General features: G+C 48.0%; 2 protein-coding genes across 9 annotated transcripts in view; one reads left to right on the top strand and one right to left on the bottom strand.

Annotated features, from left to right (window-relative positions):
- The first annotated feature begins 29883 nt into the window (after positions 1-29883).
- Positions 29884-57409, top strand: Synm (synemin). 2 transcript variants are annotated; one of them, XM_055623424.1, is made up of 5 exons: positions 29884-30788; positions 35978-36102; positions 48227-48297; positions 51115-53558; positions 54444-57409. In XM_055623424.1, exons 1-5 carry the CDS (start codon positions 29976-29978, stop codon positions 54762-54764), a joined length of 3774 nt encoding a protein of 1257 aa, XP_055479399.1. In that variant the 5' UTR covers positions 29884-29975; the 3' UTR covers positions 54765-57409. The 2 variants fall into 2 exon arrangements, with proteins under 2 accessions (XP_055479399.1, XP_055479398.1); XM_055623423.1 differs by having other exon boundaries at positions 51115-57409.
- A 4546-nt stretch (positions 57410-61955) lies between these two features.
- The window catches only part of Ttc23 (tetratricopeptide repeat domain 23), a 93530-nt gene continuing 88555 nt past the window's right edge, over positions 61956-66930 (bottom strand). For 6 of the 7 annotated variants that reach the window (XM_055623667.1, XM_055623663.1, XM_055623665.1 and 3 more), the window contains 3 exons: positions 66182-66223; positions 63304-63377; positions 61956-62516 (listed from right to left, as the gene is read on the bottom strand). In XM_055623667.1, coding sequence (XP_055479642.1) covers positions 62405-62516; positions 63304-63377; positions 66182-66223 — 228 coding nt within the window. In that variant the 3' untranslated portion in view covers positions 61956-62404. The remainder of the gene's footprint in view (positions 62517-63303; positions 63378-66181; positions 66224-66930) is intronic. The other variant, XM_055623660.1, reaches the window with a different exon arrangement.

Raw genomic sequence — 66930 nt, 5'->3', positions numbered from 1 at the left:
CACACACACACACACACACACACACACACACACACACACACACACACCTGCTCAGCTCCTATTGTAAGGTTAATGAGCCTGGTCTTATTTTCCCCAGACTTACCAAGGAGACCACCTGTACTATTTTGAGCTCAGATGGGGACCAGGGTCTGGTGGGTTCAGAGAGAATGATGGTCCTGAGGATCTTGTCAGTTCAATACCAGAAAAGCTTTATGTTTGCAGGAAGCAGAGGCAACGGAAGTCTTTGGGTCAGTGTCCCTTGGAGTCCTGGCAAATCACCCCAAAGCAAGCATCCAGATATCTGTTGGTGCAGATATTTAAACATCAGCCCATAGTGTATTTTTTTCTATCCTAAGTTGGTTTTTGGGTATGAATTCTACAAGCATTCCATGCACCAGCAGTAAAGGTGGGGCTGGCGGGGACTGCACCTTCTCCAGGCGGCGCTGTGAGGACCAACAGGGTGGTGGAACTTGTGGTCGTTTCCCAGGCCACGGCTCTCGTGCTCAGCAGATGTCCGCCCGCACATCTGTCTGTGCTTGTGGACTGGCTTGGTGATCCTCTGGGTGTCAGGATTTTTTTTTTTTTCTGACAGCTTTATGGAATGGATCAAGGAGGATAACCTCAAATTTTTATAAACGGGATCTTCACCAACCCAGTAAGAATTCAGGACTCTCAACAGCAGCCTCCGCTCTCTCCTCAGCTCTCTCCATCTGAAGGCTTCGGACAAACGTTAGCTGGCTAACACCATGGTGGACAGGCTTGCAGTAGGTTGCGCCCTTGGGAACTGAGTGCTTACGGCCCCCACAGTGGACATGAGTACTGTATATGACATAACCTTGCTTGGCCTTGTATCTCAGTGTGGGTATCAGGTCAGACTGCTTCTTCCTCCACAGCTCCTGGACGTACCTGTACGCACCCAGCGTGGGTCACCCGATGGCTGCCGCCAGCTGTATAACGTATTTGGATCGTATTTACCCTCCATTACTTTCTCCTACACCTCAGCCCTTCTTTCTAACAAGTTCCTCCTACTGTCAGGGGTTCTGGTTTTTGTTTTGACCCACTTTGTTGAATTAGAGTTGCTTCTGTTAGTGTGGGTGGATGTGGTGATTTGGTGCAAAAGCAACCTGCCAGGGGCTATACCACTGAGGACTATGATTCTACACACCCACACAGACACAGACACACACACACACACACACACACACACACACACACACACACAAACAAGCCACTAGCTGCAAATGGTTCCTCCGGGAGGGGTAGGGCCTCATGAGCCCCTCTGTATCATAAAGGAACGTTCGTGGGCTCAGTCTTCTGTAGGTTCTGTAGGTAACCATTGCTGCTGAAAGCTCACAGGGCCATGCCTTGTCCAGAAATGATCTGTTGCCCTAAAGAGGGTCTTAGAAGAAGACACAGGTAAAAATCAGCATCTCCAATGTCTTAAGAGCACACACCTGAAATCTAACATCGAAACAGCTACCCTGGCTCCAGCTGCCCCGTCAGCTGGGACACACGTCCTGTGACCATCCCACCTCCAGCCGGTGAGATGGCATTGATCACCTCACGTGCTCCCTTGGTCTCATGGAAGAAGAGGTTATTTTCTTCGAACCAGGCCTCTACCAAATGCAGGGGGAAATGAAAGGCAAGCACGGCTGAGCTGCTCCCCGGCTCCCCCAGTAGGTGCATCTGAGCGTTCATCCCTTGACCCCGATAACCTTCTCTCCTGAGGCAGATGGCAGTGAGGTTTCCTCTGGGTAATGTTTCTCCTAAGGAGAGATCCAGGCCACCTGCAGCATCCAACTGTTGTTTGTTTATAAAGAAGTATTAATAATAAGGCTAATATTTATTGAGCACTTACTCCGTGTCTGGCAACTCTCCAAGCTCCTTCCGTGAATTAACCTATGTAATTTTCACCGTGAATACAGCCGTTGCTATTTTATAGATCAAAAAGCGGGAGCATGAAGCACTCAAGGGCCCAGCGTCTTCCTAGCATCTCTCCGTAGGAAGTGGCAGAGGCCAGGACTCAAAGGGAATCCATGGGGCCCAGCAAGGCATGGAGCTAACCAGCCAGCAGCCTTGCTCCTTGGTGGATTTCTCTGTCAGGGTGGGCCGGCCTACAGCAGGATTCCTCAGATCTCAATGGATGGGAACAGCAAGGTTGTATCTGGCTTATGCCATGTGATGACCAAGAGCTAGCTGGTAGGTCGGGATGCTCCTGAGAGAGCAGCCCCTTCATGAATGCTGCCATGGAAGAGAGGGCAGGTCTCACGATCAGTTCCTCACGCTCTCCTGGAAAGGGCGCCTTAGCACGTCTGCCCAAAGTAAACTGTATCGTTTACTTAGTGGTACTTTCAAGTTACTCAGCTTCAGGGGCTGTCAGGAGCATCAGTCGCCTGCAGAGCTGCTGGCCCGTTTACAAAAGAGGGTCTGGGGCTGGCTAAGAGGGACAGTGGCGCTCCGTAAGGGGCCGGGGCCGGAGAGCATGTTTCTGTGGCTTAGGAAGGGGGCTTTTCTCTTTACCTTTGTTTCCACCACCCAGCAGAGATCCTGGTGTGGAAAGAGGCATTTTCCTTGCATGGGCTGTTCCCACTACCTGTGTCTCTCTCCCTGCTCTACCTCCACACCTGGCTGACTCTTTTTCATTCTTCACATCTCCACCAGAAGTTCAGCTGGGGGTAGGGCTAGCTCTCAAGTCTCTGACCTCAGAAACCCTCTCGGTGTTCTTCGTAGCACCTGGGGCTATATTCCAGCATCTCTTACAGATTCTCCTTGAGGGAAGCTCAGTGGCAGAGCGGGTACTGGGAGGGAGAGGGAACCTTGAATGCCACCTCAGAACACAGAGAATATTCTTGCAAGTTGTTCTATGCCGTGATGTGCTGAGTGGGTCTTCCCTCAAAGACTGGAAACCATGTAGTCAAGCCCCAAGCCTTCTCGCACACCTGGGACACACACCCGCTATCTCTCTCTCTCTCTCTCTCTCTCTCTCTCTCTCTCTCTCTCACACACACACACACACACACACACACACACTGAGTACTTGGCAGAGTAGCAGGTAGCTCACCGGCTCCCCTAAGGTGAAGCAGCTGAATGACAGAGGCACAAAGAATAGTGAGTAGCATGAGGGACTGTTTTCCCGGTTGAGAACTCAGAGAAATGATGTAGGGGATTTCCTGGTCTCCAGGCGCTCTCTCTCTGGGATGGAATCAAGACTGGGCCATCCACAGGAAGGGTGAGTGGGTCTTAATCACCACACGGCCCCTTGTCCTGGTGGTTTATGTCATTTCAGAAGACAGTGGCAGGGTGCTCCGGAAGGGTGCAAGGGGCAGGAGGAAGTCAAATCACCGCTGCAGACCGTTTACGCGTGCGCACTGTAAGCTGCATCCCAGAGAACCACCCGGGGAAGGAGCAAGAGAGAGAGGATACCCAAACTCTCACTTAATTCCCCCCTCCCCCCGCTGCTGTGATAAACAGTTAAAAGCCTCCTGGAGGACAGAGGGCTTAGTTTTTGTTCACAGGAGTAATTGTGGCATCGGGAGCTTGAAGCAGCTGGTCTGGTTGCATCTGGGGTCAGGAGAGCATGATGGATGGCACCTTCTAAGGCTAGGCTTCCGCACAGGCCGCTGCGCCCATTTACAGGGTCGGGACACTTGTGTGGGAAGCACTGTCCCCCCCGAGCCGCCTCCCCAGCCCCACTGTCTCCTTTTTTTTTAATTTTTTTATTAATTACACTTTATTCATTTTGTATCCCCCCAACCACTGTCTCCTTTTGATCCTGGGTGGATCCCCAGGGAGTGGAGCCGTGGACCCATCGTGAGCAGGCCTTTCTTCAGCGGATGCAGTCCCGCAGGCATCCTCATCCGCCCATCTTCTGGTGGACGGTGAGCACTAGACCTGACAAACCTCAACTCTAGAGGGCCGCTGCCCGTGGGCCGCTGCCTGAGCCCCACTGCAGGCTGGAGCCCCGAGAGCAGAAGCACGCCAGGCACAGTTTCCGCCCTGTCTCTCCCCGGCCCGTCGCAGCATCCGGCTCTGAGGTCCTCAAAATCCGTTTCCGGAGCTCGGCCAGCGGCTGAAAGCGCTGCTGTCCACTCCAGCCAGTCTTGCTTAGAACTGGCTTGTGTGCCTCGCCCGCTCTCTGCTGTGCTATCGCCTGTGGTTTGTCGCTGCCTTTAACAGACCTGCGAAGCACCTCTTGGATCTGTTTGTTTTACAGTTCCAGGCAGGGGGCTTGGTTCAACAATCAGGTGAAAGACACTTTCTGCTCAGAAGTACTTGATAAAGCCACCGTGCCTCTATCTGGAAGAGGTGCGGAAGGCTGAGCTAGGTATTGTGTTAAATGAGTGTGGCCTGGGAGCCTCGTCAGCCTGATTAGATTGGAACACACCTAAGAGATTAGCGGCTCACACCCCTGGGAGTGTCTGTGAGGGGCTTTAGGAAATGGTGGCTTGTGCGAGGTGGGCCTGGCTGGAGGAGTGGGGTGCCGGGAGCCTAGCCTCTGAGAGTGTCTTTCTGTGTTGCTCTCTGCTACCTGGACGCTGAAGGCGAACAGCTTTCTTCTACCGTTCCCTTCTTCCATGACGGCCCCTGAGCAACAGAGCTGTCCAACTGTGAGTTAAAACTTCTGGATTAGCTGGGCGTGGTGGTGCACAGCTTTAATCCCAGTGCTCAGGGAGGCAGAGACAGGGGGATCTCTGTGAGTTCCAGCCTATGGAGAGAGTCTAGGGTAGCCAAGGTTACACAGAGAAACCCCATCTCAAAAAATCAAAAGCCAAGCCAAACAAACCCAACAAAACAAAACAAAACTTTTGGGTCCAGGAGCCAGAGAAAATTCTTCCTTTTTTAAGTTGTTTATTTAAATTATTTCATTGCAACAATAAAATAATCTTATTGCAACAATGAAATACAAAGCAACCCAGTAAGTTTGGAAGGCTTTCGCAAACATCACCCTCTAGGCGTGTTAAAGGCTCCAAGAAGGTCCTACAGGAAAAGATTTTTTGTTTAATAACCTTACCTAGGACTTTCCAAACTTACTTGACACGGGAACTTTTTGTACCAAATTGCCTTTCTCAATGTCCTGAGGAACTAGAATTCTGTGGCTAATGTTAGATTGCAATCCAGCCTGTGGATGACTAGAACACAAAGACTGAGCAAGAGGGAGCTAGCGCAGGACCTCACCAGAAGTCTCTTGACTTCCCTCGCTGGCTTTCCTGACTGGACCAAAGCATCAGCTCTCCTGAGTCTCCAATTTGCTTACAGCGTTATGGAGGCTGAGGAGCCACCACAAATCCGTTTTCCAGTTCCTCGCAATCAATTAATTATTCACATCCTACTGGTTCTGTTTTCTTTGGAGAATCCTGCCTAATTGGGTTTTGGAACATATTTTTGGGAGGAGGGTCCTCTGGGCCTTGAAGTTCAGACTATCGTGTGGATGAATGGTCCTGAAGGTGGTCTCAGGGCCTTCACACTGATCTCCAACTTGGAGATATAGCTGTCATCAGTCTTCAGAAATACAGAAATACAGAAATTACACACCCACCAAAATGAATATATTATAAATCTTGATGGGATAAAATCCAAATGGCAGAAACACTGATACAGTAATTGCACTTCATTTTAAAGCTAATTTTATTGCAAAAAAAAAAAAAAAGTCTTAAAGTCGTTTCTGGACTTTGCCCATAATCATCGCACGTTGAGTTCTCACAGGGACTCAGCAGATGGCTCTTTAATGAACCAACAGTGCACGACCAAGAAGTGTGGAGGATGGTGTTTATTTTCAGATCAAAGGGAGAAAAATTAAGCCCAGAGGTACTTGTTTTCCGGAAAAATCACACTCTGGTGTGTAGGGTGACAGGGATCTTCTTGATTCTACGGTTTTCTCCTACCCGCCCCATTGACTCCCACCGCTAATCTGAATCTATAAATAGGGTTTAAATATTGTCCTTCTGAGGCTGGGGCGGGGCTGTTGCTCGGTGGTAGAACGTTCACTTAGCTTGCAAGAAGCACTGAGTTTGATTCCCGGATGGGCAAAAGTCAGTAATAAATACATCGGGCCTCTCGGCCATTTGCAACAAGGCAAACCAGCTACTTTTAACTAAAAGGTTTCCAAAAGCCTCATTCCAAACGAAGGCGTGACCTTTCCATAAAGAATGCTTTGCTGTAATTTACACCCAAGAAAGACCTAGGCCAGGAAGAAGTAAGGGACCGCCTCCCTTTGACTGCAGAAAAAGCCAGGGTTAAAAGACCTGAGGGTTTTGTTCCTTTCCTTTCCACTTTCTGTTCCCCGCAGAAAAAAATTTAAAAAGATGCCTGCCAAACGACAGGATTCCGGTGAGGCCAAGCCTGCAGAACTCTCGATCCTCCAGCTCTGCTTCAGCAGGGAGCTTCCTGCTAGCCTCCACGCAACCCGGGCAACAGTTCTGGAAACACCTGGTATTGAAACGCTGTAGTGTGGACAATCTGCCATCTAGTGGCCAGAGCGAGCATTGCAAAAACAACTTTCCAGGTCATTCGAGTAAACTGGCCTTCAGACCGAAGTTATTTCTGTCAATAGTTCCTAGGCTTTGCTTCACATTAGAACGTCACAGGGAGCTTGTAAATGCCTGATGCCAAGGCTACACCCGCATACCAATTAAATCGCGATTCCTGGGAAACCCGCGCCCGATGGGTCGTGCTTGTGGGCTGTGATCCTCGCAACCAAAGCAGCTGATTAAAACAAAGAAAACTTCCGGCAGTATCTTGTGTTTCTAGGAGACACTACAGACAGGATCTCATGTGTCCAAGGCTGGCCTTGAGTTTCTGATCCCCTTGCCTCTGCCCTCCCCCATCACATTGCTAGGATTATAGGTGTGCACCACTCTCCATGGTTTTATATATTTCCTTCCTTCCTTCCTTCCTTCCTTCCTTCCTTCCTTCCTTCCTTCCTTCCTTCCTTCCCTCCCCCCTCCCTCCCTCCCTTCCTCCCTCCCTTCCTCCCTCCCTCCTTTCTCCCTCCCTCCCTCCCTCCTTCCTTTCTCCCTCCCTCCCTCCCTCCCTTCCTCCCTCCCTCCTTTCTCCCCTCCTTTCTCCCTCCCTTCCTCCCTCCCTCCTTCATCCCTCCTTCTTTCCCTTTCTCTTCCTCCTTCCTTTCCTTCCTTCTTTGCTTCTTTATTTCATTTTTAAAACGGGACTAGTGTGCAGAATCCTAGCTAGGTTGCAAGCACAAACTTGAAGCTTGAGGTCTTAGGGCGGTATCGATGTATCTAAACACACCTGCCACAGGGACTTTTGGCAACCGGTTTCTATAGCTATCTGGCTCATCACATAGGTTCCGTGAGAGTCTCTGTGTCTCGTGCTTTGAATGTCAACTGTGGACCACTGCTCCACCCCTGCTTGAATACTCAGTCCTGGGATAATGGGGAGGTTTGGGGAGAATGTGAAACTTGTGTAGCCAAAGACCAGGCTGCCTCTTGACCCGAGTGGGTATAAGGAAGCCACGCTGCAGGTTTCCACAGTTTTGTGTCCTGGACTGATGGACTGTACCCCTGAAAGTGAGAATCGAAATACATCTTCTCTCTCTTCAGTTGCCTTAGCTGGGTTTTAACAGTAACGAGAAGGCTGACCACACATGATGAACCACTTCAGTCTGACCTGAGTGCACAATAAATTCTTTTCAGATGAATTTTATTAGGAGTCTATAACATTACTTTTAACTTTCTTTTCAAAAAGATTTACTCTTATTTATTCATTGGTTGGTTGGTTGGTTGGTTGATTTATGGATTTTTGAGACAGGGTTTCTCTGTGTAGCCTTGGCCTCAAACCCACAGAGATCCGCCTGCCTCTGCCTCCCCGAGTGCTGGAATTAAAGGCGTGCACCACCACACCTCACTTCCAACCCCCCAAGGTAGGGTCGCCATGTTCTTTCGGGGGCCATACCAATCTCCGTTATCAGGCTATCCACCAGTCCAAGTAACCAGCACACCAGCGAGCAGTCCTCCGCCATCTCCTCCAGGCTGCCTGTGCATTCTCCCTCTGGGCTCTCGTGTTTACACCCCTCAGAGTCCTCAGAATTCAACTAACTCCAGCTGACAAAGACTATGCCGCTGCCTGAGGCAGTTATCAGCTGAGGACAAAGTAAAAAACTCCACATTTGGGATTAAAACAAAACAAAAAATGTTTACATAGCGTAACTGAGTTTTTGAAGAAACCAAAACTTCCGTTGCAGTTGTATCTGCCTAACAGGCAGATGTGAACATCTTCTCACCGGGTGGTGAAAGCTTGCCCTCTACTTCCTGACAGCCTGATAATTAAGTCTCTGACATTGACACTAAAGAAGGCCAACAAGCGGCAACCCTCGTAATTATGTTCCTATCCATGCAAGTCCCACAGGACACCAGACTGAAAAGACTCATGTGGTTAAAGCATTAAATGTATGTATGTGCGTCTATGTGTGTATACACACACATATTTGAAAGCCAAGGTTTCACATTGTAGTCTAGGCTGGCCTAGAACTCAGTATGTAGCCCAGGCTAGCATCAAATTCATAACACTTCTCCAGTCTCAGACTACTGATAGGATTACAGGCGTGAGCCACCACATCCAGCTTTGGTGGAAGCCTTTATAAAATACTGAGCTATGGAAAGGAATGGGGGCAGGGTGGCGACTGCTCGTGGGAGGCAAGGGGAGGAGGTGACTAATGAATAAAGCTCTGCTGTGCTTACAAAAAGTGTGAGAAATGTTCAGAGCTGTTTCTAGCCGGGCACAGTGGAGCACGCCTGTAATTCCAGCACTCGGCGAGGCAGAGGCAGGGGAATCTCTGTGAGTTCAAGGCCAGCCTGGTCTACCAAGGGAGTCCAAGGACAGCCAGGCTACACAGAGAAACCCTGTCTTAAAAAACCAAAGCGGGAAGTTGTTTCTGCCTTAGATAAATTCTTTCTCTAATGTCGGCTTTTCTCACAGACCTATGTTTCTGTGACACGAGGAGAGCTCTAAGAGTCTGTAGCCACAGTTTCTCAGCCGGCCAGCTCTAAATGTGCTGCTGTCACGTTGCAGGGCTGTGTATCATGACTGCTACATTGTTGCAGGGCCGTGTATCTTGACTGCTACATTACTTGTTTATTGCTCGGCAGCTCATTCTGTGAGTCAAAGGCATGCAGCTCTTAAAGTTATTATATCAGCCCTTCAGAGTTTTAGTATCTGGCACAACAGTTCTACATCAGAGTTTTTCACAGATAATATTTTTCTCGTAAAATGAAAAATATTTAGAATTGCTTCCACGTAGATGTTAAATACTTTCACATGACCCCAGGAGAATCCTGTCGATGTTCTGATTGAAATTAAGGTCTTACCTCTTTGGAAATCACTGACACTCCTGGTTATTAATTCTTCCCATCCAACGGCATGCCACACTTTCCCATCAGTTCCAATGTGGCTTTTATAACCTATAACAAAATGTCATGACTTTCTTTATGAAGCTCCTCTAACTTTTGATATTTTAACAGCTAATTTTACAATGTAATAAAATCGAAATCCCCCAAAGAGTTGAACAGAAGCATCCCATGTTTCCTGTGCTGGGTGTATTTATCACCGTTACATTCATTATTTCATTTGCTTGTCTTTATTAAGTAAAATCACAGAAAAGACAAATCCTTTTAGAACTGCACACTGATGAAATTTACTGCAGTGTCAATATTGTGAAAATCTTGTTTCTCTCCTAAATGGGCCTATCAATGCACGGTAGTAAAAATTCCAGTCAATTGTAAAACATGATGGAGATACAAAACAGCAAAAGTGGCCACACGGATTCTGTGAGATGCCAAGATTTGTATTGATGCTCAGGGACTGAGAGAATACCGAGGCGGAGCAAGCCCAGACGAGTGCCTGACAGAGCCCAGCGCTGAGGAGTTCACACACTGTTCGTTTCTAACACAATGACAGGATGGCGTTCTAGTTTCATTTTGTTGCTGTGAGAAAACTCTGGACCTAAGCAACTTGGGGGCACAGGGTTTATTCAGCTGACACTCTCAGGTCACATCTGATCATGGAGGGAAGTCAGGGCAGAAACTGAAGACAGAAAGCTAGAGGCAGAAACTCTGCTTGCTGGCTTGATTCCTGGCTCCCTTCAAAGCTCATGAGAGCTAGCTTTCTTGTTAGTTTTTATTTAATTTTTGGGGTATTTTGTTGTTGTTTTGTTTTGCTTTGTTTTGTTTTGTTTTGTTTTGTTTTAGACAGGGTTTCTCACCTAATGGTGAGGATGGCAGAAGACAAAAGATTCACCAACAACCAGAAAGAAAAGAATGCCAGCTCTCACTATTTCTATTCAATGTTGTTCTGAAGTCTATAGCCAGCAGAACCAGGAGGCAAGATAGTGAAATTACACAAACATAGGGTTGATGGAAAAGATCTGAAGGAATCTATCCCAGAGTAACCCATTAAAGCAAATGATTCAGTGGCATTGCAGGATATAAGATCAATAAACAAAAATTCATTTGTATTTCTACATAGTAACGGTAATGGATCCGAAAATGAAATTATGGCAACAGTTGCCTGAATGTTGGCACCACAAGGAACAACACTTAGGGGCAGTTTAAACAAAAGAGGGCAAGATTTGTATCATGGAAAGTCAATATTATGAAAACTGCACCAAAGAACATCTAAAGAAAGATGGGGCTAAAAGCAAATCCTCTCTGTGGGTCAAAACATTCGTATCATTAAGCTGGAATAGTCTCCTAATTGCTCAACAAATTTTTTTTTTCAAAAGTTTAAAAATCTGATTTGAAAGTTTATGTGGAATTTTATGTTTTAAGACAGAATAGTCAGAAAGATTTTGAGGAAGAATAAGAGTGGAAGGCTTGTTTTCTCATCTCCAAGCTTACGACAAAACCACAGCAGTAGCTTGGTCGTTCGGACATGGGGTGGGCCACGTGTAGCAACGCATGGACTCCAGAGGCAAGAAAAACACATCTAAAGTTCATTAGGTTTTTTTTTTTGGACAAAGTTGGCACTGCAATGGTGGGAAAGAAGGGCCCTTCCAACAACACACAAGGAACAAGATTAGATCCCTACTGTGACAATGATACCAGAGAGAAACCAGCATAACGGACAGAGGGTGTATTTTGGCTCACATCCATCATAGCAGGGAAAGCATGACGTAGGAGCGATGGCTTGCGCCTTCTGTTTAGTCTGGGGCCTCAGGCTGTGTGCTGCCCACATTCTGAATCTTCCCACTGAAGCCATGCCTCCCTGGAAATGTCCTCCCGGGTCTCCTAGGTGATTCCATAGCCGGTCAGGTTGAGAAGTTTAACCATCACATTTACCTTACATCACACAAGAAGCAAACTCAAAATGGACCATACGCTAAAGCTAGGACATAAAACCCTTAAAATCTAAAACACAAAAATCATGGGGATGAGTTCTTTAACATGACCCTAAAAAACACAAATAAGCAAAGAATAACATAGACACATTGGATTTTGTTAAGATTAAAACCTAGCTCCTGAATCGGAAGGCCATAGGCCCTTGAAGGGAACTTCCTGTTGTTTTACTAAATGGAACACTGTCAAATGGCCTCCTAAATATTTATGTTTATATGTGTAGATAAGTGCTGCTCTCCCCCTCTGCAGGGGAAGCTTTCTGCAGGAGACAGAATGCAAAGACTGGTAATTGTCACTGTATTGAGAATAAGCGACTGTTGGATGTTCTATTCTAAACAGGGCATCTATATCAACGCTCATAAGGCATAGGGAACACCGTGGGAGGGTGACCGGAAGGCAGGGAGGCATGTGTGAAATACTGCCTCCTGGACGTCCATGACAAGATCGCTGCATGCGTGAAACTCACGGGGGCCATTGTTACCGATGCAAGGCTAAGGCAACAAGATCCACCAGCACTCTCGCAAGCAGGGCTAATGGACTCCGAGGTTACAGAGAGTAAAAGGGAGGATACGGCAGGGCGTGGTGGTGTACACCTTTCATCCCAGCACTCAGGAGGCACAGGTCTCTGAGTTCAAAGCCAGCCTGGTCTGCAGATCGAGTTCTAAGCACAGCCAGGGCTACACAGAGAAACCCTGTTCCAAAAAACAAGAGAGGGGTGCATATGATTAAAGAATAAGTAAAAGAAAACTGTCTTTACAAATAGGTTAGAACCTTTTATGCTTCAGTAAATATCAACAAAGGAAAATAAGAGACCACAGAGTGGGAGAAAATATGTCTGATCATGGGTGTGATAAGGGAGGGACGTGGGACTAAAATGTACAAACCTTACAACTCAACAAGAAAAAACAAACAGCCCAATTTAAAAAAAAACAAAGAATCTCAACAGATATTTCCTCAAAGAAGAAATGAAATGGCCAATAAGCACTCAAAAAGACATTAAATACCATGAATTAGAAAAAAATGTAAATGAAAACAACAAAAATTCCAACTTGCATCTTCTAGGATGGCTATAATTTTTACAGGCCAGTTACAAGTGTTGGCAAGGATGGGAGAAGCTGGAACCTTCATATCTTGCTAGAGGAAATATCAAATGCAGAAGCCACTTTGGAGGACAGTTTATTTAGCCATTGTTTTTTGTGTTTGTTTGTTTGTTTGTTTGTTTTGTTTTGTTTTGTTTTGAGACAGGGTTTCTTTGTGTATCCCTGATTGCCCTGGAACTCACTCTGTAGAGCAGGCCGGCCTGGAACTCAGAGATCCACCTGCCTCAGCCTTCAAGTGTTGAGATTAAAGGCGTGGGTCACCACAACCTGGCTTGGCTACTTCTTTGAAAGTTAGAGTTAGAGTTGACATAGAATACAGCAGCTCTACTGTCAAATATAAATCCACACGAAATCAAAACACACATCTCCCAAAGCCGTAGTCATGACTATTCATAGCACCGTTATTTATAATAGTGAGAAGGCAGAACACACTGAAATGCCCAGCAACTGATGAACTGGTAAGGAAAACGATAACACAGTATTCATCTTTATAATGGGATGAAGTTTGGACACTTAGCAAATTTTCGAAAATATTTCATTTGTGAAGTCATAGAAATCAGACACAAAAAAGTGACATATCGGATGGTATGATTTATAGCAGTGTCCAGAATGTCACAGTGATTAAAATTTAGATTCATGGTTGACAGGGGTGGAGGAGCAGGAAGAAACCAGTGTTGGCAGTTGAAGGTATGCGTTTCTTTCTGAAGTGAATGAGATGTCCTGGGTTAGTGATTCATACTATTGAGAATATACCGAAATAAAATGTGACCGACTGCTCGATTTTAAACTGGTAATATTAAGACAGAGAAACAGAACTCCGTGCTGGGGAGCTGGTTCAGTCACTAAAGTTCTTGCCACACGAATACAAGGACTTATCCTAGCACCCAGGTGTGGCCATGTCTGTATTTTCATCCCTAAGAGGCAGAGGCAAGGAGATCATTAGAGCTCACTGGTAGAAAAGCTAGCCAAACGAGTGAGCTCCCCGTTCAAGGAGAAACCTTGTCTCAAAAGATAGGGTGGAGAACAATGAAAAAAAAAACCAAAACATTCAACATCAACTTCTGGCCTGTGTACAGCATATACGGTGCATACACATATGAACACATACGCACGCACGCACGCACGCACGCACGCACGCACATACACATACTGCTGCTTGTGATAAAATACTTGGAATCCACATCATCAGAGATGTATAGCTATTGGCACAAGAGAGGAATTGCCTCCAGGACACACACACAAAGGCAGACCAATGAGTAAACGACAGAAGGACCTGCGTAGGGAGCTGCAGAGAGGCCTCAGCGCCCCAGCTTGGGTACCTACCACCCAGGTTGGATGGCTCATGCCATGTGTGACTCTAATTCTGACCTCCTTGTCGCCATAAATGAAAACAATAAAAAAAATGTAGCTCCACGGGTATACGGTGGGGAACAACAGGAAAACCGTGTGGACGTTTCACAAAAAAAAGGATACGCAGGGAGTCAATAGATTTATGAAAGTGATTCCGCCTCATTAGTTGCCAGGAAAATGCACCATCCTGACCCTCGGTCTATGACCACTCCCCAACCCCATCCCTAACTGCTAACCAGCCACCGCAGCAGCTGTGACGTAAGGTACCTGGGACCTCTGTGGTGTTGCTGTTCTGTGTACCTGAGAAAGGAGCTGCGGCGCTGGCTTCTGGCCAGACAGCTTGTTTGTGTTTCGTTCTTAATATGGCTTCTTTCACTCAGCCGTCTGCTTGTGGGATTCAGCTACTCCTCTCTGTGTGGTAACAGGTCATTTATTTGGGTTGCTAGGCTGTATCCCAGGGTCTCGCCGGATCGCCCTTTGCTTATTCTTTATTTCTGTTGTTTGGATCATTCCCAGTTTGTGGCTATGACAACAGTACGCTGAGAGAAGTCTGATACAAGAGAATGTGCGCTTCGTGGCTTCGCCCTGTGGGCTAAGCCCCTCTGTGGTTTCGGAGGGAACACGCTGGAGGCTCCTGGACACTGGCTGTTGTCTGTTTCTTCTTGGTGGAACGTCTGGGTGTGGGCTCTCTGACAATGTGAATACGCTTAAGACTTGAGCTCTTCCACATGTCAAGTACAGCCTACTTAGGAAACTCAAAACCCACTTGGGACCAAATCAGGCAATATATTTTCCCCGCTGTCCACAAGCTACTAAAGCTACTTTACAGAGGCAGGCAAGCTGGGGCTGCTCCAGGGAGAGGCTGGTCCCACGGGCACAGTCTCCAGACTTAGTCACAGGCTGGGCACTCCCACTAGGCTGTTCTGCCTTTTGGTTTCATTCCAGGACATTTTTGGTTCATAGACGACATGCAGTACTTCTTTGTGTCTTTGACCTTTCCTCAGAGATGATGGTGATGGCTTAAAAAAAAATACAACCTAATTATGTATATTGAGATTTCATAGTCCAAATAAAAGTTGAGTCCCCCATTTTTTATGGACTTCCTCTACTGTGAGGAAATTCTCAGCAATGATGGGCATGACTAAAATGGCTTCAAGAACACCATTTTTTTTCTTTTTTTCCTACTTTTTTCCTAACATCCTTTCTATATTTAGAGTGCTGGGTTCAAACCCAGAGACTTCACATACTAGCAAGGAAGTGCTCCACCATGGAGCTATATAACCTTGGCCCTGAAAAAATGACTTGCTTTCTTCATTATTTTTTCTTTTTCTTTTTTCTTCCTTCCTTCCTCCCTCCCTTCCTTTGTTTATATTTTCAAATGTCTTTTATTATTTTAAATTATATGCACGCAGGGGTCATGTGCACTAGAGTTCAGGTACCTGTAGAAGTTGGGTCCCCTGGAGCTGCTGTCACGGTGGTTGGGAACCTCCTGACATGGGTGCTGGGAACTGAACTCGGGTCCGGCTGACCCAGTCACTTGCTATGGCTTCCTGACTCTGTGTCCTGCTTTATGAAGCCCAGAAAGAATGGCTTGAGTTGAGCTGGGGCCATGGTTGGCTTTTGTACCACGAGCTTACACTAGTTTTGCAGATGAAGATGTGGTTGTTGGGTAGTGCTCTCTGAGCCTCTGAGTTCTCCAGGCCCAGAACCCCCATGACACCAGTGGGAAAAGTATAGATGGGACCCAAGAGCCCTTGGAACTTGTGACTATGTCATTCTCCCCAATATCCCTTGACTCTCTGAGCAAGCTGTTTAAAACTCCAAGGCTCGGTCCTTGCAAACATTAATCACCTTTGTTTCCTTGCTTCCTGATGGCTGTGTGGCAAGAATCACTGAAATGCCAGGTGACTGCCACTATCCAAACAAGAGTTTATTGAAGTTGAGGGGCTTTCCCATCGATCGTCACACCTTTCCAGACACTTGGTTTCAGAAAATAGAACCCGCAGGTATTGGACAAATACAAAGAAGAAACTGTTCTTCTGGGGTTTGTTTTGATATGGGGTCTCATTCAGTAGTCCAGGCTGGCCTTGAACTCGTGGAAATCCTCCTGCCTCAGTCTCTCAAGTGCTGGGATTTCAAGAAATTGTTCTCTCCCACACCAAAAGAGACATGAGTTCCTTCATCTTCCAGGATCATAGTCCCTGCTTCCATTGAGACTGGTGTTCCATTTCTGCTCTTCACTCCACAGCACATCACAGTTACAAAGGAAAAACTGGTGTTGAAGAGCACAAGTGTGGTCAGCCCCATGTGGTGCCTTCACAAAGAGAAAGGGCTCTTTGTAAGGAGCCAGTGGTCTGCCTCAGTGGTCTCAGTGGTTGGACTGAGGTTGGAATCAATAGCAGCGGAGTGAAAGAACTCTCCAGCCTCGAATTCCCTGAGAGATGAGCCACACAGGGTGCGGCTCTCTCAGACACGCACATACCTTATCATCTGCCAAACTTGCTTCTTTATTTTGTATACCAAAAGGTCCTCAAATCCCATCCAGCAAAGAACACTTTGATCCTCCCTTCCTTCCTCCCTCCCTTCCTCCTTCCCTCTTTTCTTTTGCTTTCCTCCCCTGGTGCACTGAAGCTAAGCGTGTCCTCTCCCTCTGGACTCCATCCCCAGCCCCACCTCTGGCCTTTCATTGAATCTATTTTGCGAGCCTCCTCCCTGACACACACAGAACAAAGCAGACACTTGCCTTCCGAGTGTGCTCTAGTTGTCCAGCCTCCTCTGCACCTTCCCAGAACCACTCAGTAGTCTCCTGAACGTCTGGACAGGTTGAGCCTCCCTCAGGGAGAACTCTGAAGTCCAAAATATTGCAAACGCCGAAATGTTTTGAGCTCGAATGTTAGGCAACAAGTAAAAAAAAAAAAAAAAAAAAAAAAAAAAAAGAAAGAAAGAAAATTCACCCCTGACCTTGTGTGGTAAGCTTTGATCAAACTGCAGATAAAAATATTGTATGAAAACACCTTCAGGTAATGTGTATGAGGGGTTCAGTTTCAGTTTTAGGGTCTCATTCACCTGATGACTGATTCCTGGGTATGTAAACATCCCCAGATCCCAAACGCTTAGCTCTCCAAGCATTCCAAGATGAGGGAGACTCCACTCTGCCACACTCGCTCTGCTCTCTGAGCTGCCATGCACTCATTTCACTGCGGAGCCTGTCAGAGTTCTCACCCCGCAGCCAGACATGACGGGGTCTCCTTAACTAACCCTCTAGCCTCCGGATCTTTTTCCCCACGCAGTACTTCAAGGGCTTGTGGAGCTCTTTCCTCTCAATTGAAACCTTCCTTTGCGAAACAATGAGAGAGGCCCACAGGACTCAGAAAAATAAACTAAACTTACAGGTGTTCCCCTGACACCGGCCCCAGGGGCGTAAAAATCAGCGAGCAAAGGAGACTCTCATTAGCGGAGCTGCCTGCCTCCACGATGCACAGGAGACTCCAGGCACACGGCATTCACCAGTCTTCCCAGGTGCTGGAGTGGGCTTTTCAGCTGACCTTTTCACCCACACGGCTGAAGCCACCCTGACAACTCACCGGTTCCATTCCGCTTGGATGGAATAGATTCTTGGGTCTGCCGCTATCTGTTGTCTGGGCCCTAACTGGGGTGAAAAGACATTTGTTCACATCACACAGCGCGTGGGAAAGTGAGCTCATTTTCAGTAGAAAACGATGGTGGTTTAAATAGGTGTGATACCCCCCCCACACCCACACCCACACCCATCGATTCGTGTGTTCGAATGCTTGGCCCATAGGGAGTGGCACCATTAGGAGGTGTGGTTTTGTTGGAGTAGGTGTGATCCTGTTGGAGGACTGTGGGGGTGGGCTTTGAGGTCTCCACAAAGCTCAGGCTCCACCCCGCGCGGATGACAGCCTCCCCCTGGCTGGCTGCAGAAGGTAGTCTCCTCCTGGCTGCCTTTGGATCAAGATGTAGAACTCCGGGCTTCTCCAGCACCATGTCTGCCTGCAAGCTGCCATGCTTCCCGCCATGATGATCATGGACTGAACCTCTGAAACTGTAGGCCAACCCCAGTTAAATGTCATCCTTCATAAGAGCTGCCTTGGTTGTGGTATCTCTTCACAGCAATGAAGCCTAACTAAGACAAACTCCTCCCATTCCTTCTTAGCTTGTCAAAAGTCTTCTCTTCATCCAATCTGGTGTGGCAGTCCCAACATGGGGCTCTGTCGTCAATTATTTCTCTAGCACCTCCCTTCTTCTCCAGGGTCTCTCTGGTTCCCAGGTTACCTGTTGGGGGCGGGGGGGATATGCAGGTATCACACTCTTCAGGTTAAATTCCTGGAGATGAGACTCACCTGACACTGAAAACATGCAGATATGAAGAGGAAGGGAATAACATGACCCAGTTTTTACTGTATCTGGATTCCTATCTTCATATGTGGAATAAGGGATTCAGTGAAGCAAAACCACCGAAGCTGTGAGAATGTTCAGGAAAAAAAAAAAAGCAACACTAAGATAAATGTTGTTACTCTAAGATCTATTTACATATGTTTTATGTTATATTTTTACTGTGGTCTGGGGAGATAGATGGCTCAGTTGGCAAAGTGCTCACTATGAAAGCTTGAGTATCAGATGTCCAGCATAGAGCAGGCAATGGGGATGCTTGCCTGTCATGTAAGGAGATGGAGCCAGGAGCATCTTAGGGGCTCTTTGGCTAGCCAGTCTAACTGAATCAGTCATTTCCAGGTTCAGTGAGAGGGGTTTTGTTGTTGTTGTTGTTTTTTTTTGTCTCAAAAAATAAGGTGGAAAGCGATTAAGAAAGACAGCTGACATTGATCTCTGGCCTGCACATACAAATGCACATCTACATACAACGCACATATGTACACATGCACGCCCAAGGGAAGGAAAAGAAAGAATCCTTTGATGATTCTGCCTGAGGGTAGGAATCAACTGTTGGGAATCGGGCTTTCCCCAACTACAATGGATAGCCTTATTTTTGGGGTCTTAGGGTTATGCTGTCTGCATTAGTTATCTCTTGACTCACAAACCAACAAATAGTTATTATCTCACAGTTTTGAAAGGTGGGGAATCCAGGTGTGGCTTGCTGGACTGATTCAGAGCTCAGGATTCTTTCATGAAGTGACAGCCATGCCGCGGCCATCTTAAGGACTCACTGGGGTCAGTGAGTTGGTACCCAAGCTCACAGTTGCTGGCAACTTCTCAAGGTTCTTGACCAAGAGCTCCAGTTTCTCACTGCCTAGACCTTACAGAGGGTTGTTCACATGGTATCAAACTTCCTCCAGGTGATCTACAGGAGATAACAAGAAGAAAGCCACAGTGATGTCTTTGGAAGTAATGAATTGACCATCCCTGTGTTGTAGTTTATTTTCTGGCGCTATGGTAAGCACCATGACCAAAGGCAACTTGAGGATGAAAGGATTTGTTTCATTTTATTTCGTACTTTATAGTCCGTCACTGCAGGAAGCGGGAACTCAAGAGCCTGGAGTCAGGAGCTGAAGCAGAGACCGTGGAGGAACACTGCTTACTGGTTTGTTTCCCCTCGGCTTGCTCAGCTAACTTTCCCACAAAGCCTAAGACCACTTTCTGTATTATCCCAGCCACTTCTACAGCCCACAGTGAGCTGAGCCCTCTATCAATTAGCAATCAAGAAGATGTCCCACAGACATGACTACAGCTCGTTCTAAAGGAGACAATTTCTCAGCTGAGAATCCCCCTTCCCAGGTGTATCTGTATCAGGCTGACAAAAACTGACCATCAACAGGAACTGAATATTGCTGGGGTCATCTTGGAAGTTGGGGACCATGAAGCCTTAAAGATGCCAAAGTCAAGACAGCTGAGGCCAAGAGGAGTTGCATTGGCCAAGATCACATACCATAGTTTACTATCCAAACCAATCCTTGGACTCAGATTGTCCATAGTTTAAGAACTATGGAATTAGAAACTATGTGTTTTACTTATTCATATGCTTATTGAAAGCACTGGAGCAGCCAGCCTGGAGCTTCTGGGATGAGGAATCCAACTGCAGTCCTTACTAACAATGCCACTGCCCTGGTGTAGAGTAGGGTATGCTCAACGGGAAGACAGGATCGAACAAAGCACCTTACATCAGAGAGTGGCAGATGAAGACCCTCGATAGTTCAGAGTTTAAAGGCAGCACCAGAGAAGGCTGTGTGAGCATGGTCAAATGTGACTTAGTCTAAAGCCAGTGTGAATACATTCAGGCTGATGGGGATGAATGAGATGCAGCTAGCAATAGGAGTCCATGATTTGACCCAAGCCTCCAAATCTAACTCTGTGGGGGCTTAGATTATGAAAGTATTCATTGAAGGTTCAAAGGCTGAATCACTACGAGTGATGGATTGCAGCAATCCAGAATGAGAACCTTGGCAGCTTTTCAAGGATTCCAGTTGCCTTGGCTGCCAGCACCACACACACACACACACACACACACACACACACACACACACACACACTTTATAATTTATTCATTGAGAATTCCATAGTATATACAATGTATTTCCATATTATCTATCCCTCCTCTTTCCCCCTCCAACACCTCTTGGAACTCCTCTATCATATCCTCCTCCCACTTCCTGTCTCTCTCCTTTTTTAACCCATTGAATCCAGTTAGCGCTGTATGCATACATGGGTGTAGAGCCAATGATGGATAATGGGCAGCCTGCCTAGGTTACCCTGCCTCCCCACAACGTTCTCAGAACGTCTGGAACAGGTGGCAAAAGTTTGTAAGAGTCAGAGGACAGAGAAGACTGTTGTGAATCAGTGTCTTCTGAGCATGACAGTGCATTCCCAAACGCACAGCACCCATGGTTAACTAACTATGAGCTGTACAAGATGGAGGCAGCCAGCATCCCAGCGTGGATAGGGAGGGGCACACAAGGCCACCACTATTTTGACTGATGCTGCTGATATTTTGCGATGGAGAAATTTAAATCAGAATCCGGACCATGGTTGGCCAGTGTCATCAAAGCAACCTCCAAAATCAGTAGGGAGGAAATATAATGGAGCTGGTGAGCCGAAGTCTGTTCTTTTCAGAGAATGATCCTTGCCCACTAATTTCCATGCCTGGGAATCAATGTGTGCTTCTCTTGTGAGGAGATGATAAAAGGTTAGAAAGGGTAACCCGGGCTGCATGCTACATCATCCCAACCACAGACCAGGAGCTTTAGGAGGGCGGAAGCTGAAGGGAGGCTAATGGAGGTCTATTATAGGACATGTTCACTCAATCTATTCTCTATGATGTTTAGAAAGCCCACAGTGATTGATGAATGCTGAGCCAGTGTATTAATTAAAACAGTAGCTGGCATCGTTCATGGGTGATTTGGGGGTTAGAAGTCCAAACTATGCACTAGTAAGCAGAGGCAAGCACTCTACCCACTGAGCACTCCATAGCCTCTTTTTCTATCTTGTGACAGGTGATGTCACCGGACTCTGCCAACAAGAAGGCTGTTACCAAATATTTGTCCCTTGATGTTGGGCCAGAACTGTGAATCAAAATAAACCTGTTTTCTTTATTACTTACTTAGGCTTATGTTACCAGCAAGAGAAACCGGGCCAAGATTATAGGCAACCATTCAAAAGCAAAATGAGTGATCTACTTTCCCTGGTGGAAGTGGCTGTCCTCCCCCTAGGGAAGGATAGGGATCAGATTATTCGCTTAAGACAGGGGTTGGGTTCTTCCTGTAGTGAGTGGGTTCTGAGTCTAAGAACTGACTAAAGCCCTAGAAATTGAGAAGTTATTTTTCCATAGGGAAAACTGGATTATGACCACACAGCCACATTTTAAATTATATATATTTGGTGATGTGTTTGTGGGTAGCTTGTTTACATTCCCTTCAAGAACATCATGTTCTATGAGTCATCCCTGTACACCTCTCCCAATACACATGCATACATGCATGCACGAACAGGGACATTTGAGCTTGTGGTTTGAAATAGTAGGTATCCTGACCTCGTAGACACCCTTCTGCCCTCTGCTAGCTAATATTTCTCAAAATCCATTCACTGTACGAGCAACAGTAGCATCACCCAGACTCTTGTTAGAAATACCCACCATAGGAGGGCATCTCTGGGACATGGGAAGCCCCCGGGAGTGTATAGGGGTGACCCTAGCTGAGACTCCTAGCAGAGGGGGTCAAGGAGCCTGAAGTGGCCACCTCCTGTAGCCAGGTGGACTTCCAGTGTAGGATGGGGTACACCAAGTCACCGATAAAACCTTTGGCCCAAATTTTGTCTTGCCTACAAGAAGTGTAGGGGTAAAAATGGAGCAGAGATTGAGGGAATGGCAAACCAATGACAGGCCCAACCTGAGATCGACCCCATGGGAGAGAGCCAACCCCTGACACTATTAATGATACTCTCCTATGCCTGCAGACAGGAGCCTAGCATAACTCTCTTCTGAGAGGCTTCACGCAGCAGCTGATAGAAACAAATGCGGAGACAAACAGCCAAACAGTAGGCTGATCTCAGGGGGTCCTGTGGAAGAGTGGGAGGCAGGATAGAGAGAGCTGGAGGGGTCAAGGACACCACAAGAAGCCCCATGAGGGCTCTCAGAGACTGAGCCACCACCCAAAGAGCATGCATGGGTTGAACCTAGACCCCCTACACATATGTAGCAGATGTGCAGCTTGGTCAACATGTGGATCCCCTAACAATGGAGTAGGGGCTGTCTCTGACTCTGTTGCCTGCCTTTGGATTCGTTTCCCCTAGCTGGGCTGCCTTGTCAGTCTTCAGTGGGAAAGGACACCTTTAGTCCTGCTGTGGCTTGAGATGCCAGGCTGGGCTGGTGCCCCTTGGGGAGACGGGAAGAAGGGGGTGGGGGCATAAGGTTGGGGGAAGAGGAAGGAAGGGGCTGGGATTAGGCTGTAAAGTGATTAAGTAAATGAATAAACAAAAAACATATAGACACAATGAAATCTTGTGTTCCTGGGATAAGCAATGCTGATTAGCTGGAGCTAAGAAATTAGCAGTAATTAAAGAAAGACCAGAATCACTAAGGTGAAATCTGGGAAGCGTTTTCTGAGACTCAGCACACAGAAGCTGTGTTCCAGAGATGGCTAAGGTTGTACCTCAAACTGGCAGCTGAACTTGGTAGTGGAAGAGCCCCCCAGGAGGTACTGGTTCTGAAGGTGTGAAGGGGTCATGAAGAGAGTAGCTGAGGCTTGCCACTGTGGGAGGCCAGGAGAGGCTTTTGGTGAAGGTGCAGCCTCGGTGACAGTTGAAGGCCAAGAATTAAAGGGGTCAGGAAGAGCAGCTGAGGCTTGGCACCATGAAGAGAGCCCGTGAGAGGCTATTGGTGAAAGTGCAGCCCAGTTGTGGCAGAAGACCCAGGGTTTTGGAGACGCCCATACCATGGGGTGACCACCAAGAGCAGCAGCAGCAGAGTGGAGCCAGCCAGAGCCTAGAAGATAAGCCGTGTGTGCTGCAGAGGGCAGAGCTGGAAAAGTGACCGAGCACCTTGGAGGTGCCCAGCAGATTGTGAAAGGATCCCAGAAGTTGAACATTGCATTATTTGTACTGTTGGTTTTTGTTTTGATATGATTGCGATTGTGCCCTGGTTCTTCCCTCTTGAAATAAGAAAGTACTTAACTAATTTTTTTTTTTTTTTTTTTTTTACAGGTGCCCACAGTTAAGATAGTTTGAACTTTTAAAGGAGATCTTAGTTTCTAAAAAGAGATTGGATATTTTAAAGGGACTGAACTCTTAATGTGTTTGATTTTGTAAAGACTCTGGGACTTTTAAAGTTATTTATGGTTTTAATGTGAGATCCGTGGAATGCATGAGAAAGGGAAGTTTGTGGCTCAGGGGTAACATGTTTCTGTGTCAAGGTGACAAGGAATAAATTTTGCTGGTTGGTTTTATGTCAACTTGATACAAGTTAAAGTTATTTGAGAGGAGGGAACCTCAATTAAGAAAGTGCAGGCCTATAGGACATTTTCTTAACTAGTGATTAATGGGAGAGGGCCAAGCCCATTATAGGTGGTGCCATCCCTGGGCTGTGGTTCTGAATTCTGTAAGCAGGCTGAGCAAGGCATGAGGAGAAAGCCAGTAAGCAGTACCCTTCCATGGCTTCTGCATCAGCTCCCCCCTCCAGGTTCTTGACCTGTTTGAGGTCCTGTCCTGACTTCCTCTGGGTTGGGCTCAGTGGTAGGACTAGGGCATGTGAGAGCTCCAGGTTGGCCTAGCCAGGTGGATCCTCTGTGCTCATACTCTACATTGCTGAGTGATAGATTCCAAATTGGCATTTACTAAATTAACAAACCAGCAATGAGAGTCAAGGAAAAGGAAAAACGGAAGGATGCACACTAGTTTCCTCCAAACTTTCAAGAGCCCATGCTATGGAGCCCCTCATCTTATGTCCCCTCCCACCTGAATGGTGCCTCAGCCCACTGACAGCACAGTCTTAATCATCATGCTTGGACTACACACCAGGACCTTCGAGGCATCCCGCCTGTCCATTAGCAGTGAACAATCCCAAAGAGACGTTTAGAAGACAGTTTCATTTACAGTGGCATAAAGAGAGAGAGAGAATAGGAAGAAAGTTAACAAAAGAAACACAAGATGCAAGCTCAGACAATGAGAAAGTGTTGCTGAAGCAAGTTGTTTTGTTAACACCTAAATTTGGTGGGGGGAGGTGGTTCGGAGGGTTAAGATACTTGCCACTGACCCTGATGATCTAAGTTCAATTCCTGGGAAGAGAACTGATTCCCACAAGTTTTTCTCTGGCCTCCATAGGTGTTCTATGGCACACAGAGAAGTAAATATGATTAAAATAAACGTGGAGAGATATCACTTCAATTCGCAAACATGCACATACAATCCATACATGCACATTGTACATAATCCTATACTTCTCTGCCTACATATCTGCTCGAAGGCATATTCTGCTGCCTCTAACTGCAATCTCTCTCCATCCCAGCCTTCCTTCTAGGCTTCCCCTGCACCTCCCCAAACTCAAGTCCTCAATTGACTTTACCAACTGAGATCTCTTCCCAGCCTAAAAAAACATAAGCCAGGTGACTTCCATGCTTAAAACCCTCATGGACCTCTCATTTTAGAGAAAACTGGACTCCTTAACCACCCCATCCCTGTATGGTGCAGAGTCCCGTGGTTCTGCCTCTAGGCTTCTTGGCTTGACCAATGGGAAGGGATTGATGGGAAGAGGAACCAGGGAACTCTCTGGTCCATTAGGTGTTTCACATCTTCCCCTCCTTGTGACCCCAGGACTGGGTTTCTCTGTCCTGGCTGTCCTGGACTCACTCTGTAGACCAGACTGGCCTTGAACTCACAGAGTTCCACCTACTTCTGCCTCCTAGGTGCTGGGATTAAAGGCCGCCGGCTGCCCCCACCTGCTGGTGTTCCAGCTCTTGAGGGTGGTGTGGAAACACAGCTGTACACATCTTTCAAACAGCTTACACTGCACGCTTAAATGGTCTGGCCCAAGCAATACTATCTGTAACGTCATCCACTGGAGACATTACTTTTTTGCTTCTAAAGTATTTTGAGTTAAACACACGCTGGAAAGATTTTGAGTCCTCTAACCATGACTAAAGTTGTGATGTTTTCTCCTTGGTATGTTTCATGGTGCTCCCTGTTGAGTTTTAGCAGAGAACCAATTGTGTGTTGAAGCTTGGCTGCCCTTCTCTGTCCTGACATTGAGAAAAAAATGTTATCCAACTGCATCTGTCAGTGGACACAAACAAAAGGATGTTGCATTCTGCATCGTATACCCTTACAAGTTAAGTAATTGAAACAAAAGCCCCACAAGGTTCTGGTTTTGCTCTCCAGCCTTGTATAAACCAGACTTTGTGGCAGGTACCTGTAATCCTAGCACGCAGGAGGGAGCAGGTAAAAAGATCAGAAGTTCTGGGTCATCTTTGGCTACCTAGTTACAGACCAGCCTGGGCTAGAGACGCCCCCCTCAAACAAAAGCAGGAGAGTACAGTTTTGTGCTCTGGTTCTAGTCTGGTAAACACAACAGAAGCTAACAATGGGTGTGCCACCCCATGACCTTATCTTACCCTGATTAATTTCCCAAAGCTCCATGCTGAAGCGCCTTAGTTGGACTCAGTCTACCCTCTTCGTATCTCACTGTATGAATTAAATTCCAGCTTGAGCCTCAGAGGGAACAAACCTCTGTGAGCCATGGCTGATGTCTAGTGCTGGGTGCAAATTGGCATTACTACCTGGGGATCCTCTTGTTAGAGGAGGGGCAGCTGGGGTTTGTGGCACAAGCCGACGCCCTGCTTGAGACACAGTAGGTTCAGAAGAACAGTTTGCACAGAGTAGAGATGGCTGTTGAATGGTTGCTGGGTGGCCCTGAGGGAGGGAACAGATGATGGTGGCACACTGGAGCAAGCACATCCTCTGCAAAGCCTCAAGTCTTAGGAGTGGGTGCGTGGGGAGGTAGGTGGTGTGTCTCTTCTTTCCAAGTTCCCAGAAGCCACCTGGCACCAGGTACACAAGGGGGACACAAAAGCCAGTATCTGAGTTACTGCACCGGGAATGCCACTATCATCCTCTGTGGGAAAGGTGCTCTGAGGGGTAGTGAGGGCCAGCATGCTATTCTTCTTTAAAGGTAAATTACCCTGGTTTTAGTTCTTAGAAGCAGCAAGCATCTTTGTCTGTTGGGAAGATGAGCCAGGGGCTGTTTCCTTGCTACTTGATGTGCCCTCCCCAAGTTCATTTGTAATGTGTATGACATGACTTTTCAAAGGGAGGGGGAGTTGTGCAGCTCAAATCACTGAACATTTATTTCCCATGACAAATGCTGTTGTTGCACCATTTAAAAAGGCAGCCTGGACCTGCACCAACCCCTGCTGTGCTTCCATGAACCAGTGGTAAACAAGCTGTCTGCCCACCGGAAACAGCCAGAAGAACCCAGAGGCAAGTGGGAGCCCCAGGTTCTGCAAGAGAGGCAGGATTCAAATATGTCTTCGAATGCAACAGACCTGAGCATGAGGGAGCTGTGTCCCGAGGCCCTTTCATTCTCAGCTAGTCCTTCTAGCAGCCCCCTGAGAAAGAGACAGAGGAGGTACTGAATCTGGAGGTCCAGTTTCCCTGGTCCCCAGCCCACTTGACTGTGGGTTCTGCTGAGCATCCCTCACTGTTCTGGGTGTTCTCCTCCTCCCCAGCTTTCCTGAGACAGCTCTCCGGCCATCTGTCTCCCGGTGATGCCTAAGCTTTGAGCTTCCAAACTTTTTACGGTGGAGAACGACCCATGTTTACTGTGTCAGGCCCTGGGCCGGGTCCTGGTTATTCTTCCACCCTCAGAGCTCAGAACGGTGACTGGTACAGGGGAGGGCTATGCCAGGAATAGCTGATAGTGTAAATCAGCGTTCTCTCTGTGGTCCCGGGAGGTACCATCGCCTTTACCTGGGAGCAGAAGGCCCCAGCAATCTCTGTTTGACAGGCTTCCCAGGATATCCCTAGGTTACTTCTGTGGTACTTCACATAGAGGCGCTCTCTTCTCATCACATGGGTAAGGAAATGGGCCCAGAGAGGTTGTCATGTCCAGGTCATACAGGTATCTGCTGCCACTGTACCCAACTCAGACCTCGCTGCCAGCCCTGGGGTGTTGCCCTCTCCCTGCTTGTTTTCTGCCCGGTGGTGCCTGCTATGGGCAGGTGTGTTCTCAGACACAGGCATGGAGAAAATGATGACCTCTGCATCTCATTCTCCATTTCCACCAGGACACCAGGCACTCAGTCCTCTGATTTCCTCCCCTGGAGGGACTTAACAGACACCAAGTACCAGGGCGGGAGCTGGTTTGGTCTTCAGGTCACCCGTCTGTTCTGATGTGTGTTAGCCTTCCCTAAGAGTTTTTAGTTTTCCTCAAACAAGGCCGAGCCTAGGACAGGGGCTACCACAGACAGTCAAGAAGCTGGCTCACTGCCTGAAGCTGTCCTGAGGAGAGATGAGTGGGACTACAGTATGTGTCAGGCTTGTTAAGGTTTGGATGCAGGCGCAGAACCTCTAGGACGTCTTTGCCTCAGTATCAAGGAACGCTCGATACAGCAACAAGGCTCTGAACGGTGGGCTCAAAAAGGGTGGCTTTCTCTCATTTGCACAAGATCATCTTAGAGGGGGCTCTGGTCCCACTGGTGTCCCCTTCTCCAGGAGAGCCCAGCCCCCCTCTGCCTTCTCATCCAGGATCTTTCCTGTGTCCCTAAAAACTGTGCTGGACTTAGGATACAAGTCAGTCTCTTCCTCTGTGGCTTTCTGTCTGCGACACAGTACTTGTGTGTGCTGTGAGTGGTGGGGAAAGAGTCTAAGATCTTTTAACACCTGCCAACTGGGCAGGGTGTGGCCTCGTGGCTCCACCTCTTCCTGGCTTGGAAAAAATTTCATATTCCCACTTCTCCAACCCAGAACAGAGGCCCCTCCTCCTCTTAGGGGCTTTACGTTACAGGCTATCTGTGGGACCCTGGGCTTCCCCTCTACCCTCAGGGTTGTGTGTGTGGGATTATTGGGTGAAGTCATCCGGAGCCCTCTTGACTCCATCCTTGAATAGTCCCTGACGGGAGATCATCATTACTTCCAGATTTCAGGGAAAGCCCACTTCTTCCTGTTTCTCTCCAATTCTGAACCCGTCCTGGCATTTCCTTCCATCAAAGTGGTCAAAGGGTTAGACAGATAATTCTTGAGGTGTTTGCCTGCCAAAGAGGATTGTGGTTGAAAACAGTTAACAAAAACATTTAAACAGAGTCTTGAGCGGAGCCTTGCGGGAGGGATGCAAGTTGGAGGCCTGGGGCTAGATGATCAAGTCAAGGCCAGCTTGAGAAATAAAGGTGGGTGGGCCCTGGGGGGAGGAGAAAATGCCATTTGAACATTTGAATATTTGCCTAACAGACTCTCGCACACACGAATGGCCACCAGCTCAGTCCCCAGGGCCAACAAATAACAATCCAAGAAACAGCATTTTAAACACAGGTAAAAATTTGTTTTATATTAGGACGGTTCTAGAGATAAATAAGAGACCCTTGGTAATCTGAATGAAATTGTTCTCCGTAGGCTCATATAATTGCGTGTTTAGTCCCCAGTTGAGGAGCTTGCTCTGTAGCTCCTCCTCCCCCGTCTGGGGCATCTCCCAGAGCTCCGGGCTCCCTCAGCGCTACTCCATCGGTCGCAGGTGCATCTTCACCCCCACCCAGCCCTTTGTAGGCGCTGTTTTTAAATAGTTTCTTATGCCTCTACCTCCCTTTCCCACCCCAATCGCTTCCAACACGCCAACACCAAGTAGGAGAGAAAGAAGGTGCGTGGGGAGAAGGAGCATAAGTCTCTCATGGCTACTTCCGGCTGTCCGGGGTTGTCGGGTTCCTTGGGCAAATCCAATCTTCGTTTCAGGATATCTCCAAACTTCTTGTCAAAATGCAGCAAGAGCAACCAGGAGCAACAGGAGAAGCAGCAGCCTCCTCCTCCTTTCTTGGAGCCCTCCACCCCCTCTTTCTGGGCTCTGGCATTTATTCCCTCTCCAGAGTCCTCAGAATTAAACTGTCTGCAGCTGGCAAAGAGCTCCTCTCAGAGGCCCCAGGAGGCAAATAGTTTACTGATGTGGACCATCTGAATCAGCCTCATATCCCACACCTGGGATTAAAACAAAAACATGTTTACATAACTGAGTTCTGTTATGACACCAAAACTTTCCACGACAGTCCCGTGTCAACGGTCCCTCCTCCCACCCACTCGGTTATTCTCTTCCTTTTTGAACGTGCAGGCCTTGCCTGCTCAGGTTAACTCCCCCGGTCCCCTCTCGTATGCTTGCTTCTTCCCACACTTTGTAGCCTCTTAGGGTGTTCCAGACAGCCAGCTCGAAGTGATCCGACAACTCACACTGGGATTACCCTAGGCCACCAGGAGCCAGTACTGGGCAGTCTCGTCAGGCCGCTCTTTCCGGCAGGGGGCGCTGTCCGGTCGCAGTGGCCGCGCGGGCCGCGTTCTGATTGGCTGGAGGCGGTGGCCCGAGCCCATCGCCGCTTGACCCGGCCACTAAGTGGCGAAGCTCGCCCGCCAGAGCGCCAGTCCGAGGGCCTCCGAGGCAGCGGCAAGGCGGGCGCGGCGGGCTTGGAGGGGACAAGATCAGGGCAGGAGGCAAGCGGTATATCGAAAAGAGCCCCGTACACCCAGCGAGATGCTGTCCTGGCGACTGCAGACCGGCTCGGAAAAGGCCGAGCTTCAGGAGCTCAATGCCCGGCTCTACGACTACGTGTGCCGGGTGCGGGAGCTGGAGCGCGAGAACCTGCTGCTGGAGGAGGAGCTGCGCAGCCGGCTGAGCCGGGAGGACCGCTGGGCCGAGGAGCAGGCGCGCTTCGCCGACGAGGCGCGCGGCTTGCGCCAGCAGCTGGACGAACTAAGCTGGTCCACAGCGCTGGCCGAGGGCGAGCGCGACGCGCTGCGGAGGGAGCTGCGGGAGCTGCAGCGGGAGGGCGCGGAGGCCAGCGCTGCCCGCAGCCGCCTGGATGCCGAGCTGGGAGCCCAGCGGCGGGAGCTGGAGGAGGCGCTGGGCGCGCGCGCCGCCCTCGAGGCGCTGCTCGGCCGGCTGGAGGCCGAGCGCCTCGACCTGGAAGCCTCCCACGAGCGACAAGTGCGGGATCTGCGCGCCCGCGCCGCCAGCCTCACCATGCACTTCCGAGCCCGCGCCACCACCGGCCCCGCCGCGCCCCCGCCGCGCCTGCGGGAGGTGCACGACAGCTACTCGCTGCTGGTGGCGGAGTCGTGGCGGGAGAGCGTGCAGCTGTACGAGGACGAGGTGCGCGAGCTGGAGCAGGCGCTGCGCCGCGGCCAGGAGAACCGGCTCCAGGCGGAGGACGAGGCGCGGCTTTGCGCGCAGGAGGCAGACGCGCTGCGGAACCAGGCGCTGGAGTTGGAGCGGCTGCGCGCGCGCCTGGAGGATGAGCTGCTGAGGATGCGCGAGGAGTACGGGATCCAGGCCGAGGAGCGGCAGGTCCGTGGGGAGGGACCGCGCCCTTTCCCCTGTAGCCTGTCCACTCTCCCCTGTGCACCCAGTGGGCTCCACCCAGAGAAGCGCACACTGCCAGCAGCTTGACTGTTTATGGAGCCACAGGATTCTGGCACGTAGCTAGTCCAAGAATAAGGGCTTAGTGCTGTGATCCTTCAGTCAGAGGGCTGGTGCCACGTGACAGGTCCCAGTGGCTAGCCTAGGGCCCGTCATCTGTTACAGTGTCACATTTAGATCCTGACTTGCCCAGGCACATTCTGATCAATGATCCTGTTAGCTCCGCTTTTGTTTTATTTTTGTTTTTTCTTTCTTTCTTTTCTAGGCAGGGGAGATCTAGTAGCCTGAAACCCAAAACTCAGCCCAGACTTCAAAGCCGGATCGGCAGAGTATTAGGAGCCACTGCCAAGCCTAACCTGGAGGCCGCCCATGCTTACACAGGGCTCCAAAGCCTCCCCCCACACACACACCCTCCCCCATCCCGCCCAGAGCTGCTTGTAGCTCTCTGGGCAGCCATCATATTTTTCTGGGTTTTGTTTGCTCTCTTGAGAGGACTAAGTAACTGTCGTACAGAAGAAAAAAAAGGGGTGTGTGTGAGAGCTGTTTTGCTCACAGTAGGAGCTGACGGCAGATCTCTGGGCAGGTGGCGTAAAAACTAGGATAAAGCAGGTCCCTGTGGTGAGATGTTATCACGAGTAGCGACTAATCTAAACGGTTTCCATTTCAGAGCAGCTGAGCTCTAATCTGACATGATGTGCTATACCTGTGGCTGATGTGTTGCTCGTACACTCGGTTCAGACCTAGTGTTTGGCTCCCACCCCCGCCCAGCCCCAGCAGGAACTGGAAATATTCCCAAATCGTACTGTTAGCGGTCCTCAGGAAGTTGGTGTGAAATAACAGGAGTACAACTTCAGGAGTTTAAGGGAAGAGTTTGCAGCCGGGAGCTGAAGATTGGAGGTGCTATGATGTTATTTTCTTTAAAGCTTCAAGTGAAAGTGAGATGTTTGGATGACTGGGGTGATGGGCTAGGTAAACAGAAAATCTCTTGATTTCCTCTGGGGCCCCAGCACTTTGGTAGCCAGAGAGCTGGAGAGTAAGTGGGGGAGATCACGGAGGGTGATAAGAAACCAAATCAATGGGAATCTCTTCTTTGGGGTTATAGACTTTGGGCGCCTCCCTCTCCTTCCAACCCCATTTGGCATATTCTGGGGCCTTGAAGCTTGGTTTCAAGGTTGTTTTTAGCAGCAGAACCTTTTCCCCGCTAATAAAAATCTTCAGTGAAGCAAATAGAAAACAGAGTTCCCCAAATGAAGGAAAGACTGGGACTTGGAGGTGCTGTAGAATCACTGTCCAGCTCTCCCACAGGGATGCCAGACTACTAGTGACGTCACACCTCACGTCACAGCTGACTTGCAATAGGACCCTCCCCTCAGCACCCACCCTGGGATCTCTCTGTTTCAGACTTGGTTTCCAGCCTCACTCCACTGTAAATGAGAGCCAGGACAGTGTTGATGAGGACCTGGGTTTTTTTCTCTTCTTCAGTCTCGATTTGTTGAGATTTTGTTTTTGCTATATGTTACCAGCTCAGTCTTAACTATATTATGATCCTTGGCCCAGTTAGCTTAAAGCAACTGCATTTCAGATCCCATTCTGAAATGTTGATCATCAATCAGAAACAGTGTTCAGGATTATGTTAAAGAGAAAAAAAAAACCCACATTGTTTCAACCCAAGCCTCTTTTTTTTTTTTTTCCAAATTCCTTAGACATTCACTGTGGAGAGACTGAAAATATGAAGACTGGCTTAACTGACTTCCTTTTAAAATGTTGCATTACTAACCGCCTGGGGAGGTACCGGGCCTAGTCTGTGTACTCACTCTTAGTCCACACTCCCGTCTCCTTAGCCCTTTTCACAGACGGTAAAGCCACCACTCAGTAAGTGGCCAGAACAGAGTTCCATCCAGGCTCGAGTGAGCAGCTCACCGCTGGTCCATGTCCCCCCTCTTCTGTCTTATTCAAGAGAGACCTTTAACTCTGCATGGTGGAATGATAACTGTTCTCTCTAAGGGCCAGCCCAGAGGTGGCCTGCTATCACAGAGCTTGAGGATGCTTTCAGACCGTCTTCCTGGTGTACGATTCTAGCATTATTTCTTTCATTTGCTTTTTTCTGTGTCCTGGAGGCAGGAGAAGATGTTGGAAGACCTTTAAGGGGCCTCGGAAAGGCCCTGACAGTATTGCCATTTACTCCAGCCTTACCCTAGAAATACTTAGTTGCCAGCCCCAACTGTTTGTGAAGGACTCTAAAAAAATGAATAAGACATTTCTTTGATAAGAAGACAGACAGGACTAGCCATGTAGTTAAGGCTCAGCCTTTTCGTAAACAGCCTTTCTGTTTCAGACTAAATTCTGACTCTCACTTCATCCCAGGTCACAATATTTCCTCACGATTAAACTCATTAACCCTTATGTGGTCCTGTTTCCTCATCTGTGAAAATGAAAAGCAGCTCAGAGGTTGCTATTGGCTGAGTGAATTTAATTTATCCAATTAACGGTCAGGGTGCCAGTCTCATTCTTTGTGGCCAGGGATAAAGCAAGTGAAAAATAACAAAATGAGAGAGGACATGCCATGATGGTACATGTCCTGAGGTGGCACCAGTGCACGCCAGTCAGGGAGAAGCCAGGAAACCAGCATGGCTGGGACAGTAAATCAAGCACAGAGTGGCTGCACGGGTACCTCTTTTTAAATTCGAGTTCCACCAAAAGCCGCCAGGGAGCCCTGAGCAGAGTGAATGGCTTAATGGATTGTTCTTTGCCGTGTTCAGCATAATCTATTTTGGACCAGTGTAGGGACAGGAAGACCTCATAAGACACAGTTGCGACAACTGAGGCAGCAGGAGGCTTAGACCAGGAGCCTAATGGGGAACTAGGGAAAGGCCCTACTTTCAAGGTTTACTGACAGGTTGATAGAGTGGATTGAGTAAGAGAAAGGCAGGGCATAATCAGAGTTGACCCCAGAACTGTGGATGAGTAACCAGAAGAAGGGCACGCCTTGCTGAAGGAGATTTGTGTAGATCAGAGGTCTGCGTTCAGTTTACACACAGCCAGTTTGAGAGGCCTCTGAAATGCCCTCCTGCCACTCACTGTGACCACTCATGTAGACCAGCCTGGCCTTGAATTTACAAAGATCCTTCTCCCTCTGCCTTCCAGGTGCTGGAATTAAAGGCATGTGCCACCACATCTGGCTCAACTTAGCCTTTTAATATGTTTAGTTTTGGGTATGAATGAGCTATCCTAGTATTTAAGTTCCCTTGAGCTCCAACTTTTAAGATCTTCAGTGACTAGGAAATTAGCAAGCTCTGGCCATTCTGTCTGCTATGTTCAGCCAGGGAGGGCTCAAACTTGTTGTAGAGAGCAGCAGCAGCAGCAGCGAGATCTCTACCATCCATGACATAGAGCTAGAGCTTAACATTGCTGATGATGTTGTCGGAAAGTTCTCTGCATAGCAGCTAAAAGGCTCAGCCCTCCCCTGAGTTTTTGAAGCCTTGGATAAGACTGCTTCTGCGTGGGTTGGATGTACCAGGCTGTGTGGGGAGGCCTCACCACTCCTAGCCTAACCCAGGGCATGAAAAGTTTTGGCAGAGCAGAGCCAGAGTCTGAAGCTTCCTCCCATTGGCAGGATTGGTTGTGATTTTATTTCTGCCTCCAGAAGTCAACAGCTTTTCCTTTCACCATTTGGGGAAAGTTGACTCACATGGAAATTTGCTTGGAACTATGTTTATTTCAACTTCAGTGCAGTTTTATTTTCCTGTTCATATTCTGTGGGGTGGGGTGCAGGGAACAAGCCTTTGTTCTGGGGGAGGGGAGAGTGTCTTCCTGGACAGGGCCGTGGCATGGCTCCACAATTTTGAACTGTGGGTAGAGAACTGAGTTCATCTGATTTTTTTTTTTCCTAAGCAGTTTAGCACCCTTAAGCTTCTTTTCGAAGGACAATTGATGAATCCTCAAGTTTTAATGCTTAGGTCAACTTTCTTCCATTAGAAAAGGTATCAAGCCAAGCACGAGGGCACACATTTGTAATGTCAGTGCTCTGGGGTCTGGGGGCAGAGATTTGTGAGTTACAGGTTGCCCTGGGCTGTGGTGAGACCCTCTTTTTAAAAGGTTCAGCGCACACACACACCACACACACCACACACACACACACACACACACACACACACACACACACACACACGGTGGGGCAGAGTATACATTTTTAGATTCTAACTTCGTACCTGAATTTAGATTCCCTCTAAATCAGGGGAACAGAGGTTTTTTAAATGGAGACTTAACTGTAGGGGGAATGCATATTGTGGCCAAGTGTGACGTCAAAGAGTGGCAGGTGGCCTGCTGTGGTGACTGCTTTATCTGCTCTATAAAGCCAGGTTTAGAATCTGTTAACATGACATGCCCTGAGACGTTAATGGGTTTTTAAAAAAATATTTTTAGATTGTTTTATTTATGTGTTCCTATACCTCGTGTGTGCCTGGTACTCTCAGAGGGTGTAGAGGAGCGCTGGGTCCCCTGGAACTACAACTCCAGATGTTGTGAGCCCCAAATAGGTGATGGGAATGGAACCCAGGTCCTGTGCAGAGGATCAAATGCTCTTAACCACCGAACCGTCTTTCTAGCCCCTATTTAACGATTCTTAATGTGTCTCTTTGCTTTAAACTCTAAGTGAGTTTTGCTTTAAAAATATTTTAAAGTGAGAATGAAGGATGGCTCAGAGATTAAGGGTGTTTATTGCTCTTGCAGAGGACTTATATTCAGTCCTCAGTACCCACGTGAGAATGACTTCTGTCTTAAGTATTATAAAAAAATTCTGGTCATGGCCAATGTTTAAATAGCTTCTGAGCTGACTGGTTGGATGTATTTGGATCACCTATGTGGCCTGATGTCAGAAGCAAAAGCGATTTTGATAGACTAAGTCTTTGTTTTATAAGGAAGTTCAAAGAGAAAAAACACCTATCCTATAGAAATCCTCCATATGCAGTAGACAAAGAACCTTCCATCTGCAAGAGATTCATGATACGAAACTATCCTTCCACAGGTTATATCTCTTTTCATGCCCTGCACTGTTGGTCTCTTTAGCTTAGTCTATGAAGCCCTGGCATGGAGAGTTAAAGGTTCTTTGTTGTCTTCAGAGGGTGATTGACTGCCTGGAGGATGAGAAGGAAGCCCTCACCTTGGCCATGGCTGACCGGCTGCGGGAGTACCAGGAGCTCTTGCAGGTGAAGACAGGCCTCAGCTTGGAGGTGGCTACCTACAGGTAAGTATCTGGGCGGAGTCTGCTTCCAAGAAGCCAATGATGTATGGTCTCTATGGCCTTTGGGGAAATCCTTATGGCTCTGTGAAAAAGCCAGCCCTTGGCATGGCTAAGTGAGGAACAGAGTGTCAAAAGGAAGAGAAGAGAAGGGAGAAGGTGGACTTGCTCGAGGTTCCCTGGTGAATGCAGTGACTGAGCTGTGCGTGCTTGCATAGTGTTTCTGTATCCTGGACATGGTTTAAGAACTTGGCCCATATCTACTTGGGTCTCTGGAGTTGGACACCTTGCTTACAGAAGAGCTAAGCTCAGGGAAGTCAGAGGTAGAGAGGGTCAAGATTTAGATGTGAGGGGTCTTGATCCACACCATTGCTTCAAAATCTCTGGGAACTGACCTTCCAGGACTCTTGGGTTTGGTCTTAAAAGACAACAACTGAGCTCTGAGAGCAGCATGGAACTCCAGGACAGTTTTTCTTTATCAAGATGTCAACTTTAATACAAGCAGCCCAGATGTAACGGTTGTGGTGTGTTAGAGAGTATGCGTGCTGTAGGGCATGGAAGGCAGGTAGTCCTTAGCACATTGGCTCTTCTTCCTGGTTGGACCCCTCCCTGCCTCTTGGGTGGACACTGAGGATTGGTTGAGGCAGTGTCCTTCCTTCTGACAGCTTTCATATAAAGTGAGGACTGCCACAGAGGGAACCAGACCTCAGACCTAAGGTGGAAGGTCTGTAGAGACCAGGGTTCTCATCAGTAAGGATGGTGACGGTAACCTCTGTGCCCAGAGGATGCCCTGAATCTCTCTTACAGTATGAGAGAGACTGTTGTAGCTCAGGGCTGTTGGGGGTAGGGGCTGAAGTAGCCAGGTCTGGCTATAGACCCACTGTGATCTTTCCCATCAAATCATGTAAAGGGGGCATCAGGCCCATCTCATCCACACAAATCAGTTACAGGTGTGATGGGGCATTGGACACTAACCTGGCCAGTGAAGAGGGCACAGTGGTCAGTGAACTATTGCAATGGTGTCATCCTTAGCAGAGGACAGAGTGAAGCCTGGGGTGGATAAGAAGGGGACTCTCGCTAGGGACAGAACAGGGCCCTAGAAGGTTGCTAAAAGACAGTCTTCCCAGGAGTACCTTGCCCTTGGAGGAGCCTCAGCTGAACTGAGGGTAGGTCCTGACCCATACCTTGTTTCCCTCCGTGAGGAGGGTACCTGGACCCAGGGCTCAAAGAGAGGGGTTGGGGCCAGGGCACCTTATTGTTCTTCACCTAGGCCTTCCTATGGCATTCTTGGATATTTTATGGAATTAACAATTGCAAGTTTAAGCTGGCTGGGTATTCACGTAGATGCTACACGAGAGTTCTAAGTTTTGCTGATGAGGCCTACTGTAAAAAGGTGGGCTTTACTGGGGGAGAGAGAGAGCATTAATGTAGAATTCTTTCAGGTGTGAGTGATAGGCACCCTTCTCAGACAAGTTCAAGTCAAAGAAGGAATGTGTTACTCATACAACTGAAAAGGCCCTGGGTTCTAGGTATAGCTAGTCCAGAGTGCTAGATGAGGTCTGTCCCTGTGGGTTCTTTCCATCTGTGACTGCTTACGAGCTTCCAGCCTCGTGCTTCTAAGCTAGGTCTCTGGCTTTTCGAGCATCCTGAGCCCAGGGGAATGACTTTAGGAATGTTGGGTGGGGCCAGCCTCTGATGAGGTTTGTAGACTGGGGTTGACCCTTTGGGGAGGGAGCCCAAGCTAGGTACTGTTGTATGGCACAAGCCTGGTAGCCCCCGAATCCAACTCCAGTGTCCATCTTAGCGCTGGCTTGATAGGTGATTGACAGGGGTGGGTGCGGGCAGACTTTCCTGTTTCCTTTCCATATTAGTTCATATAAGGAAACTCTGGTTTCATGTGTTGCTTCTCTGGGGTTTTTGAGTCCCTTCCTTCCTCACTTGACATGCCTTTGGTTCTCAGTTGCCAAAAAAGCAAGAGTGCACAGGCAGGCAGCTCGCCCAAGCGTCCGGAGCCTGGCCTTTGGCTACAGTGCTCACAGCACTCCCACTTTCACTTTCCAAGCACATTGATTATGAGCCATTTCTGCTTCAGTCAGCAGTCTGACCATCTGCAGGGATGCGATTGATTGCTTCTGCCTGTTGCCTCTGCCATGCTTCCAACCCCATTATGGGTAAACTTGGCTATCTCCTAGGCACTTAAAAGCCTCAGCTCTTTTAGGGAGTGAGTGGTAGGTTTCGATGGACCCCTTTCTGCTGTCCAGGTTTGCCCAGGCTGCCTCGCCTTGCCCAGCAGTGGCCGGCTGGCTTTGGTGGTCAGCATGGCTACACTCCCCACCCCCTGCACTTAGGTTTAGTCTGGTCGATACCCATGGACATGGAAGACACACAAACTGTTAATACAACTCATTTCTTTATGTAAGTCAGAAACTGGATTTTTTTTTTCCCCTTTTCTTTATCAGCAAGAAGTGCATTGAAGCAAGTTCGTATCATCCTCCATTCAGCTCTTTCATAGTGAGCTGTGAGTGAGCACGGGTGTGGCAATTCCTGTGGGAGTTAGCACCCTTGCCATTTGGTGACCGAGGCTCTCTGTGCCCTGTTATCTTTTCAAACTGATCTGCCAATTTTGAAAGTCGACTCTCCTGCTGCTGCCCTCCTTTCTGAAGGCAATGGGATGAAACATTTGACCCTACGGGGCAGAAGGGTGACAGCAGCGGACACTGTGGCAAGAATTGTCCCCTTCTGTGCCTTCTGTGGTTCACCCCAGTCTTTCCCTGGGGTAGCCATTGCTCCCAACTGCTCACTGACTGTCTTGCCCTGTGGTTCCTCTGACTGAACAGGTCATAGGAAAGGGAGGGGCTTGAGCCTCTGTAAAGCTTCAGGCACATTTTGCTGCAGTTTGTCTGCCGACCAAGGCCAGCTCTCCAGGGCCCTGAATGTTTTCTAACCCAGATATTTCACCCTTCCCGGAACCTTCACTGTGAAGGAGAAATGTCAGTAATCATACACTGGGACTGTATATTTACAGATTCCCAATGCAAACTCATTTATAAATGATATGTGTCTTTTAAAAGTAAATGTAAGATAGTATGAAAAACCAGGCAGACTTCAAAGAGTCCAAGGCTGGAGGTTTTTCATCAACTCTCCTTGGCCCAACAGTGTCCAGGCTTCTTGTGAGAATGAAGCCTCAGGGTTCAGAGGACAGTCAACACAGCCATGGCTTCCTGCAGCGCAGTTGCCTGTTGGAAATGGCAAAAGCACTGTGCTTGTGCTGTGGGTACAAGAGAGGAGGCAGGGCTCACAGACAGACAAGAACTGCGCTGTCTTCTGCCTCCAGGGCTGACCATACAGTGTGGGGTTGGGGGTGTTTATCCTCCTGCTCTGTCATCACCAGATTTTCCCAGCAGCCAAGTGGTAAGAGGAAGGATGCTTAGCTAGAGAACAGAAAATCCTTCAGAGCTCCTGGAAAGGGATCACCCTCTGGGCCCTAACCCCAGTGATTCTGTTAAACCTGAGAAGTGAAAGGAGAGAGACCAAATCCACAATCATCCCGTTGAAGCAAGCTTTATTAATACTGGCCAGGAAGATGGAACACTGGCCAGGTCCGTACCCAGGATTCCCAGAAAATGGCACCGAATTAGGTTAGTCAGGTGCTCATAAAGGCAGAACCCACAAGGCCATGGGTGGTACTTCCCACCATGGTTCACTCAGGACAAACATACATCCTGACGTACTTCCTGCCTATGCACCTTCTGCCTACGTCTGGTCAAGCATGTCCTGTGCAGTTGGGCAACCAACCTTGTTTACTGAAGTAAAAACATGTGGCTTGTTATCTTACATGAACAACAATCCCCATCATTCCAGGAAGTTATCTGATCTTGGGCAAGTGGGGCTTACCGGTTAACTTTAGCCTTAGACTTCCGATTGGATTGGTGCAGGGTGGGACCAGGTGTGTGGTTATAGCCTCTCTCCACGTGCATGGAGAGCCTCTGGCCCAGGACCTCTTGGGATATGTATCCAGCAGCTGCTACAGTTTAAACCCCAAGCTCGTTGGAAATGTGGAATCTCAAGCCCAAACCTGCTAGACCCAGGTGACCTTCTAACAAGATCCAAGGTGATTTGTGTGTGCATTGCCGCTTGAAAGCAGCCATCCATCACTGTCAAGCTTAAGCCTGTCTCATCCCAGACTGAAGGAGAGGCCATGGGTGAAATGTATGGCAAAGAGAAAGTGGGTTGTCTTTGTAGACTCACTGGGTCCTGCTTGTCAGTCTGGTCAGTTTGAGCAGATGTGACCATCTCCCTGGGGCTACAGGGTGGATCTGTGTGAGGTCACAGAGCCCTATGGACCCACCTGGTAAGAGACACAGATTGGATGGAATGTGAAGCTAGGAACACTCTAGATGAGCAATATAACACATCTCCTGAATCCTTACTTGCAGATATATGTCAAAATGCAGGGTCTCAGTCTTCCAACAGTGTCTTATGAAAATTTTCAAACAAAAGTTAACACAATTGGAAGTGTGCTTTGTAGGTATATTTATCAAATTTGCTCCATCTCTTGATTGGCTGCCTTTCTGTCCATGTATCATCATCCATTTCTTTCTTTTTTTATGCATCCTAAAGGACCCTGCTTGGGCCTCTAATGGATAATGCATGGCAGGCTATGCGAGCTGCCTGCTGTTTAGCACCTGCCACCTTCTGAGTGCTTTGTCACAGTGTCTCCAAGTTCATACAAAAGAGCCATACTTTGCTTATGATGAAACTCAAGTTCAGGGGAGAGATTACTTTAAAGATCACACCGTTGGCAAGTTAAGAGCCTGAGATTTGAACTTCAGGACTTTCCCTCTGTGGAGCTGGGTACTGGAATGCCATGGGCAGTATATGGCTGCAGAGATTCCCTAGGAGGAAAGTAGGGCCTATGAAGAGGGATTTCTGGAAGTGCAGTACCTGGCTGTTGTGGGAAGGGAAGTCAGGAAACCACTCTGCGGGATGGTAAGGGTGCTTCAGGCAGTATGAATGACTGCCATGAAGACAGGCAGATAGCGCTTGTGGCAATGGCAGTCATTTGAGGGCCTGACCTGGAAGGCTGCAGGTCTTGCCTGAGCCAGAGCCTCACCTGTGTAGATGTGTCTTATGAGGGAGGAGCTGTGCCCCAGGCTGCCCCAAAGCCACTTGGCATGCAATGTGCCATGCTCAGGGTGGCCTCCATATTAAGAAATCAAATCTGTAGCTGTAGATAAGGTGGCATGAACCCAGGTACCATTCTTCATGGTAAGAAAGAAGATGTGCTACAAGACAACCACATATAAGGTTCTGGAGCTCATAGTTGCGGGCTATGTGTGTGTATACAAGTGCATTTAGTTTATACATGTGCGCATGTGTGAGTGTGCGTATAAAGGATTTAGAGGAAAATGAGAGTGGTCAGGGTCTGGAAGGGTAGGGGCATTTGAATAGACACTTGGGGACATGGGATGTAGAAGTTTGAGGTGAGGGACACAGCAAGTCCAATGATAAAATGCAATATTTGTAGGAAATTCCGGGGATGGTTTGCTGCCAGCTGACAAGCGCTGGTATGGTACTTTAGAGAAGGGAAGGAGAGGCTTTCAAAGGTAAAGGCATCGAGCTGAGTCCTGCCGGTATGTGTGTGGAGCTCCGAAGCAGACCAGCAGAAAGGGACTGGGAGGGCACTCCAAGTGGGCAAACATGTTTTCAAAAAATGTGTGGAAGGAGGAAAAGTGGAAAGGAAGCTGGATGCTGGGCCTCAGAGGCCCGGAGCCTGACTTAGGGCTTTCTGTAGCACTCCAGGCACAGTCCCAGCCTGGAATGGAGGTGCAGCTTTAGGCAGGTGGCATATAGGAGTCTGGGGAACAGAGGTGTTAGGTGTCTATATGGTGGTAATGCAGGGTTGTTGTTTTTTTGTTTTGTTTTGTTTTGTTTTGAGTCATCAGAGTGTCAGTGATAAAGTCCTGAAACAAGTGGCTGGAGGGCATCAGAGTCCTTGGCTGGTGGGGAGAGTCAGCCCGGGAGCTGGGGGTGGTCCTGAGCAAACACTGAGAGCAGCGTGCTGTTCAGCACCCGGGGTCACAGGCCGGAGCACCCAACACAGAGCCCCCACCAGAAGTGGATGTTCATGAAGGACTGGCTGATCATCTGAGGATGGCAATACAGAAACCCTGCAGCCTCTGGTGTCACAGTGTTTCAAGAACTCCTTCCACGGGAGAGCCATAAACAATGTCAACCTCCTCATTCAGTCCCACTGACAACCAGGGGCCCCAAGGCGTCTACTCTGTAAAGTCTTCAACCCAGTATAATTGATGGCTGCTCCACAGTGGCATCCCTTCCCCAAGTAGCCACTCCATCCTCTGTATTCAGCACCTTCCCAAATGGTTGGGATGAGCTGCTGGAATCTTGGGCAAGGATCCACTGACCTCCCAACCCTGCTCCTAAGAGCCAACAGCCAACTAGCTTGAGCCTGATGGACTCTTGCAAGTGGGCACGGCTGATCTGATGAAGACAGCTGCCGTTTTGCTTGGAGGATGGCATTCTACACACATGAAGGTCTAGTCCAGCCGTTGTGGATGGAGGAGTAGAAAGCACAATTGTAAAATAAGTAGCGTCTTCACAAAACAGCAACACAGCTATTGCCACCCACAAGCTGCTAGAGAGGGCAGTGAGAAAGAAGAACTTTGAAATCTGTCCTGGGAGGAAGGCTCAGCTTGGGTTTCTGATCTGAAAGATGATCCATGTAGCCTGGCTCAGAATTCAAAAGAGACTCTGCTTTCTAAGTTGTAGGCGTGTGATGGTGTGGATGAGAATGAACCCCATAGGCTCATGTGTTAGAATACTTGGTCTCCATTTGGTGAAACTATTTGGGAAGGGCTAGGAGGTGTGGCCTTGTTGGAGAAGGTGTGTCACTGGGGCTGAGCTTTGAGATTTCAGGAGCCCACATTGTTTCCAGCTAGTTCTTTTTTCTGCCTCCTGGCAGTAGTCTCAAAATGTGTCTCTCAGCCACTTCACTCCATGCCTGTCCTGACTGCCTTCTGCCAGGCTCCCCACCATGATGGTCGTGGACTCATCTGAAGCTGTAAGCTTCTATCTAATAAGTCACCTAGGCCATGGGTACACAGCAATAGAAAAGAAACAAAGACAGGGGACGAAAGGTTTATGGTGGTTCGCTGTCTTACCTGTGCATGGTGTGGAAATGAGGCACATCCTAGAAGGCTCACGTCTTGATGAAGATTTGGTTGCCTGCCAGCTGGTGGCTTCTGGAAATGACTGGATCCTGGGGTCCCTGACCCCATTAGTGGATTGATCATAGGAGGTAGTATTGGGAAGTTGTACATACTAGGAGGAAGGAGGTCACTATTGTCCCTGATCACCTCTCTGCTCTTTCACTTGCTTTGTCCCACCATGGCATTTCAGCCTCATTCACAGAAATTTATGAAACTGAGCCACAGAGAAACCTATTTCTCTCACAGGGAACACAACCTAAGAAACTAAGAAAGCAACACAGAAAGTCTTGGAGGTCCTGTCTCCACAGCCGTAGTTACGTAATAGGATACAGACTGGCCCAGTCTTTAGGGCAGAAGTCCTTTTAAAAGGTAAAGTTAGGGCTGGCGAGGGGGTCTCAGTGGCTGTTTGCAGCAAGCCTGAGTTTGATTCCCTGGAACCAGTACGGTAAAGGGAGAAAACCAGCTCCCACAGGTTGTCTGATTACATGCACAGTGTGGCACATGTGGGAGCACACACATGTCCAATAAACATAATGAACCATTTAGGAAAGGGTAAGTTAGAAACGATCATCCTGGGCAGGGGGCGGGGGGGGGGGTGGCGGGGGGGGAGAAAGAGAGCACTTGCTGTGCAAACAGGAGGACATGAGTTCTTATTCCCAGAAGCTACATACAAAATCCATGTAGAGCACCTGTGACTGAGCTGCAACCCCAGGGCTGTGGGGGGAGGGGAGGGAGACAGGACAGTCACTGCAAATCCCTGGCCACCAGATTAGTTCTAGGTTCAGTGAGAGGCTCTGACTGCAGGGGATAGTGCAAAGTCCGGCTTCTGGGTGGGCATTCATGCGTACAGCCTCCTCCCACCCCCCAAAAAGAAACAAGTGAGAGGATCCAGGAATGTATCTGGGTGCTACCCAGATTAAGAAAAATAGTGGGGGCTGGAGGGATGGCTTAGTGGTTAAGAGCACTTACTCTGCTCTTCCCGAGGTCTTGAGTTCTATTCCGAGCAACCACATGGTAGCTCACAACCATCTATACTGGCATGCAGGTGTACATGCAGATAGAGCCCTCATATTCATTAAACAAACAAACAAATCTTTAAAAAATAGCAATCCTTTCCCCCTTGACTAGCTTTATTAGCTGAAAATCAGTTTTATCCAAGGCCACAGAGGAGGAGGCCATGGTGGCGATGGCACACTTAACTTAATGGCAGCCATTCTTCGATGGACTTTCTCCTACTTACCTAGTTGTCACTGCAAACCTGAGAGTTCTCCCACTTCACAAACAGGGAACGGAAGTCACACCTGGTAAAAGTGGCCTGCTGAGGCTCTTGGAGCTCCGTAGCGTCATGCCCAGGATTTGAGTCAAGGCTGCCTCATCAGTGGTTCTGACTGTTTTACCAGCGTTCTTCGCTTGTCTGCTAATTACATCTTTTTTTTCAGTCTCTGGTATTGGTCTGAAGTTGGCTTTTGGGATGCATTGTCTTTTCCTTGTCACCTTCACCCGCTTTCCACATCCCCAGATTCTTGTGTTTGTGTAACCGTGTTCCTCTTGTGACTGGAATTCAGCTTGTCCCCCTTTTTCTCCCCCCTCTCTTTCTCTTGGCCCCCACCTCCCGGTGACTGGCTGGCCAATCATGACCCACGTTGCCCTCCTCCCCCTGTGGAGCTCATTATGTATAGTGAGCAGCTCTGAGGGTCTGTGCCCCTGCCCTCCCCTCCCCCAGTTCTACACCTGTTTGGAGGCACGATTTGAACCACCCACAGATGGTTGGACCATGGCAGGCTCCTCACAGGTGTCACTCCTGAAAGTGTCCCCTCCCGTCCCTCTCCCTAATCGTGTCCCCAGTGATGGGAGATCCTACTGCCCATCAGCCTTGTGCCCACAGTGCTGAGCATTAGCAGATAATGCCCTAAATTGCCATTCGGATCATCCGTCCCCGACATCACCCCCATCACGCCCTGGGTGGGATGGTGGGTGGCCTATTAGGGCTTGGCGTGGAGCCAGAGGCCACATTACAGCTCACTTCCATGTCATGGAGTTGTGTGAGGCTCCTAATGAGGCCAGGGACTGGTCTCCCTCTTGTTTGCGTATTTTCCTGCTTAGAGAGGCAGCCAGCCTGTGGAGCTGTATGAAATGCTCTCTAATAGTCGGGTGACTCAGGGGGTTGGCATTCTCACAGTCTCTGTGGCCTGGAGGCAGCTTTCCTACCCTGCTCTCAAAATAACCAGGTTTGGTGGGAGCCTTGAAGAGCACGCTACATATTTCTTAAAGTTATCCAAGCCTGTCCCTTGAGCTGCTCTTTGACAGGATCACAGGAAATCTCCCTGGTGGTTTAGTCTCTGACTTTGCCATATTAGTCCCGGGAGCTATGCTGGCAGGGCGGGGTTCAGTGCTGTCCTGACATGCTTCCTGCTTCAGTAGCAAGCCCTGGTATCCCAGGGGCCAGCCAGCCATTTCAGGCTCAGTGCTGGGTCCTTGAGTTATACAAGGTGACATGTGCCCGTGCCTTCTAGGATTCAGCCAGTGACTCGGGGCACAGACGAGGAATTCATGAAGGACAGCACAAATGGCAGGGGTTGGGATGAAATTACCGAGAGAGAGGTTGAATTCACTTGAACGTTGAATGGAAGGTCTAGTGGCAGAATTTGTGCGTTCTGACATTTGTATGTAATGTCACCGTCCCTGTCTCATAGAGAAGCCTTGTGTTCTGAGAGCTTTTAGCCACCTGGGTTCAAGGGGCTGTCTTTGGGTATTCTGTGGGCCCTTAGCTAAGACACTGTCTTCACTCTGGCCTTATTTCCTCAGAGAGGGAGCTGGGCAAGGCCTGGTGCCCTGATGAGTAAGTGGCCATGACAGTTCTCAGTGACGGCCTGACTGCTGTAAGGCTTTGGCTTCTCCCTGGGGGAAGAGACAGAACCATTCTCCTTTGAGAGGTGAGGAAAGGTATAGTTTTAACCAGTTACTAGTCCCCTGGGTCTATCGGCAACGTTTTCTGCTGACCTGAACTCCCAAAGGCTCCTTCTGCCCTGAGTCTGGCAGCCTGGGTCTAAGTCAGGCCCTGTGGTACGTGAAGCTTATAAGGCCTGAACTTGGCCTCGTCCTCAGGCCCTGCTCTGGCTCCCAGCTGTAGAATGCCCCTCCACTGCAAAGAGCCCAGGGTATAGCTCCACAGAGTCTGGCTTTTCCCTGGAACGTTTCTTTTATTATACAGACCTCAGAGGTTTTTTGATGATGGAAGCTGTTTGTGTTCCTGGAAGCTAAATTGCTTGGTCATGAGGGTGTGGGATTAATGGATTGGTGTCTGCTTTCCTGGCCTTCGTCCTGAGTGGAAGAGCTTCAGCTCTGGTTTCGGTTTTCTTGGATCTCCACACATGTGTATTTCACTGGCTGTGTCCGTGCTTAGCCCACCAGTGTGTGCCTGGGGTGAATCCCTTGTGCCTCTATTTTCTCCCGGTGGCCAGTGGGTCCGATAACATTGCCCCTGTGGGGATTGCTGCTTTTAACTCAGTGGACATGAACGTTGCTGCAGTTTCCCTCAAACTGCCAAGCCCAGCTGGGACCTGAGCTCCCTGCTCTTTTCCTGCTGCTGCTAGGTCCTGATACCCGCATTTCCAAGTGGGCTGTGGTTCTCAGCCTTCCTCCACCGTGCGCGGCTATCTCTAGGAGTTGGAGTTAGCGACTTCGCGTGTTTCTCTCGCAGCCGTACAGCTGTTGCATCTGCAGTCTCCGGTAGTCCTAGAGGTCTTTGGAAGTGTCCAGCTGATTGGCACCCCACTGACGTAACACCCTCACCCCCAGCATGTTGCTCTGTTTGGGCCCACGCCTTCCTCAGTGCCTCTCGAAGTAGCAGGTGCAAATGACAACTCGATGACTATAATTTTAGGAATTTGGAGCTAAACCTAGGGGAGTACTTTCCACTGTGTGTTATTAAAGGAGGCAAAGGACGCCACTCCGGGTGAAGGGGGACACCCATGGGGGTGCTTCTCTACACGCTTGCCTTCATCTGTGAGATGTCCTCATAGGTCTGCAGATACAGCTCTGTGGCAAAGTACTTGCCTATCACATATGTAGCCCTAGGTTTGTTTGTCAGCCATATATATATATGTGTGTGTGTGTGTGTGTGTGTGTGTGTGTGTGTGTGTGTGTTTGTATACACACGTATGTATGTATATACACACACATATATACATGCATATATATGTATGTATATATAACATATGTGTGTATGTAAAGAAAAGCAAAAAAAAAAAAAAAAGGAGAAGGAAAGAAATGAAAGAAACACCAGCTTCCATCCAGCCTCCTATTTACGAATAGTGTCAGTTACAGCTCCTTGCTCTACTGGTTCACTCTCCGCAGCCTCTCTCACTCCCATGACTCCTGTGTCTGTACTGGGGTTGGCACTCAGTTGCTGTGGGGCCCTGTAGTTTAGGTGAATACTAGCCTAGGCCTCTCTCTGCTGGCCAAAAATGCTAGGCCCTGACATACCCTTCTCCATCAATCTCCCCAGGACTGCTTGGTGTATACCCCTCTTTGCCTAGGGCAGGAAAGGTTTTCTTTTTTTTTGGGGGGGGTGAGGGGGGGGAAAGGTTTCTAGAAAGGGTTAACCCTCTGGCACTCCTGAAGCCTGCCTTGCCAAGCATTTTCTTCATTCAGCTGTCATCACTTGAACATCTGTCATGTAACAGATGGCATGCTGGGTGCCAGGGGCATGACAGGGAGCAAAGCAAAGTGTACCACCCTGGTACAGCCCCTACCACGCCGCACCCCGGGCACGGGTCTTAAAATGCACGGCGCTGTGATGGTGTAGTCACTGACAAAATGTTGCCCAACATACTTAATGAAAGCATTCTTTTTTCCTCTTTCATGCTATAATAAACTATTTTTAAAAATAACTTTGACAGGGCCTTGTTGGAAGGAGAAAGCAATCCGGAGATACTGATCTGGACTGAGAACATTGAAAACGTGCCACAAGGTAAATATAAGAGATCGTATTTGTTAAGATTGTAATGTTAAGATGCTTCCCTTCCTATCTGAGCTACCAGCTCCACTCATGGAGAATGGTACAACTTATCTAGAAGCAGAGGGTTTAGCCATGCTCCCCACCCCCACCCCACCCAGATAATGATAGTCCATTGTTCTTTTAAGTACCAAGTAGAATCTAGCTGAATGGGACGCAATTTAAATTACAGTGTGAATTGGAGTGGCTGGACTAATCTGCTCGTGGAGATGATATTTTGAGGCACTTCATGGCTGAGGAGTTGCAGCTAATGCAGGGCCTTCTGAAGGGTGAGAGGATGTGTGCTTGTTCATTATATCCTTAGAAGGGATATATTTTCTTTTTCCAGACCAAACAATAATGGCTCTAACAAACATACAGAATTATTACTTTGGAGCGCATGCCCTCAGCACTCTAGAAATTGTAACCCTACCAGGTCAATGACACTCATGCCACCTTAGGTTGGAGTGGTGAGTCAGGGTGGTGTAGCCTGTGTCCTACTTTAGTTTGGGCCCACAGCTCCAGATCAGGGCTCTCCTCCTCTCCTTCCTCTTCCTCTTCATCCTCCTCCTCTTCATCCTTCTCCTTTTCCTCTTTTTCTTCCTCCTTCTTCTGACACAAAGGAGCTTAAATTTGCTCTTGTGGAAGACCTTAAAAATCTATAAGATAACTTTGAAATTAAATATTTAAGCCTGCTGAATCTTCAAAGAGATTCTGTCTCTGCAATGTCAGGTTAAAAGACATATGGTGTGCTCAGCATAAAGTCTGCCTTGGTGTCTGGGGAAGACATCTCCAGGACATCTATTCATACCCAAGTCTGCAGATGCTCAAGTTCCTTGTCTAACGTGTTATAGGATTTGCACATCCTCCTACAGACTTTACATCCTCTCTAGATTACGGAATGAAGTACAACGTCCATACTGTGCAAACTGCTGTCACACTGCATTACTTAGGGAAAAATGACAAGAAAAGACTCTGCATGTGTTTAGTGCAGATACATTATTTAAAATAGTTTTGATCTTTAGTTGACCCAGTGTGTGGACACAGAGCCCATAGGTTGGGCACCTTCAGAACTCATCACCTACAAGGCCCACCATGTACCTTTCTCAGCGGACTTTGTCTTCCTTGCTCCTGCTGTCCACTTCTCAGATTGGCAGATCCCTGAGCTCAGCCTCGGGACTGTGGTTCTAGAAGGGATTTATCCTTAGGTAACATCTAGCAAGTTTGTGCTCTCACTTTGAGAATAAGTCTGAACAACAACAACAAAACAATAGAGAGATCCATGCAATTGGCCATTGACTGGCCAATTGGCTTCTGGTCAGTTGCCTTCTGACATGTAGAAAATAAGAGCTATTTACCTGGTAGACTTTAAGGCTTACTAAAGAAGAAGAGACGGAAATAAAGGGCCCAGGACCAAACTCCCAGGAGAAGCAGCCTTTGGAGTGTGGGACTTGCTGATATTTTGCTAGCCATGAATTTAGAGCCGGGAAGAAGGCAGGTAGGTATCTCTGCTAGCGAGATTTATTCATCCATTGTTCTTCAAGCTTCTAGACCAATGCAAGCACTTCACATTTACAAACTAAATGTATTTTAACGCTTAGGTATTATGCTAAACATAGCCGCTGTGGAATGAAGGTGACTCGTTGTAAGGCGGCCTTTATGCTTCCGGGTAGCTGTTTCCTGTGAAGTATAGCTGCCCATTAACTATTTATGGAATAAACCTGCAGACGAGGTCCTAGTAAACCGATCAATGCATATTAGTGCTCTTAGTTTTCTTTTATAATGTGCTCTGAAATAATATTGGCTGCCTCCTGTGACACGAGTGACCTAAAACTAGCCTGAGAGCTTCCATAATTCTTATTGAACTTGATCCTGTGGGGTTTCTCGATTAAGATCAGTATATTAACCTGAAAAAGAAATCTTTGTTTAAAAAAAAATAGTTCCTCTTTCCCTGTATCCTGGGGACCTGTCTCAGGGAGGCCTCTAGCCTCCATTGCCATGAGGGAGGGGTAGGGAGGTGTCCAGCCAGATGGGATGTGGCAGACACTAAGAGCTGCTCTCTGAGTGGGTGAGGCTTCTGTCATGCTCAGCTGCCGTTCCGAAGAGGTGCTAACCCTGGTGGAGTCCGTGCACCCGAAGGGCCGTACTCTCTGAGGATGACCCCTGAGGCTGCCTCTTGACTCCAGGAGGATGGCAGTGGGACAGGGGGAGCTCTGACACCTGGCTTGTTTGTTGAAACTATAAATTGTCAACTACAGACATTCAAGGCAGTTTAGGTAATCTAAGGTCTTCAATACCTGCTGCTCCACACAGGGTCTGATAAAACAGGAGTCTGTGCCATGCAGAGGTGTGCTGTTTGGCATCCGGCAATTACACGCTTTGTAATTATGGAGCTCATCCCTGCTGAAATAAGTAAAGTTATCTCAACATAGCTGAAGTCAACGGTTCTGAAATGTCATAATATTGTAAAAATTTAACCAGAAAACCAGTGCCTCTGACCTCCCTGGCATGCTTTGCACATGTTACATTCTCTTAGGGAGGAGTATTCTAAGATCAGTGACTGGAGATAAGCACTAGACTGAGGTATTTTTGGGGTGATAATTTATTGTGACAGTGAGTACTAAAACAACCAAAAGATAAGGTGGAGAATAACCGCATTCTCTCAAAACGAGCCTTCCCCTAATAATAGTATATTTTATAATAACCTGGGATTTGACCTACAGCAGTGCTTTTATGATGGAAAAAAAAAACAATGCCTGTCATCTAAATGAACTGTTTGTTTCATCTCTACAGAGTCCATAAACACATCCCATCGTTATACCAACTCAATATTACAGAGGAAGAATGAGAAAAATCTCTTCCCAAGGCAGAAAACACCTTGGGCAGCTGTAAATCATGACTTGGCTTTGCATTCTAACAGGCCAGGGCACCTTGAATCACAGACAACCACAGCTGTTGGAAGTGTTGCCAGAAGGGGGTTCCTAACCTCTGGGTATTCTCCCTCAGTTACAACCCTGCAGCAAAAGTCCCTCGAGCAAACGGTCAGCAGTCAAACCAGTTTCAGGCCTGTTGCTCCAACCCACGGCCTTCTAAGAAACACAGATGCTCAAGTGAAAACATTCCCGGATAGACCCAAAGTTGAAGGCACCAGGGACACCCCCACCCGGCGGGCCACGGAGTCCATTGTTGCCAGAGAGTCCTACAAAGATCACCGAGGCAATGTGGTGGCAGGTGCTGGGAACAGCACTCAGCCAAATGAGAGGACTGTCATTGTGGGAAAGAAAGTAGAGGTGAAAGCCACTAAGGAACAAGAAAGGGACAGATTAGGGGTCACCAAACTAAAGCCAGAGGAGAAAATGTTTGATTCCAAAGAGAAGGCTTCCGAGGAGAGAAACCTGAGATGGGAGGAACTGACCAAGTTAGACAGAGAAGCAAGAAAGAGAGAAAGCCAGCAGATGAGGGACGAGGCCAAAGGGAAGGAAGCACCGAAGGAGAGAAGTGTGAAGGAAAGGGAAGTGCCCATCAGTCTCGAAGTATCCCAGGGCAGCAGAACAGAGGTGTCCACAGTCCGCTTACAGTCACCTGGAAGGAAGGAAGCTGGCGACAGTAAGGGAAGAGAGGCAGGAGCAAAGGAGGCAAAGTTCCGCTTGGATACCCAGGGTACCGCCAGCCCGCAGGCTGACTCTATGACAGAGACCATAGCAGAAAACATTGTCACCACCATCCTTAAGCAGTTTACCCGGTCTCCAGACGCCGAAGAGGAGGCGGGTGCTTTCCCAGACACAAAGGTCACTTACGTGGACAGGAAAGAGCTTCCTGGTGAGAGGAAAACCAGGACAGAAATTGTTGTGGAGTCTAAGCTGACGGAAGATGTTGACATTTCTGATGAAGCCGGCCTGGACTACCTTTTAAGCAAGGATGTCAAGGAAGTGGGACTGAAGGGGAAGTCAGCTGAGACAATGATAGGAGAGATGATCAACCTGGGGCTGAAAGGGAGGGAGGGGAGAGCCAAAGTCGTAAACGTGGAGATTGTGGAAGAGCCCATGAGCTACCTAGGCGGTGGGAAAACCGAGTTTTCTACCCCCTTCCAAGTGGAAGAAGTCGATGATGCATCTTCCAGCCCCAAGGGGTTTGTTGAGGAAGAGGATGGTGAAGGAGAGAGCCATGCAGCGTTCTCAATGCATCAACGTCAAAGGACCAGCCAGCCCCAGGGGAACGTCCCTCACGTGGAAGAAGTGATGGAGGCAGGTGACTCAGAGGGAGAGCAGAGTTACTACGTGTCGACCCCAGACGAGTACCCTGGCGGGCATGACCGAGAAGACGATGGCTCAGTGTATGGGCAAATCCACATTGAGGAAGAGTCCACCATCCGGTACTCATGGCAAGATGAAATTGCACAGGGGACTTGGAGAAGGAAAGCAAGAGATGACACAGGGGAAGAGAAGCATGTGAAGGTCCTGGAAGTCCCAGCACCTCCCCTGGGTGGCGCCTTCGGTTCTGCTCACTTGAAGGAAGAAGCCAGTGGCGAGCTGCATGCCGAGCCCACAGTCATTGAGAAGGAAATCAAAATACCGCACGACCTCCACACCTCCATCAAGGGTGTCTTCTCCAGTGAGCCCCGGCACCAGCTGGTGGAGGTCATCGGACAGCTGGAGGAGACCTTGCCTGAGCGTATGAAAGAGGAGCTGTCTGCCCTGACCAGACAGGGTCAAGGAGAGCCAGGGAGTGTCTCGGTGGATGTGAAGAAAGTCCAGAGCTCTGCTAGTGGCTCCGTGACCTTGATGGCTGAGGTCAACCTGTCACAGACTGTAGATGCTGATCAGTTAGATCTGGAGGAGTTGAGCAGGGATGAAGCTGGGGAAATAGAGAGGGCTGTGGAGTCAGTGGTAAGAGAGAGCTTGACCAAGCGCTCCAGCCCACTGCCTAGAAGCCCAGAGAGAGACGACAGAGAGGAGGTGCCTGCTGGTGGCACTGTCTTCAAGCGCTGGGCGACCAGGGAACTGTACAGCCCATCTGGTGAGAGGGACGATGACGGCCGGGTCTCTCGCAGCTCAGATCAGCGTGTTACACAGGGCCCAGTGTCGGCCACTGTGGAGGTCACCAGCCCAACGGGCTTTATAAGGTCTCATGTGCTGGAGGATGTAAACCAGTCTGTAAGGCGTGTTAAGCTAGGCCCCACGGAAATGTGGAGGACTGAGCAGGTGTCCTGTGGAGGGCCCACGTCACAGGTGGTGGAGGTAAGTGGGGACGTCCGGGAGGCAGTCAGCTCAGAGGGACCCAGCCGCTCCGAGAGGCACATCACACTGGGTCCCCATCCAAGTCAAGTATCCACAGAGGTCATCTTGCGAGGCTCTGTGCCTGCCTGGCAGATCACAGGAGACACAGAAGAGCCTGGCCCGGCAGCACCGTCTGCAAAAGCCGACGTGTCAGGGAACCACAGGATGCCTGGCTCTGAGCAGTTCCCCTCTGAAAAGGAAATTCATTTTCAGGGTCCTATTTCTGGGGCCGCCCAGGTCGGTACTGGCTTTGCAGCCGAAGGGTCAGTGGGTACCCAGACTTTTGTTAGGCATCTCCAGTTAGACCCGAAGGAAGGGTTTAGAGAAGAAATCCAGTTCATAGCTCCCATCCCAGACAGAGTGGGGTGGGAAGTAGAGGAGGCATCTGGGTACAGCAGAGTTTCTCCAGGGAGGAGTACGCCCATCCAGCACGCTGACACTGTGTCTCAGAGGCAGCAAACCTCCAAGCAGGTGGCCGCACAGACATTGGAGTTTAGGGACTCGCTCCTGGTGGAGGGCTCAGCAGGCACAGCCCAGGCCTCAGGTAGAGAAATTTTCAGGAACAAAGAGAACACATTCCAAAGGGTTGTTTCTGGGTCTCCCCTGGATAGTGTGGGGGACACAGGAGCAGAGGCGACAGCAGGCATCAGCAGATCCTTTAGGGAGATTCAGATCAGCCCTCTAGAGAAGGAACCCTCTGAGCACATTGTTGCCCATGGACTCATGTCTAAAACATTTGTGCTCGATGGCTCCGTGGCCTCCCCCGAGCTAGTTGGGTTAGCAGATGGCAGTAGCGGCACAAGTCATATTACACTGGGGCCCAAAGACACTTCATTTACTTTTCAGATGGATGTGAGTCACACAAGGGCCCTTCGAGGCTGGACCCAAGACACAGGGCAGGAAGTGGAAGCTCTCAGTGGGTCTGACAGTGGTGGCTGGAGAACTGCTCCCGGTAGGGAGGAGCAGGCAGCCAGCATGAGCTCTCAGGCCTCCGATGGGGATGGACACCAGACCCGTGGAGAGAAAGGCCCGGAGCAGGCTGGATTTGACAAGACGGTGCAGCTGCAGAGAATGGTAGACCAAAGGTCGGTGGCTTCAGATGAGAAGAAAGTGGCCCTTCTCTATCTAGACAACGAGGAGGAAGAGGAGGGTGATGGATGGTTTTGATAAATGGAACTATCTCATCTTTCCTGGCACTTTGGAAACCTGTCGGTGTACAAAGCCCTTAACATGCCAACATACGAAGCCTTCACTAAGTGTACGGAGGGAGGGGGAAGCTGGTTCTTGATACCGTTATTTAGAGAACCCTAGGCAGAATCAGTTCGATTTATAAAGGTTTGAGATTTTACATTTGAGTTGGGACTTTCACAGACACTTTTCATCTTTTTAGTCTGAAGAAATCCTGTCTCTAAACTTCCTCTCCATGCACGAAGACAGTTTATGGGAGTTTTGCACCAGGTCACGGGCGTGGCTTACATCTGTTCTACTGTTTATCTATAGGCAAGACACCTTAATAGTAAATAGATTAAAACAATATACTTAAGGGCAGGCTTTATTTGCATGTGCTAATATCGAACAATCAAACTAACACTGGAAAGGAAAGTACCTGGATTTTCCTCTTTCCTAAGTCATTTCAAAAAGATTATAGAAAGGAAGCAAGACTGTATGTTTGAAAAAAAAACCTTACTAGATGATATCTTTAAGAAAGAGTTAATTATCATAAACTTAAAATTATTTTCAGATTGAATGAGCTGCTTTTGAAGGGGGAAGGCTTAGAATTATTTATAAAGAGTGCAGCTGTGGTCTGTTGTGCTGCTTCAGGTCTATGTGTCTGTCCTGATGGTAGGATTTCCTGGCCCCGGCCACAGGCATGAGCAACCGAGAATGAGAATTGTTCACAGCATCCTTTAGGTCTTTACTGTACTACGTGGTGAGGTAGCAGAGTGCCTTTTTGTCCTGACCGAATCCCTGGAGTAACCTCTGCTAGTGTTTCTCAAACTGTGAGTTGAGACTCCTTTTGGGGGAGGGGCTTGTTGACAGACTCTTTCAAAGGGGTGTCCGACAACCATCAGAAAACAGAAATATGTACATTAGGATTCCTAACAGTAGCAAAATTACTACTGATTTTAGGAAGTAGCAATAGAATACTTCTGTGATTTCGTCACGCAACATGAGTTGCTGTATGAAAGGGTCGCAAGCCTTAGGAAGGTTGAGAACTGCTATGCTAGAGGCCGCATTCCCATCCTCTCCGTGCCATAAGCCTCAGTACCAGAATTTCCACTCTCACCGGTAAGAGGCAACTGTATGGGCAGTGAAGACGCACAGATGCTTAGACCTTAGACAGCAACTGGACTGGCAAATTGGCCCTGGCAGAAACATCAGAAGCACAAAGTAGATAGTGATTCTCAAATCGGCACTCTCTTGGGCTGGAGCGCCTTCTGAGCTCCTAGAATGAAGGACAAGAAAAGCACCATCCTTGAACAAACCTCACAAAAGCTTTTTGCACTTTGAGCAGAAATCCTGAGGGTGGGGGTTATTTGTGTAGAATATAGTATTCAGGGGAAGGAGCCAGGTGCTTCCCACATTGAGGAACTCTAGGCAGACTCTGACAGATGACAAAGCTCCCCCTCCCCCCACCTGTCCTGGTGGACCGGAAGTTGTGCACCATTGAGGGCGAGTGTGCTCCTTTGGAATTGTCCTTTTACACATGGAGATTGTTTTTGAAGCTCTCATCTGAAGATTTGGCATCACATAAAAGACAACTTCTACAGAGCAGCATTCTGTGAGAGCAGAATAGTAGCTTACAATCGTCTGGGCCGTGCTTTTGAACCCAGGCTGCAGAGCTGCCTGTAGGGCACTGAGGAAGAAGGATCCGAGGCGATGCCATCTTCAGGTAGGGAGGAGCATGGTGCAGGAGAGCCTCCCTCACAGCTCTTCCTGTGGCTCCAGCAGGTGGGGGGCGGGGGAGGAGGTTTTTCCTTGCTAAGTGGATGAGAATTGCAGCACAGCTTAAGATGATCTGCTTTTCAAATGCCTTGCATCAGGGTACAAGAAGGTTTGAATGGGAGGTTTTAAGCCTTTGTTACCCATCTGCCAAAGATGAACTCATGGTTGTCAGCCCAATACAGAAGTGACCGCCTTGGCTTGTCATTTCTAATACTGTCAGGGATGCGCTGGTTTATCTTTTTACTGTAATCAGCAAGCCTGAGTGATTTATTAGGATGTGGTTGAGGTGAACAGCCTTGGTGTAATGACACAAGACATTGTAGAGTTTATTGTAGAGTCCAAGTGGGCTTAGCTGGATGCCATTGTCAAGAGTTCATGAACTTGTCCACGGATGCTGGTGTGAGCAGGCTATAGATATCATGGCCACTTCTACTTAGCTTGAAAAATAAATGTCCTAGAACTAAATACTAATTTTCATTTCTAAGTTGGAATGCGCACCAAGGTGCTGTTGTATTTGAAGCCTTTACCAGGATGGAGGAGTCCTCAGCTGTCATCGGTTACTGGGTCCCGGGTCACTGCCATTGCTACTGTAGCGGGTCACCCCAGAGTTCCCCGAGGTGTTTGAAATGAGTCACTCTGGGGTCAAATCAACGCTGTGGTAGGGCGAGTGAGGGTGGGCACACCCAATCTCTCCCAGTTTATTTTTGTTGAGACTACAAGACACTGACTGTTTCTCAGCTTCCCACTGGTTGTTTTTGAAAGTGTGTTTCAACTGTTTATTTAGAATTATCTAAGCAGCTTATTTTACTAACCTCCTGTTCCCTACAAAGGGAAATGTCACAAGAATGTGTAGAAATAAAGATATGAGGGGAAAAAAAACACTGCACTGTTCTTTTTTCTCTCTCTTTTCTTTCTTTCTTTCTTTTTTTTTTTATTTTGGTTTTTCAAGACAGGGTTTCTATGTGTAGCCCTGGCTGTCCTGAATTCACTCGTAGACCAGGCTGGCCTCAAACTCAGAGCTCTGCCTACCCCTGCCTCCTGAGTACTGGGATTAAAGGCCTGCCCCACCACACCCAGCCCCTGTATTCTTCTTAAATGTTTTTCTGGCCAGTTTTCATATGGTTCTTTTAGACTCTAATGAAAGCCAACCTGGGTTTCTGTCCATATTTTGATGGTAGCCCTGAGTTACTGGAAGGTCACATATGGAAACTTCCATCTTCCCCATTTCTCTTGAGATCAGAATTGTGTGCTGTAGGTACAAACTAGACAGCACGCACTAACTTGCTTGTATCCAAGTGGAGACCTGAGAGTTGGTGGTAAAATGTCATCCTAGCCTGGAAGACTGTTGCCAGCAGGATGAGAGAGCCATCCATTCTGACCTGGATAAAAGAGTGTGTGCCAAGGCACAGTTATTCGGTGCTAAAACCAGCATTGTCCTGGGCGGGAGCTGGACAGCTGGATATGCAAAGCAGAGTTTGTAAGGTTTCTCATGGCCGTTTTTCAGTTTCTTGCAAAACACACATACACACACACACACACACACACACACACACACACTGAGACAAGAATCGGGTGACTTGTCTGTCTGTAATCTAGCCTTTTACCAACAAAAATAAAGACATCAGTAGTTGTATTTCTCTCATTTGTGGGAGTTAATGGCATTAGTGGGGGAACATTGATAAAACTCACTATATTGGTTCCTTTTCTGTTGCTGTGGTAAAACAATGACCGGAAGCAACTTGGGGAGGAAAAGGTTTGCTTGACTTACATGCACAGATCACAGTCCATCGCTGAGCGTAGGCAAGGCAGGAACTCAAGCAGGGCAGGAACCTGAAGGCAGGAACTGAAGCAGAGGCTGTGGATGAGTTCTGCTTACTGGCTTGTGCTTTGGCTCATGTACAGCCACCTTTCTTATACCTTCCAGGACTACCTGCCCAGGGCTGGCACCCCCCCCGCATTAATTATTAATGAAGGGAATCCCCCACAGATATGATCAACCAGTGGAGGCATTTCCTCAACCGAGCGTCCCCCTTCCAGGTGACCCTCCCCTGTGCCACATTGACAAAAACAGCACCCACCCCTTCTTTTACACTGATAAACTCACCCTTCCTGGGGCAGGAGCTGACATTTAAAGACGAGTTTATTTTCTGTGATCCTAAAATATATTCCTAGAAGCTCAGTAAGGACAAGGGAACAGACCAGATGCCACATGTCTTTGTGCTGCTGGGTGGCTCTGGCGATGCGTGTTTATTTCTGAGGTCTGGAGGTCTGAGAATACGAGCCTCGGATGCTGCCAGATTTACTTCTGGTAGGTCAGGGCTCGCTCCCTGGCTTGTAGGCAGCTACCTTGCTGCTGTCTTCCTGGAGTAAAGAGATCCATTTCTCTTGGTTCTCTTCTTTGTAAGGACTTTGATCCCACCTACCGGCATCTCCTATCCATGCTGCCTCCTTGTGATCTGATCATCCTTCGTAGAGTCCATCTCAGATGTCCTTGGGTGCTAAGGCTCCAGACATAAGATTTCAGGGACAAGGAAACCTATGGAAGCCTCTGTTTTTAAAATGCTCTCCCCCCTAGCCATGCTGAACACGCATCTTCAGTTAGGCCTGAGTCTGGGAGAACAGGTATAAGCAAGGATGGTCTGCCTGCTGAACCGCCACACTTCTCCACCCTGTCATGGTTAGTTTCTCCCTTACTGTCACTCTGAACAAATGGATATAACAGGAAAGGGTTATGCTCTAATCCTATTGCTCTCTTAGCAATGGCCTGTGGCCTCAGTGGCCGGAGCCGTGGGCTAAGAGACGGGACAATTCTGCCTGGACTGGTACCCCCTACCCTTTGGGTGCTCTGTCTACCCTGTTCCCAGCACCAATCTCTCTACAGTCATGAGAAAGAGGCTCAACCTTACTGCTTAACTTTTCTACCTTCACCCAACTGTGGTGTCCACTAAGGAGAATGAAGACCACTGTGGGCATGACACTAGAGGCTATGCAAGCTGTAGCAGCAGCTTCCTGTCCTGCCTAGGATAGCAACCACAGGAGACAAGAAGTATTGAACCAGTGTCCTCCTTCCAGATCACTCCGTGAGGGCCTCAGTACCAATATCCATCACTCCTGAACCCTATTCTAGTGTCCCCAGAGTGTCAAAACTGCCACACTGCATTTACTGATTATGCTCTTGTGTTTGATAGCTAGTGACGCACTGGGTTAAAGCTCAAGAAGATGGGACTGTGTGTTGTGTTGACTGATTTAGCCTCGTGTTTTCACAGGCCTAACAGGATATGAGGTGATCAGAAATATGAAACTGAGTACATTAACAGAGATGCACCTTCCCCAACACACCCTTTCAGTCTTGGGAAACTCGTGGAGTGCTTCATTTTATTTGTTTGCAGTTCGGGAGGTCAAACTGAGGGCCTTGTATTGTTCGTTTTTTTTTTTTTTTTTTTTTTTTTTTTCATTGCTGTGATCAAAGACTTGACAAGAAACAAGAAAGAAGGGCTTATTTGGGCTTACAGTTCGAAGGGATACAGCCTCTCATGGCAGTGAAGGCAGAGCAGCAGGGGTATGAGGTGGTTGGCCATACTACACCCACAGCCAGGAAGTAAAAAAATAGGATGTAGGGTGGGGTTAAGAAACCTCAAGGCCCATCTCCAATGACCCACCTTCCTTCAGTTAGGCCCACCTCAAGGCCCAACGTGGGACAAAATGTTCAAACATATGACCGTGCAGGGGACATTTCACATTCAAACCACATTTGCCTCTGCCTCCATCAGCTCATGACCATAATGCAAGATGCATTCAGTCCAAGGAGGAACTCCTACTTCCAACATCAACACTACAGAGTAAATTTTCCCATTCCAAAAGGGAGGAATCAGGCCTGTAACAAGGGAAGATCAGACCAAAGCAAGATCAAAGCCCAGCAGGGCAAATCCTTCAACTCTGTTCACCTGAGGCTCACCATGGAACCATCAGGGCTCTGAAGAGCTTGGGCATTCCTGTCCCGACAGTTGTGCACCCTGAAGAGCATGGGGCCTCTAACGGGGTGGTGTGACCCTGTGGCAGAGTCCTTCAGCTGGCACCGCATGTGTGGTCCTGACAGCTCTGCATCTTGAGGTCTCCATTACAAGTTAAGCTTCACTGTTACAGTGTCACACTATGGCTTCAGTGCCTTTCAGAACCTTGGCACAAACTCCCCTGACCCCATCACTTGTATTTTGCACATCCACACAACCAGCACTATGTGGATAATACCAGCAGGTCCTGCTGTCATCGCTGAGATGTAGTCTGACCCATGTGGACCGCGGCTGCACAGGCCTCTATTCCCAGGCATTTATTTCCAAGTAGCGACCCCTGCTTTCCCAGTCCAGGCTTACTTAACTCCTTTCAAGGACATATGCATTTTCCAGAATTGGAGCCTTTGGTGGGTGGAGTTCTGCATCAGGACAGCTTTTCTTTTGTCCCAATGCAGAACACTGGATTCCTTCTTAAAGGGGCAGCTAGACCCTTTCACAACCAAGCTGCTTTTGTATCTACCTTATTTCCAATTTTAAAGTCACTCTTTTCCCCACCAAATGCCACATCTTTTATTCTTCTGCTCCACTTGTCGTTCCCTCTGGATAAGAACAGGGAACAGTAACTACACCACAAATGAATGCTACCCTGTCTTAGACTAACTCCATCCCCCAAGCACATCAGTCTGTTACTTCTAAATTTAGGTGTACGTAAGTTCTTGGCACATGGGCAGAATGTAGACAGAGTCTTTGCTATAATGTAGGACAAATGGCCCTAGCCCAGGTCCTAACAGAGTCCATATTCTCCTCTACTGTCAGGATTCGTCTTAGCATTCTGTCTTCTAGAACCCCACCAGGATGGTCTATTAAGATCTACTTTCAGCATTCTAGGGACTCTCTTGCCCATAATTCCAAACCTTTACATAGTATTCTTGCAAATCAATTCCAAACATGCAAGAACCACGCACAGCCCTACCGCAGTGGCCCACTCCCAGTGCCCATTCTCCTTGTTATTTTTCTCATTGCTATGATCAAACAACCAACAAGAAGCAAAGGGTTTATTTTGGCTTATAGAGAGAAGAGGTGTGAGAAAGTGTGTAAATACACACACACACACATACACACACACACACACACACACACACACACACACACACCACTGTAGGGAAGGCAGGGAAGACTCAGGCTAAGAAACCTCAAGGCCTTCCTCCAGTGACTCACTTCACCAGCTAGACCCTTACCTCAAGACCTCCCAGCAGTGGAAACCAAGTGTTCAAACACATGAGTCTATGAGGGACATTTCACACTCAAACCATAACAGGCTTCATGGAGCCCAGGCAAGCACTCTGTCATGAGCCACATTGCCAGCTCCGGTCTTCCTTTTAAACACAGAAACTGGCATTAGTAGAAGTTACTGTTTATTGGCATTTTCTTCTCAGTTACTATTACTTTCTTATAAGGGAGGATTTGTGCGGAGTCTCTTTGCCCCAGATGAGGTACTGGATTGAGCAGGAGCTCCGCCTGCGATCAGGTGAATCTCCTTTCCTGGACAGAAGCTCCGACTTCGGAAGAGCCTTTCAGCCCCAGCAGAGAGGACAGGGGAAAATTATCCTTGGGGAAAGACAGCATAAAAATGAGGCAAGTAAATAAGTGAAGCACCATATCACCCTGAAGGCCATTCACAGTTGAGATGTGCAAGGTTCATGGTTGGCTGTTGCACGCTGGAGCACACAGCCTTAAGGATCTTCAGTGGCTACTAAATTCCACCGTCTAGTTAGAGGGAGCTTTGTTCAGCATCCTAAAAGCCATGCCGAGTTTTTGTCAGAGCTTTCTTTGGGATGGCATATGGGGGTATCAGTCTGCATTGTGCCTGGCCTTCCCTGGCACCGTGTGCTGAGGGACACTGGTGCAGAATGCTACTTTGGTTTTCAAAGATTGCCTTGACTTCCCGGGAGCCTCAGGGATCCTGCAGACAGAAAGAAGATGGGTGAGTATGGACCCTCAGGTTGTCACAGTTCCCGCCAGCTTTTTGCTGCTGTGAAGAAGCCTCAGGAGGGGATGTGAATGGCACAGGAGCATCAAACTAAGGTGTTTCTTCTCTTTTAGTGCTCTAGAGCCATCATCACCAAGCTGAGGCAAGTCAGGCCTTAGGTAGGTCAGTGACTGGGTGAGAGTGGAGAAGACTGTCCAGTTTTGGTGGGAGGTTTTGTTGGCCCACCTATGCTGTCCTAAAAGAGGATGGTACTCTTTCTGGCTGGTCTGGCCTCCAGTGAAGGCCACTGGTGTAATTTTCTGACCTGGTCTTGACCCTCAGCCCATAGGCTCTCAGGGCATACTGGTCTGTGGAATGGCAGCCCTCCCCAGATAGTGACACACTTCTCTCTCTGTTGAGAAAAGACACAGGACCAGTCTTCAAGGTACAGTCCTGACACTCTGACACCCACGAGAGGAAATTGCAAGGCAGAGTTCTAGAGGCAAGGCCTTCCATCTCTGCAGGTGTGTAAACCTACAGGGCCTAGTCTATGGGAGGATAAAAGCCAGAATTTTTCAACATTATTAAAGAATAAATTCCTTTCTGATATTGGGGCAAGGGATGTGTTTCATAACTGGCTTCTCGGAGGACCTATTCTTTTGTTCAACTATTTAAGTTATGGGAAGACAATGAAACTCCCACAGATCATTTAATAGCAGCTTGAGGTTCAGAATGGTGGAGGGATACGGTCTTAAGAGAAAATGTGAGGACAGTGACTCACTTGTCTATAGTCTGCTGGGTGGCCAGAGTCCTCTTGTCATGTGAGCCATACAAGAACGTCTCAATCTGAGCACACTGCAGAACACCAATGAATCATCATGAGGTTATGGAAATGTCGCAGGGAAATAAAGTCTCCTCTGAACTAGACAGAAAGCTTCATTCTTAGACCCATGCTGTGATGGAATCAGTGCCCTCTGGGGGTGTCTCTAGGGACAGCCTGACCTTTAAATTGGATGTTCTTAGGGATCCCAGAACACAAATGTACAGTTTGAACACTACTTCATAAACCCTCTGTGTGTAAGCATGTATTTAAAAGTAGTATTTTAAGCATGCATTTAAAAGCATGTTAAAAGCAAGACAGCTGCATTGGCTGGCTTTTGCTTAATTTCCTTCTTTTGCCTAAGTTTTGGCATTTTATCATATATACCCAGTCAGGACAAAGCTGAGGAAAGGACAAAGATTAAACAAGTACTAAAATTGGCCAAGTTATTCTGAAGAATGAGGTGGAGGAATCTTCTTTGATAACCTTCTGTAAAACTATAGTGATGAAGGCAGCAAGCATTTCATCCTGGGGTGTCAAGTAGACAGACCAATGGGAAAGGCGGGGATCTCGATAACTGGTAGCTAATGGACTATCCTTGGAGGGCCAGTGATGAACTACTCAATAGATGGCGTTAGGACCACACTTTTGCAAATGAAAGAAAATGGAATTTAGCTCCTACAAAACAGAACAATTAATCCTGAGACATTTAAGGAGTTAAATGTGAAATGCAGATTTTAGAGCTCTCCTCTGAAAAATGCTGAGGGACAGCCTTCCGGGCTAGAGGGAGAAAACCAAACTGCTAAAGAAATGTAGTCAACTGCATGAAAATGACCAGCAGCCACACCCAATCTGCTGAAGAAATATAGCCAACTGCGTGAAAATGACCAAGAGTGGGGCAGCAAAGTTCAACCATAAGCACAGAGAGAAGAGTGAGGGGGATAGCTGCAGCACATCTTCCAAGAGCTAGCCTTCAGAACACATTAAGACCACCTAAGAGGTGATGAGGGACACTGTCAACAACCTCCAACTTCCCGGTAGAAGAGTGTCACAGAAGAGAATTATTCACAGAGTTGACAGAAAACTGCCCAATAAGCAGGCTCTGCCTCACTAATAACTGGAAATGTAAAAATTATACTCTGGTGCTATCAAGACAATGCCAAAGAGGAAACAACAAGAACCATTATAGAGTTTTGTGTATTGATAGTGTATATTTAAGTTGGTATAACTCTCTGTAGACACTTTAGTGATATTTAATAAAGTTTAAGGAAGAGTTAAGTAAAGAGTGATATGCCTGTTTTCTAATGAGAGGCAGAAATGGAATGGATCCAGATGGGAGGGGAGGTGGAGAGGAACTGGGAGTAGTAGAGGAAAGGAAAATTGTAATCAGTATATATTATATGAGAAAAAAAATCTATTTTTAATAAAAAGAAAAAAAACCAACATTTCTATATACACAGTAAAAGTAAAGGTATACTAAACTAGAATAACAAATTATAATTTAAAAAGTAAAAAAAAAAAAAGAACTGCAAACTAAACACATGATCATAGAGAGTTTTATATAAAGCTCGAAACATGAAAAACCAAGCATAAGCAGAGAACAACCTTAAATTCAAGACGGTAGTTATCTGGGGATAGGAGAGGGCTAGAGGAACTTCATCTGTGTTGCTCATCTTTTGTTTCTTACTTTGAATAGCAAGTTCAAAGTCATTTGTTTCACATTTCAAACAACTTTCCAGCATATCTGAACTATTTCTTAATACATTTTAAAGGCTGCAGTTTTCTCCCTAGTTAAACTGCTTGAACTAGAAAGAAGGATTTTGGACTTGGGAGACATTCATCCATTTGCACCTGCTGACCATTTGTAGGTCTTTAAGAAAATGACGATGCACAGAGCCCAAATACTTTGTCTTTGGAAGCTGTGGAAGACCTCAGGGCTGCCCAAGTGGGGATTGAGAATGTGATTCTGGTTTTATAAAATATAACTATAAATAACAGGTATGAATATGATGGAATTTTGCTCTTCAAATAACAGAAACTATTCCCTGTTTCTTCGTTGAATTAACTACAGGAAGAAGTAGTAGGCTCCTTATCTTATTTAGTTCATAATTCAAATTCTGCTAATGCAAGGATCTCAGCACTTTTGTGCAACAGGCCTTGGCCTTTCTATATCTGCACAGGGGCCTCAGCCTGGCCTTGGTGATAAGTTTCTCATTTCAGGGACTTTTCCTGGGTCACTTTAACCCCACAGACATACCACATGACCTTACAACTTCAGAAACTTTGAGGAAGAGCCATTGTTTTGAGGGAAGGGATGGAACATGCTTTTGACAGTTCTAATAACCGAACAAAAATTCTTCGTCCACAGTATGGGAGGCAGCACACAGAGAGCTAAATGGGTCCTCACGCTTGCTTACTCTACACAGCAGGGCAGAGAGGGGAGCCCCTGAGAAACAGACGTGGGCCAACGGGGCAAGCATGTTTCCCCTCCCCACTGCCAGGCAGCCAGAGGTCTCTCTCTTAAGATCTTACTCTTCCTAGCAGAGCCTAATTTCTTCTTCTCCTTCGTGGACAGGAATGCCCTCTCTGGGTTTAAGGGAGCAGGTCTAATTTTAAACCCACCCAAACTTCCCTGTGTGCATATTTATGAGTGCTCCAGTGCAGCTCATTTTGACACCAGCTGAAGTCAGCACGGCCTGGTGTTAATTCATTCGCTGTAGCATTAGGCTTTTACTGACAATATAATAAGTCTTTGAGACTGTCTGATGAGATCTCAGTTCACTCTGATGAACAGATGGCTTCTATGAGCTGTACAACACAGGCGAGATTTCCATCCTACCTCTTTGGTGATTGAAGTGTCTTCTCCCTGGCCCCTAATTCCCTAGGGAAGAGACAATTGATAAATAGTCACAAATTCCCAGGAAGAATAAGAAAGTAAGTGATAAGATTCAGGCAAATTTCCCCGGGCTCTACAGGATCTACTACAGTCCCTTCCTTCCATAAGCTCCTTAGGCTTTTGTTCAGATCACTTTCCCTGGCAGCAGTAAGTTAGTGGGGAGAGTAGTTAGGAGAGGTGATGAGTTTCCAACTCTGTCCAAGAAACAAGTCCTACAGGTCCATCCCCAAGATGCTTCTCTTGTTGGTAGAAATAAATCTCCCACCCCAACACTATTATCCTTACAAAAGACATCTGCCTACTGCCAGCGGAAGAGATGCAAAGGGATGTCAGAAAGGAGACAAGGGTAGTGGATCCTTAGGCTCGGGCCACCTAATCTTATTAATGATTCTAGCACCCGAAGAGGCGGGGCAGAAACTCACGCCGTAAAAGTTATACTTTAAAGATATCTTTCCTATTTTTAACACTTCAGGTTAGCCTCAAAATCCCTCTGAAGGGAGAATGACCTTGAGAGTCTGGTCATCCAGCTTGGGCTGGTGACAGAGCTCTGTTAGTAGAGTGCTTGCCCACCATATATCAGGCCCCAGGTTCAGCCCTCGGCACCATCTGACCTGAGTGCAGTGGTACAGGCCTGTAATCCAATGCTATAGGAGAATTAGAAATTAAGGCCATTCCTGGCTACATATGAGGTT

Source organism: Psammomys obesus, unplaced genomic scaffold, assembly GCF_907164565.1.
Source record: "Psammomys obesus unplaced genomic scaffold, mPsaObe1.curated_primary_1811, whole genome shotgun sequence".
In the NCBI taxonomy this organism is placed as follows: Eukaryota; Metazoa; Chordata; class Mammalia; order Rodentia; family Muridae; genus Psammomys; species Psammomys obesus.
This window is presented reverse-complemented; position numbering and strand designations above follow the sequence as displayed.

Excerpts from the sequence above, each read along its gene's own strand:
- Synm (XM_055623423.1), top strand. The coding sequence starts at position 29,976 with ATGCTGTCCTGGCGACTGCAGACCGGCTCGGAAAAGGCCGAGCTTCAG. Across the intron at positions 36,103-48,226 it reads TTGGAGGTGGCTACCTACAG|GGCCTTGTTGGAAGGAGAAA; the intron begins GTAAGTATCTGG and ends TAACTTTGACAG. Across the intron at positions 48,298-51,114 it reads CATTGAAAACGTGCCACAAG|AGTCCATAAACACATCCCAT; the intron begins GTAAATATAAGA and ends TCATCTCTACAG.